Here is a 72,089-nt window from a genome sequence, read left to right as displayed (position 1 = left end):
ATCCTTAACTACATGTACGAAGACTCTTTTCCCAGATATGGTCCTGTTCATGTGTTCTGGGGGGACACATCTTTTGGAGCCACCATTCAACCCATTATCTGTGTATAAAATAACCCTAATTTTAGGAGATTATCAAGGTCTCATATAGACTGGCACAGACAACAGCCATGTGGGTGGGGGTCTGGTGACGATGAGGACCCTAGAATCACCAGGAAAGGGTCAAGGCCTGGCTTCATCAGAAAGTGAGCTCTTCCACCATAGGGCCCGTGGAAACAGCCACTCCACTCTGTCCGTGGAAAGGGACCCAGTGCCAAGTCCAGAAGTGGCTACCTTGCAAAGCTGGCTCCTCTGGGATTTCATCATCAATAGCATCATGTAACCAATAACTACGGGCTTGGAGGAATCGCTTTCTGGTACGTGATGACAGCACTGTCACTTTAGACACAGCAAGCCTAGAATAGGGATGTTTGAAGGAGAAGAGTTTGGGAGATTGCGAAGCTTGGTTGTCAAGGAAACTGAGCAGGTTTTTCAAGGTTGTCCGAGAAACTTCTCTCTTAAACTGAAGGCAGGGCTGGGAGAGCTGAACGCCAGGGATCTTTTAAAGGGGCTGCTCTGAAGCACCGTCACCTGAGTGGTGGTCTCAGCGTGAGCTGGGGTTTGCAGAGTGTGAAGAGATTAAGCCTGACTTTCTGTGACAGCTGGGGAGGGGTTTGTAAAGCACCTTGGCTTTTAGAGCAAAGGTTTGTTGCTGGAGCAAAGTGTCTCCCAAAATGGGCTGAAGCTGAAGATGTCTCTGTTCCCTTCTTGTAAGAGTCCAGGGCAGGTGGGTGTTGGGGCCCAGTCTCTGTCACCATTGTTTCTCCTCTCTGCTTCCAGGCGAGGGCTCTAGCCAGCAGGGTGGGGTGACCACGGGGGCATCATGCCCTCCATCCTAGGATGCAGGCTGGCCAAGCCCCTCACCACCTCCACCCCTTCCCCTTGGTAACACGAGGCACTGGGTCCCAGATGCAAGGAATGGGAAGGCTGGGAGGTGCAGGGTAGCCGTGAACAGGAAAAAGGGAAATGGGTTCTGATGGGCAGCTATGCAGCTCTGCTGTGAGGGTCACCTGGACGGTAGCGCACAGACACTGGGGCCTGTGAAGCTTCGATGCTTTGTGGTTCTGGAAATGCTATAGGAGATGGTCCACAGCAGGTGAAGCTAATGCCCTCGGTGGAGGTGGTGAAGCCAAAGATCTGCAGTTCAGACTGAAGGTGTCGATGTACCTACAGGACAAAACCATCTCATGTGAATGGACTTCAGGCACGTTTAACGTGAGTGCAGTCATGTTAATGGCTAGCATCTTGTATCTTGTGCCTCTCCTCAGGGACCCCCTCCTCAGTTCCTGAGGCTCCTGTAACTCATGTACAGGGGAATGGAGCGTGGGCTCTGTCCAGTCTGAGGCCTGAGTTACCCTGTGTGTGAGTCTGTTCAGGGCCGCTGTAACAAATACCACAGACACGGCAGCTTGAAAAACAGACATCTCCCAGTCCTGGACGCCATCTGAGATCAAGGTGTTTCTTTGAGGCCTCTCTCCTTGGCATGTAGACAGCCATCTTCTCCCCATGTCCTCACATGGTCTATCCCTCTGTCTATCTGTGTCCTAATCCCTTCCTGTAGGACATCAGTTCTATTGGATTAGGATCCACACTAGTGACCTCATTTTTACCTTGATCTCCTCTTAAAAACCCCGTCTCCCATACAGCCACATCCTGGGGTCCTGAGTATTAGAGATTCAGCATGTGAATTTGTGGGGGACATGGCTGAGCCCACACCATCCTGCTTAGGAACCAATATGTGCCTCGGTCCCTCCTTCCCTCAAGTCCCACAGGGATCATGCGATGCCTCAGGAAATGTTTGTGCAGAGTTTGTGTCCCAGCTGGGGAACCCTTCTCTGCTCTCTGTGATCAGGCAGTGGCAGTGCGTTGCTAGCCCCGTCCTGAGGTGAGCAGTTCCAGCGTTTCCTGCCGTGTCGCCTGGCCTGCTGAGGTGCTCATTGTCAGGGAACCCAGGAGCCGGCAGCCTAGTGGGGATGACGGGTAATCTCAGGGCCATAATGGATGCCTCTCGCACCAGACAGCCCAGCAGAAGTGGGGAAACGTTTGTGGGGGTGAAACCGGCTTGCCATGGAACCGTTCACAAGCTGCAGACCGTGGTGCCTGTTAATAGTCGACCCACCGAGAGCACTCTGAGGGAGAGGAGCTGCTGATGTTTGGTAGCAAAATCTCCTATTCTGAATTGAAACCTTTCCCTGTAAGTGGGTTCTGAAAGACTTCACTCAGTTTCTCAGCTATAATGGAGGCCAGTCAATTGGCAGACCCCCCTAATGCCCTGCCCCCCAGGCTGCAATACAGACACGCCAACTGCTTCAGCCAACAGGGACAGCTCACAGTAAAGATAAGGACCCTATGTGTCAAAGTACTTGCATGACGCTCGCCAGAATCACAAACACTGAGGGCAGGGCACCAAGGCTCTTCCCCTCACGCTGAGAAAATTTGTTCTCATAGAGCCTCTGAACCCCGAGTTTATCCAGCTAGGAAGCAAACTTCAGGAAAGGTCCTCACGGTGCTGCCGATACAAACTTATTTCACCAGGCAGCCCAAATAGAGTATGCCACTTTGTATGTTCCACGGGCAGAAAAAATGGTGTCAAGCAGCACGCCTCCAGCTGGGGGGTGACGTACAAGTTCTCCATGGGCAAGAAGCCCATGCCTTCAGTGTGAAAGGCATCTATGCCTCTTTGCTTTCGCAGCCCATGGGTAGCCTCAGCTCTGAAAAGCTTCCAAAGGAGGAGAGTCAGAGAACCTTTGAAGCACAGAGCAGGTGCAGCACTGAACAAGGACTTCTCTATTGGCCTGAGAACACCCACTGGCCTGCGCTCCTTTGGTGTACCCACGGGGCGGAGGAAGGGGCTTGAATTCTGGTCCGTGAGAACTTCTCCGGGTCACGTAGTGTGAGCACAAGTAAATTAGCCCTACATCTCATCCCAGTTTCCTGTGTAAGTTGTACAAGACAAACTCCCTGCTTGAATCCCTGGGTGGGTTAAGTAACCTCCAGGGAAGCATCGTTGCTTGGGAAACAGGGCTGGTATGTAGGTTAGTGCTCTGTGCATCCACCTCGCAGCCGGTCTCTCTAAGCGGGTTCCGAAGGTCCTTCTGAAGAGTTTCCTGAGAGTGTCGGAAACAGAGAAGTAGCCGACAGGCCCACGAGGATACCAATTCTCTCAAGCAAAAGGCTACCAGCCTCAGACACTTGGGTTCCCTTTTGTACACGAAACAACACTGGGCTTTGAAGGTTCCTTCCACCCAGCTTGTGAGTCGCACTTCCACTGTGTCTTAGGATTCCAAGTGTTTCCGTGCCTTCACCATGCCCACTTCTTAGGCCTATGATGGCAGCGTGTCCAGCAGCTCTAAAGGAGACCTTAAGAAGGCGGGCTTTTTGTCTCCTTCCACTGAGAAACCAGCTCCCCCGGATCCTCTGTCGTTAGTTATTTCATTTCAGAATACCTGTAGGCACCCTCATTCCTCCTCGACGTAAGAGACAAACAGAATTGCCATAAAGGGAAGAAGCCTTCTGAGTCCAGCACAGAGGCAGTCTCTCCCACTCACCGTTCCCACACAGCTAAGCACAGGGTATGGGACCGAGAGAGGGAGAAAGACAGCCGTAACCCCGAGCTTTTCCACAAGGTAGTATAGGCATCACCCTTCGAGCCCACATAAATTTCCCAGAGAAAACACCAGGCCTTGGTGTGCTTTCTTGTGGGAAGGACACTTTGCTTTCATTCCTTAGGTGGCACACTGGCTCAGGATTGCCCTACCGCAAAGACTCACGGTGTGCAGCCCGATTGCTTGAGATCAGCACTCTTGGTGCTACCACGGATGAAACCGAATTGGAAAAGAGCCTTTCAAAAGCTGGGAACCATGGTGGCTTTCACTAGTCTTCACAGCTGGAGCACTCTGCAGGAGAGGAGCTGCTGAAGTCCGGTAGCAAAGTCTTCTAATCCGAAGAGAAACCTTTAATTTTACGTGGGTTTCAAAGGACTTGTTGCATTTTCTCGGTTAGCGATAGTGGGGGCCTGTCAGGTGGGACACTCCCCCAAGGGCCTGCTTCACTGGCTGTGATACGGACACGCCGCCTGCTTCAGCCAAATGGGAGCTCTTCCCGTAAAGTAAAAACCCAGTGTGTAAAAGGTCTTGCCTAACCCTCGCCATAACCAGCACAAGCATATTGGCCTTTGGTCAAAGGCTTTCGCCACAAGCTAACACGTTTGGTCTCATCTAGCCTCTGAAGCCCGAGTTTACCCAGCTACAAGTCAAACTTCAGGAAGTCTACTCAGGTTGATGCGACTGCACTTAATTTCACCAGGCAGCCCAAATCGAGTACACCTACTTGGATTTTAAACTCGCAGAACAAAGGGTGTCAACCGTATGCCTCCATCTTGTGGGCGAAGTACACATTTTCTCCATGAGATACAAGCCCTTCCTTCAGTGTGAAAGGCCTCTAGGCCTCTTGGTGCTCACAGCACAGAGGTGCCAGCAGCTCTGAAAACCTTTGAAAGGCACAGTGTCACAGAACGTCTGGACCACTAATCAGGAGCAGTACACCACTGGGTCTGCTCTATCGGCCTGAAAACACCCACCGCCCAGCGCTTCTTCAGTGCACACACGTGGTAGTGGTCGGTGATGTATTCTGCTCCGTGAAACCGTTTCCGGGACATGCAGAGTAAGCGCACGTAGATTAGCCCTCCACCTCATCGCTGTTTGCTGAGTAAGTTGTACCCGTACAAGGCAAAAATCCCTGCTGGAATCTCGGTGTGGCCTAAGTATCCTCCAGGGAGCGATCACTGCTAGAGACACTGTGCTGGTATCTAGGATAATGGTCTGTGCCTCCACTTCGCTGCTCCTCTCTCGAAGCCGTTTCCGAACGCTTTCTGGAAGAGGTGGCTGACAGTGTCGTCTCTTTAGAGTAACCGACATGCATAGGAGGATACCAGTTCTGTGAAGTAAAATGCTACCATCCTCAGCCACTTGGGCTTAGTTTTGTACAGGAAAGCACACTCCGCTTTGAAGGTTCTTCCTTCCAGCTTGCCAGTTGCACTTGCAATGTCTCCTAAATCTCGCAGGGTTTCCATGCCGTCAGAAGATCCGTATCTCAGGCTTAGGACGGCACAGCTTCCGGCAGCTTTCAAAGAGGCCTCCAGCATTCTGGCATTTTGACTCCCTCCATGAGGCACCAGCTCCTCAGCACCACGTGTCGTTAGTTGTTTCATTTCAGAACCTCTGTGGGCAACCTCATTCCTCCCGCACATAAGAGACACACAGACTTGCCATTAGGGGAGGAAGGCTTGAGAGTCCAGAATAGAGGCTGTCGCTCCCACTCAGCGTTCCTGCACGGAACTGAGCCCGTGTGCATGAGACCGTGAGAGGCAGAAAGACAGGCGAACCAGTGAGCTGTTCCACAATGTACTATTACGCATCACGCTTCAAGCTCACGTTCATTTCATGGAGAGAACACGAATCCTTGATTCACTTTCCTGGGGTAAGAAAACTTTGTTTGCATCCCATGGGGGGCATATCAGCTCAGGACTGCCCTGCCCCAAAGGCTCAAGTTGTGGATCCCGATTGCTGGAGATCAGCCCCCCGTGGATCTTTCACGGATGATACCGGCTCGCCATGGACCCATTCACAAGCTGCGGACCGTTTTGCCTGTTAGTAGTGGACCCACTGAGAGCACTCTGAGGGAGAGGAGCTGCTGACGTTGGGTAAGAAAATCTCCTATTCCGAATTGAAACCTTTCCCTGTAAGTGGCTTCCTAGAGCCTTGCCACACTTTCTCAGTTAGCTATAATGGAGGCCAGTCATTTGGCAGTCTCCCCTAAAGCCCTGCCTCCCAGGCTCCCATACAGACAAGCCGACTGCTTCAGCCAACAGGGACAGCTCATAGTAAAGTAAGAATCCTATGTGTCAAAGTACTTGCGTGATGCTCGCCAGAAGCACAAACAGGGCAGGGCACCAAGGCTCTTCCCCGCACGCTGAGCAAGTTTGTTCTCATGTAGCCTCTGAAGGCCGAGTTTATCCAGCTAGGAAGCAAACTTTAGGAGAGGTACTCAGGGTGCTGCCGATTCAAAATTATTTCACCAGGCAGCCCAAATCGAGTATGCCTCTTTGTATTTTCCATGGCAGAACAAATGATGTCAAGCAGTGCGCCTCCACCTGGGGGGTGACGTACACTTTCTCATTGGGAAACAAGCCCATGTCTTCAGTGTGAAAGGCCTCTACGCCTCTTTGCTTTCGCAACCCAGGGGTAGCCTCAGTTCTGAAAAGCTTCCAAAGGAGGAGAGTCAGAGATCCTCTGCACCACAGAGCAGGTGCAGCACAGAACAAGGACTTCTCTCTTGGCCTGAGAACACCCACTGCCCAGCGCTCCTTTGGTGTACACACGTGTTTGAGGAAGGGAGTTGAATTCTGCTCCATGAGAAGCTCACCAGGCCATGTAGTGTGAGTGCAAGTAGATTAGCCCTACATCTCATCCCAGTTTCCTGTGTAAGTTGTACAAGGCAAACTCCCTGCTTGAATCCCTGGGTGGATTAAGTAACCTCCAGGGAAGGATCGTGGCTTGAGACACTGGGCTGGTATCTAGGTTAATGTTCTGTGCATCCATCTCGCAGCCGATCTCTCTAAGTGGTTCCGAAGGCTCTTCTGAAGAGTTTCCTGAGAGTGCCGGAAGCAAGGAAGTTGCTGACAGGCCCACGAGGATACCAATTCTCTCAAGCAAAAGGCTACCAGCCTCAGACACTTGGGTTCCCTTTTGTACATGAAACAACACTGTACTTTGAAGGTTCCTTCCACCCAGTTTGTGAGTGGCACTTCCACTGTGTCTTAGGATTCCAAGTGTTTCCGTGTCTTCACCATGCCCACTTTTTAGGCATATGATGGCAGAATGTCTGGCAGCTCTAAAGGAGACCTGAAGAAGGCGGGCTTTTTGTCTCCTTCCACCATGAAACCAGCTCCCCCGGATCCTGTGTCTTTAGTTATTTCATTTCAGAATACCTGTAGGCACCCTCATTCCTCCTCGATGTAAGAGACAAACAGAATTGCCATAAAGGGAAGAAGCCTTGTGAGTCCAGCACAGAGGCAGTCTCTCCCACTCAGCATTCCCACACAGCTGAGCCCAGTGTATGGGACCGAGAGAGGGAGAAAGACAGCCGTAACGTCGAGCTTTTCCACAAGGTTGTATAGGCATCACCCTTCAAGCCCACGTAAATTTCCTACAGAAAACACCAGGCCTCGGTGTTCTTTCTTCTGGTAAGAAAACTTTGCTTTCATTCCTTAGGTGGCAAACTGGCTCAGGACTGCCTTACCGCAAAGACTCACGGTGTGCAGCCCAATTGGTTGAGATGCCCTCTTGGCGCTACCACGGATGAATCAAACTCGCAAAAGAGCCGTTCAAAAGCTGGCGACCATGGTGGCTTTCACTAGTCTGCAGAGTTGGAGCACTCTGAAGGAGAGGAGCTGATGAAGTTTGGTAGCAAAGTCTTCTAATCCGAAGAGAAACCTTTAATTTTACGTGGGTTTCAAAGGACTTGATGCATTTTCTTGGTTAGAGAGAGTGGGGGCCTGTCACATGGCAGATACCCCCAACGGCCTGCTTCCATGGCTGTGATACGGACACGCCGCCTGCTTCAGCCAAATGGGACAGCTTCCCGTAAAGTAAAAACCCAGCATGTAAAAGTTCTTGCCTAACCCTCGCCACAACCAGCACAAGCATATTGGCCTTTGGTCAAAGGCTTTCGCCACAAGCTTAACACGTTTGGTCTCATCTAGCCTCTGAAGCCCGAGTATACCCAGCTAGGAGTCAAACTTCAGGAATGGTCCTCAGGGCGATGCAGACTGCAAATTATTTCACCAGACAGCCCAATAGGAGTGCACCTACTTGTATGTTAAACGCGAAGAAGAAAGGGTGTCAACCGTGCGCCTCCATCTGTTGGGCGACGTGCACATTTTCTCCATGAGATGCACACCCTTCCTTCAGTGTGAAAGACCTCTAGGCCTCTTGGGGCTCGCAGCACAGAGGTGCCACCAGCTCTGAAAATCTTCCATAGGCACAGTGTCACAGAACGTGTGGACCGCCCAGCAGGTGCAGCACACAACTGGGTCTTCTCTGTCGGCCTGACGACACCCACCGCCTGGCGCTTCTTCGGTGCACACACGTGGTAGTGGTCGGTGATGAATTCTGCTCCGTGAAACCTTTTCCGGGACACGCAGAGTAAGCGCACGTAGATTAGCCCTCCACCTCATCCCTGTTTCCTGAGTAAGTTGTACTACTACAAGGCAAAAATCCCTGCTGGAATCTCGGTGTGGCCTAAGTATCCTCCAGGGAGCGATCACTGCTAGAGACACTGTGCTGGTATCTAGGATAATGGTCTATGCCCCCACTGTGCTGCTCTTCTCTCGAAGCCGTTTCCGAAGGCTTTCTGGAAGAGGTGGCTGAGAGTGTCGTCTCTTTAGAGTAACCGACATGCATAGGAGGATACCAGTTCTGTGAAGTAAAACGCTACCGGCCTCAGCCACGTGGGCTCAGTTTTGTACGGGAAAGCACACTCCGCCTTGAAGGTTCTTCCTTCCAGCTTGCCAGTTGCACTTGCAATGTCTCCTAAATCTCACAGGGTTTCCATGCCGTCCCAAGGTCTGTATGTCAGCTTAGGACCGCAGAACGGCAGGCAGCCTTCAAAGAGACCTTCAGCATTCTGGCAATTTGGCTCCCTCCATGAAGCCTCAGCTCCTCAGAACCATGTGTCGTTAGTTCTTTCATTTCAGAACCTCTCTGGGCAACCTCATTCCTCCCCCACGTAAGAAACACACAGACTTGCCATTAGGGGAGGAAGGCTCCAGAGTCCAGAAGGGAGGCTGTCACTCCCACTCAGCATTCCCGCACGGAACTGAGCCCGGGTGCATGAGACTGTGAGAGGCACAAAGACAGGCGTACCACCGAGCTGTTCCACAATGTACTATTATGCTTCGCCCTTCAAGCTCACGTTCATTTCATGGAAACAGCATGAGGCCTTGATGCACTTTCCTGGGTTAAGAAACTTTGGTTGCATCCCTTGGTGGGCACATCGGCTCAGGACTGCCCTGCCCCAAAGGCTCAATTTGTGGAGCCCCATTGCTGGAGATCAGCCCCACGTGGATCTTTCACAGATGAAACCGGCTTGTCATGGAACTTTTCACAAGCTGCGGACCGTGGTGGCTGTTAGTAGTCGACCCACCGAGGTCACTCTGAGGGAGAGGAGCTTCTGACTTTTGGTAGCAAAATCTCCTATTCAGAAGTGTAACCTTTCCCTGTAAGTGGGTTCTGAGAGCCTTGACACAGTTTCTCAGTTAGCTATAATGGAGGCCAGTCTCTTGACACACTCCCCTAACACCCTGTCTCCCAGGTTGCGATACAGACACGCCGACTGCTTCAGCCAACAGGGACAGCTCACAGTAAAATTAAGAACGCTATGTGTCAAAGTACTTGTGTGACGCTCGCCAGAAGCACAAACAGTCAAGGCAGGGCACAAAGGTTCTTCCCCGCACTCTGAGCACGTTTGTTCTCAGGTAGCCTCTGAACCCCGAGTTTATCCAGCTAGGAAGCAAACTTCAGGAAATGTTCTCAGGGTGCTGCAGATTCAAAATTATTTCACCAGCCAGCCCATATCGAGTATGACTCTTTGTATTTTCCATGGGGAGAACAAATGGTGTCAAGCGGAACGCATCCAGCTGGGGTGCGACGTACACTTTCTCCATGGGAAACAAGCCCACGACTTCAGTGTGAAAGGCCTCAATGTCTCTGTGCTTTCGCAGACCAGTGTTAGCCTCAGCTAGGAGGCAAGTCAGAGAACCTCTCAACCATAGAGCAGGTGCAGCACAGAACAAGGACTTCTCTCTTGGCCTGAGAACACCCACTACCCAGCGCACCTTTGGTGTACACACGTGGTTTTGGAAGGGGGTTGAATTCTTCTCCATGAGAACTTCTCTGGGCCACGTAGTATGAGCTCAAGTAGATTAGCCCTGCATCTCTTCCCAGTGTCCTGTGTAAGTTGTACAAGGCAAGCTCTCTGCTTGAATCCCTGGGTGGGTTATGTAACCTCTAGGGAAGGATCGTGGCTTGGGACACTGGGCTGGTGTCTAGTTTAATTTTCTGTGCATCCACCTCGCAGCTGGTCTCTCTAAGCAGGTTGCAAAGTCTCTCCTGAAGAGTTTCCTGAGAGTGTTGGATAAAGGGAAGTAGCCGACCGGGCCACGAGGATACCAATTCTCTCAAGCAAAAGGCTACCAGCCTCAGACACTTGGGTTGTCTTTTGTACATGAAACAACACTGTGCTTTGAAGGTTCCTTCCACCCAGCTTGCGAGTCACACTTCCACTGTGTCTTAGGATTCCAAGTGTTTCCTTGCCGTCACCATGCCCACTTTGTAGGCCTATGACAGCAGAGTGTCTGGCAGCTCTAAAGGAGAGCTTAAGAAGGTGGGCTTTTTGGCTCCTTCCACCGAGAAACCAGCGGTTTCTGTTGCATTGGTCACTTACTATCATTGTCAATTTCTCCTTTTATATCTGTTAAGATTATCCCTATATGTTGAGGTACTTCTATGTTGGGTGCATATGTATTTACAATTGCTATATCTTCTTCTTGGTTTCATCCCTTGATCATCAGGTGTCCTATGCTTTGTCTCTTGTAACAGTCTTTATTTTAAAGTTAAATTTGTCTGACATAAATATTGCTATTCTAGATTTCTTTTGATTTCCATTTGCATGGAATAACTTTTTCAATCCCCTCACTTTCAGTCTCTATGTGTCCCTATGTCTGAAGTGAGTCTCTTGTTGGCAGCATATATATGGGTTTTTTTTTGTATCCATTCATCCAGTCTAATATCTTTGGTTGTAGCATTTAGTCCTTTCACATTTAAGATAATTATTGGTATGCATGTTCTTATTGCCATTTTCTTTAATTGTTTTGGATGTTTTTCCGTAGGTCTTTTTTCTTCTCTTCCTCTTTTGTTCTCGTCTCTGTGTTTGATGAGTAACTTTAGTGTTATGTTTCGGTTCCTTTTTCTTTTTTGTGTATATATCTATTATATATTTTTGTTTTGTGTTTACCATGGCCATGAGGTTTTTGTACAGCAGTATATATTTATATATATATATATATATATATATATATATATAACTTAAGTTGCTGATCTCTTAATTTCAAATTCATTTAAAAGAACCCTGCATTTGTACTCTTTTCCTGTCATAATTACTGTTTTTGAAATCATATTTTACATGTAATTGTTTTATGTATCCCTTAACTTCTTATTGTGGCTATAGTTGATTTTTCTACTTTTATCTTTTAAATTTTATCTTTTAACCTCCCTAATAGCTTTGTGTGTGGATGATTTTCTATCTTTACTGTACATTTGCTTTTACTGGCGAGCTTTTTCATTTTGTAAATTTCTTGTTTCTAGTCATGGCCTTTATTTTTTCTCCTAAAGGAGTTCCTTTACAACATTTGTTGTAAAGCTTGTTTGGCAGTTGCTGAACTTTTAGTTTTTGCTTGTCTGTAAATTTTTTGCTTTCTCCATAAAATCTGAATAAGTACATTGTTGGGTAGGGTATTCTTGGTTGTAGGGTTTTCCCTCTCATCATTTTATATATATTGTGTCACTCCTGGCCAGCAGAGTTTTTGCTGAAAAATCAGCTCATAGCTTTATGGGATTTCCATTGTTTTTTTTTTTTTTTTTTTTTTTTTTTTTTTTTTTTTGTGGTACGCGGGCCTCTCACTGTTGTGGCCTCTCCCGTTGCGGAGTACAGGCTCCGGATGCACAGGCTCAGCGGCCATGGCTCACGGGCCCAGCCGCTCCGCGGCATGTGGGATCCTCCCGGACCGGGGCACGAACCCATGTCCCCTGCATCGGCTGGCGGACTCTCAACCACTGCGCCTCCAGGGAAGCCCCTCCATTGTATTTTTTTTTTGTCTCTTTTCCCTTGCTGCTTTTAACATTCTCTCTTTATCAATTTTTGTCATTTTAATTATGATGTGTCTTAGTGTGTTCTTTTCTGAGTTAATCCTATATGGGATTCTCCTTCTTGGACTTAGGTCATGTTTACTTTCCCAGGATAAGGAAGTTTTCAGCTATTATGTCTTCAAATATTTTCTCAGGCCCTTTCTCTCTCTCTTCTCCATGCAGAACCCCTAAAATGCAAATATTAATGTGTTTGATGTTGTCCCAGAGGTTTGTTAAACTGCCTCAACCATGGAGAAGTAGTCTTCTGTAGGAGATGTCCTATGCATCCAGCAGTGCACACCCATCTTTTTACCCAAGCTATGCACTCTAGGGATTTCCCCTAAGAGGGCTGCAAGTGTCCTTCTTTTGTGGTGGGCTGACTGTGTGACTGGTCTAGTAGGCTCTGTTGACCCCTAGCCTGGGTTAGTTGCCAGACCCTTCCTTCTGTGGATGCTGCTGGCTGCTGTTTGGCAGGGTCTGGTCATGAGACAGCTGTCTGTAGATCTTAGGGGGTCCTGGGGCTAGTGCTGGCTGACCATGGGCAGAGTCAGGGTCTCAAATACTCTGGGGCTGTTGCCTGCCCAACAGCGTGTGAAGCCAGATCCTGGGGTTAGTGCTGGAGTATTGGAAGGCAGAGATGGTTCCTGAAGTCTTGTTGCAAGGCCCAGGGATCCCAGAGGTCATTTAAGATTATTGGTGGAGGGAGGATCAGTTCCTAAGCAGTTGTGTATGGGGTCTGGGATGTCCAAAATCTTGTGTTGGCCTGTTAGTGTACAGTGCTAAGGCTCGGCTGGTCCCAGGGTAGAGTCTGGCCTGTTGTGGGCAGGCTGTGTCTTCAGGCTGTAGGATGGTGGTTTTCTTGCATCTGATGTCTGCCCACTAGTGGGTAGGCTGGTCTAGAGGTTAGTGAAGGCTTCCTGGAGGGCAGTCCCATGTCTAGGGGTGTGTCTAGAGGTAACTGTGGGCTCAGGAAGTCTTTAGGCAGCCTGCCTGCTGATAGATGAGACGGTACCTCACCCAGTTAGTTTGGCCTGAGATGTCCCAGCTCTGGCAACTACAGACTATTGGGTGGGGTTAGGTCTTTGTGCTAATGAGCTAAGATCTCAAGATGGCAATCACCAGCAGGAGTGTTCTTGTGGTAGAATATTCCCAAATGTGGCTGCCACCAATATCTATGTCCTACAGGTAAGCCACAGCCACCCCCTCTGCCTCACCAGGAGACTCTCCAAGACCAGAAGGTAGGTCTATCCCTGGCTCTTATCAAATTACTGCTTTTGCCCTGGATGCACATGAGATTTTGTGTGCACCCTTTAAGAGTGAAGTCTCTATTTCTCCCAGTCTTATGGGGCTCCTGAAATGAAGTCCCACTGGTCTTCAAGGCCAGATGCTCTGGAGGCTTATCTTCCTGGTGCAAGGGAGCCCAATGTGTGACTCAGAACTCTCACTCTTGTGGGAGAACCTCTGTATTATAATTATTCTCCCAGTTTGTTGGTCACCCATCCAGGGGAATGGGACTTTATTATATCCTGAGTCCACCACCCCTAACCATATTTTTGCAGTTCCTTCTTATGTCTTTAGTTGTAGATCTTTTTGGTAGGTTCTGGTCTTTTTCATCAATGGTTATTCTGCAGATAGTTGTGATTTTGGTGTACTCATGAGAGGAGGTGAGCTCAGGGTCTTTTTACTCTGCCATCTTGGCCAATCTCCTAGGATTCTGCAGTTCTAACAAACGCCCCAGCAGTGCTGAAGATGCCAGTCCATGGATCATGCTTTGAGAAGGAGAGTTTTACATGAGACACCTCCCTTAATCACCATAGTGACTATGAAGTAGTGTTTAATTTCCATTTTACAGTTGAGGAAATTGAGACAGAGTTTAAGAAGCTGGTCCAAGGACAAACAGATAGTAAATGGCAAAGCACGGAATTGATTCCATTTTGCCAGGGTTCAAAAACTGCTCTTTCCACCAAGTTAAAAAAACAAACAAACAAAACAAAACAAAACAAAAACAAGAATAAGAATGGGGGCCAGAGAGGACAAAGACACAATTTGTAATTATTTTTACATGAACATTGGTAACCTCTCTCTTCTTGGGGTAAAATTGAAAGAAGGTTTGGGATCTGGTAGCAGCTATTAGATGGTTACCATAGGTCAGGGTGTGATCCATACATTTTCCTGTTCTCATACATATGATTACTTCATTCACATGTGAAAAAATTACTAATGTATGAATGAAGCTCAGGGCATTTGATATCCTTCCAGAAAAGTCAGTATTTAGTTTTTAGCTGCATAACTTCAAATCTACCTTTGGTTTGAGGGATTACATTAACTATAAAGAAAAATAGGTGGGCTTTTTCATCCTGGAATCCTTCTTTTGTGGATATTAAGAAATAGTAGTATTGGCATTTGAACTCTCTCCAGATAGAAAACTATTTTTTTATTTTTTCTTTAACCGTTTTAAAAACATAGTCATTTATCAACACCAGGTGATTTGTTTGTGATGCTCATCACACTTCTACTGACTTGTATCTCTCACTTCTTTACTAGATCATTAGCTGTGTGAAACAGGAACTATATGACTTTCTTTACCGCATCCTCGGGGAGTTTCGCACCATGCCTTGCACACAATAAGAAAACATGTGTATGAATGGATGGTTGTATAGGTGATCAAAAGCTCCCTAAGAGTAGAGATAATTTTCAAATTCATGTCATCTATACCCGGGTTTTCCATATGGCAATCAGACATGAGACATAATTTAGGTTTAGAGCATACAGTCACAGTATTTCCATGTCTTTGCAATCTTCTTTGGGAAACGCCAGATGTGAACCTTCATATTTGACATCAGAAGTCCACAGTTCAAGCCTTGGACTTCTCTGTGAGTAGTCATGTGGTCATGTGGTTGTGCTTCTCTGAGCCTTAGTTTCGTCTACTGTCAAGCAGAGAGTTGCATGATATAAAATTACTTTGAAAGCTCTAAAATAACACAAAATACCAAGTAAAAACCTCTAGTATTTTGTCTTCAGTAAGGCAACATCTAATGTTGATTGATTTAAAGGTTGCCACCTTCCCTGCCTGAGTTGGTGTAGCCTACCGAATATTGCTGATCCTTTCTCTAACACCAGGACCTCAGAGCTGCTAAGAATATCAGTTTTCAGGCCCTGAATTGAAGAAAAAGTAGAAATTGAGGAATAAGCAATATATGAGAGCCAGAATTGGGCCAAAAAGGTTTGCACCCCCACTCTGGCTTTACTAACATCATGGTGATGGGAAAAATCACCATGTTCTGAGTCTTGATCCCATCATATATTTCATGGGACAGTATCAGTGCCAATTTCACCAGACCATTTATATGCAGTGCTTTCACCATGACTAGTACAGACAGCAGTCAGCAAATGGCAGTTCAGGTAGCTAAGGAATCCAGTGACTCCGACTCAATTGATCAAGATCTAGCTTTGCTTCCACATTTCTGTTTGCTAGTCTTACCATCCTGTCTGAGCTCAGCTTCCCTAAGGAAATCCAAGGTCCCACATCCTCTAGATGGCCAGCATTCCCTAGCTCCTTATTTACACAAACTGAATTTAAGGATTTTTTTTGGCGGAGAAAAAGCAGACACAAAATTATTCCTTTTATTTCTACTTTGGTAAAATTGAACATAGCAAGTTAAAAAACAGCTTTATTTATATATTAACCCAGAAAAAATAATCAAAACATTAAAAACAACACTACAGGAAATTTACAAACATAGAAAAGAAATAAGCTCTCTGGAAACAGAGTATGATGTTATTTTCATTTGTCTGAAGTTAAAATGTGTTGCCCTGGGCTTCCCTGGTGGCGTAGTGGTTGAGAGTCCGCCTGCTGAGGCAGGGGACACGGGTTCGTGCCCCGGTCCGGGAAGATCCCACATGCCGTGGAGCAGCTGGGCCCATGAGCCATGGCTGCTGAGCCTGTGCATCCGGAGCCTGTACTCCGCAACGGGAGAGGCCACAACAGTGAGAGACCCGCGTACCACAAAAAAAAAAAAAAAAAAAAAAAAATGTGTTGCCCTTCTGCAATTCCCCATGACTGAAAAAATACATGGAAAGAGATGACCAAGTGTGTTCTGAATATTGATTTCCCCACATTTCATTGAAAGGAAAAAATGTTTTTGTGTTTGATACTTACAGTTGGACTTTTAATGCAATTGCTAACTCCCCAAGTGACTAAAATTCCACCAACATCCCCTGTCTAAAAGCAAGCATTTGCCCTTCTGTGAAGGACTCCCAGAGGCATTTTGCTGTCCAGGTCAGTATGTCCTTCCCTGACTTCCCCTTGCCAGAACACGCTTCTAAAACATCAGATCTGACACTTTGTGTAGCGTTTGTGATTTGACAGTCTGGTTACTTTCATCTGTGGACAGCTAACTGGCTAGTTTTATTTTTCACTTTATCTTTTTCTAATCAATAAAGCTATATAGTTAGTGTTTTAGATACTACAGTAGATACTGAGATCAGCAGACAGTACATGCTAATCATTTTTTAATTATAGCTTTAATTTTTATATGATGCCATTTAATTTTATTAGATGTGTTAAAGTGAAGCTGTCAGATCACAGGATCTACCACTTGGGTCAGGGCAAGGAATGTCCCAGAGGCTGCATGCAGGTGTATGACTTCATTAAAATGGTCATAATTGGATGTACATTACAATGTGCATATTGTGTACATAAATATCACATATGATTGGGTGACTGGAATGGTTTTACCACTGGCAACACCTGAGTTAGTGGAGCTCAGTGCCCCTCAGAGACCACAAGGGACTGTGGACTGTGAGCTGACTGTAGACCCAGCATTGCCACCAACTTGTCCCATGGCCTTAGTTAAATCTGTTATTTTGCTTCCTGGACTGTAGATTCTGCATCAGTGAAATGGGGATCATGTCACTTATAGTCTTCTTGGAGAGAAATAAAAAGCAGTACAAACTCAGCCAGGATTATTGGCATTAACCTCCCTGCCTCTGGAAATTAGAAAAAGAAAGAAAAAGAAAGAAAGAAAAAAAAGAAAGAAAGAGAGAAAGAAAGAAAGAAAGAGAGAAAGAAAGAAAGAAAGAAAGAAAGAAAAGGGGAGAAGAGGAGAACAGAATGAGGAGTGTAAGGGATACTGATGGTGCTTTGCCTGCATCCCCTTGGATCCCTCCTCCAGGTTCCAATTTCTTTAACTTCCAACAGCCTGAACGCTGTCTCAGGCTTAAGCCACTTGACCTTCAAGAGAAGGAAGGAAGACAAGGAAGACAAGGAAGGAAGGAAGGAACACAAACTCTCAGGTGTTACCTATATTCTAAAGACCTTTTCTGCATCTTCTCCTTCCAGTTCCTTCTTCCCCTAATTCCTATGGGGTTCTCCAGAGTGTACTTTCTTAGTAAATCCCTTGCATACATATCTGTGACTGAGTAAATGAGGAAAAGCACACCTAAGATAGGGAAAAAGAGCTGAGGAGGCAAATCGATCATGTCACAGGCCAAGAAAAATTTTTATCTAGCTTCAGTTTGAAGGGCAGAGATATTTTACACCAAAATTTGTTTATCAATTGTCATGTGCATACATGTACATGTGTATATGTGTGTGTACAGAATATTAAAGACTCTTTTCCATTTTAGCAGGCTGTGATACCCCTGAAAAAAGAACCAAGATAATATCCAATTGTCTCATGGAAGCAGTATTGCCATAAGGATTCTGTGCTTCTGTGCATGAATGACTTGCCTGAATTTCCACAACTGGCCACAAATGCCACATGTAGTCAGCCATTAACTAAATAGAAAGGGCTCAACTACATAGGAAATAGAATGCAGAACCTCCTAAAGTGGAATATAAATTAATTGAGCAGACTAATGGCATAAAATTGTATTGGTTGTGTTTCAAAATGGCAGAGAAATGTGCAAAGTTGCTTAATGTCTTAATTTCTACTTTGTTTTCATTGTCATAAGGCAGAAGGAACAGTCTTTTAGACTCATGGAATTTGGAAGGCCTTCTTTCAAAGATTTTTGACAGGTATCTTTGGGCAGACTTAAGGCTACTTTAGTGACATTAATCCAAAGAGGTTTGGTTTGCTGCCTTCTCTCTGTTGTTTTTCCTTGACCCAGACTGCATGCCATTTTCTCCTTGGGTAAAACAAATGATTCCCGTGCCGTGTCCCCTCCCATCCTTATCTGTACTTTTCTTGTGGCATTTCTTTCTCTACATTAACTGGATGGACACGTGTCTCTCAAATGAAACTCTTTTCAATTCGATCATACATTCACTACATAGTTATTAAGCACCTTCAATATGCAGACTGTTCATCTATGCATGCTACCCTGTTTATTGAGCACCTACTATGTATCCATACTCATCTAAGCACAGCGTGATCAGAGGTGAACAAGACACTGAGGTCCCTGTCTAGGGAGCTGCAGTCTATTGAGGGAAAAAAAGTCAGTAAATAATTCCTGATAGTGATAAGAGCCACAAAGGAAATGAATCAAAGTGATGTGATAAGAAGTGGGGATGGAGAGTTCAGGGCAGTTTGAGGGTGGGACATTTTGACTGAGAAGGAGCCAACCATGGGAGGTAGGGGAAGCAACTGTGCTGAGAAAGTGCCTGAAATAGGGAGAAAGCCAGTAGATCTGGCACATGTTGGGCCAGGTGGAAGCTGATAGGAAATAGGGTCAGGAAGGTGGGCAGGGGCCAGACTGGTGGGACCTTGTGGCCATGAGGCGGAGCTTGCATTTCATTCAGCTGGACAATGAGGACCTGTGCCAGACGCCTTTGCTGGGGCCTCCTTATTGTGTTCCCTTAGGAGATGACTGGAATGTGTGTCCATGTATTCTGAATAGTTTCAAGTTCTGTAAATTAGCAGGTGAGGGCATGTCAGAGACTGGACCACTATTTTCAAGCTGGCAACATTCTCTTGGCTGGAGCTTTACGCTGAGACCTATGGCTTCCACTATCAGGAGACATACCATACAGAGGGCCTCTGTCCCAGCCTATCCCCACTCTCCCCCTATGGCCCCTCATCCTGGGTCACACTATCCAGATTCAAACCCTAACCTGTTTTTTCTCCTATTGTTTTGCCTCAAAAGTGGGGACAGTATCTTGTCAGCTCCTATGACAGGTGCACAGTGAGCATACACTGAATAAAAAGGTGCAGACTCAAAGGCCTGTGCAAGGCCAGGTGAGTGGTACAGGTGGGTAAAGAGTCCCAGGCAGGACCTACAAAGTCTGGGAGGGGAGATCCTGGCAGTAGGAGTCAGCTGCTGGCCATTTGGACATAACAATTCCAGCACTGGCAAAAATACCTGATTTTTTGCAAAAAGCTAGAAATCCATATTATTACATCCTTTAATTTGTAAATATTTATAACTGATTCACATTTTAACACTGTGAGGGTCAAATATGTCTATTAGTTATATAATAATAGCAAACACTCACAAAGCAATTACAAAGTACCAGGTGCTCTTGCAAGCACTTCCATATATACTAACTTATGTAATTTTTAACAACCCCATTAAGCACCATTTTACTCCCATTTTCTTGATAAGAAAACTGAAGTGCAGAGAGATTATGTAACTTGTCTAAAACCAGCTAGCAAGTAACTGAGGCACTGGGATCTGAAGCCAAGCTGTGTGCTCAAAAGCAAATGCTGTCTGTAGGTCAAGCATGGACTCTACTGCCTAGAGTGCCCCATGCCTGTTTTGCCCTGTAATGGAGCTCTGATACCTCTCTAGGCCCCTATCACCTTGCCTGGGAAGTTAGCTTGAAGACCAAACATGGCTGACTGGGGCTGAGCCAGGAGAATCTCATGGAAAGAGGGCAGATTCACTCTGGACATTCAGGCCTCCTTAGGGGCTGAGGTGGAACAGTGCCCGTGTACCTGGCATCGGTGGTGTTACAGTAAGGCATGCAGTGGGGGAGCGCTGCAGTTGTCATTAGCTCCATCATGCACCAGCAGTATGACCTTGAGCTGTATGGTGGTAGGAACACAGAACTAAGGGTCTAACTCTAGGTTCTGCTTTCTTTGTGCCCCTCGAATAAGCTAAGTCACCTCTCTGAAACTCCTCCTCAATAAAGGAGTAAAATAATCTTTACATTGCAGGATTGTTTTACATGAAAGGGAAGAAGCTAAGGTGAGACAGAAAAGATGCCTGAAGTGCAGAATGGAAGGAGGTCAACTAGGCACTTTCAGGACCCTGAGAATGAATGTCTCAAATTTTTCCCCGTAGGTGGCACTCTTGCCTCACCTTCATCTAGCTCTGAAGGAAGTAGTGAAGTAGAGGGCTAAGCTCAGAGGAAACACTTCATGATTGTTAGGTGTTATATATTGGTGAGAAGATCTTTGGGGAATCTGTTATCTGCAAGTGAGAATGAGGGTTTATGACAACTTTCTCAGGCTTGTGAGTACTGCATGGAATACTTGAGATAGGCCACTTGACATGGTGCCCGGCACACAGATGAGAACACACAAAGGGCATTCCCAGGCCTTTGGGCGACTCCAAGTTTACTGCCTCACAGACAGGGGCTGACCTTGGTCAGCCATGGGAAGTGTCAGGAAGCACCTGACAGAGTGGTTCCTATAACAGTGCACTGCCAGCTCTGACAGTGCTATTTGTATGTGTCCTTCAGTCTGAAAAATAAGCACTTCTGCCCAATTTCTAGCAGTTGACACAGAATGCTGACTTGAATATAGCTAATTTTGAAATGAGAGGACTATGCAAAGACATGTTTCCTCCCTCATAGCATTCTGGGGAGGGCCATGACCCTGCTGCTTACCTAACAGTTTGGGGCAACATGGGATACAGGGGAGGGGGCAGTGGTGTGTCTGTGATCATTGCCACCAATTCCCATCTGCCAGACCAGACTCCACCTGAACCAGCACACCCAGTGTGTGGTGCTGTGTCCTGGGAAGAGGCAGCCATGTGCACCTCTCCCTACCCATTCAACCAGTATCTCCTGAGTGTGGGCTCTGTGCCTGGCACTGTGCTAGAAACAGGGTCTGAGGACCAGAATGGTGCAGCCCTTATCTTAGGGCACTCACAGAGGAGGAAACATTTAAGTAAAATCAAGGCAGTAGGAAAGAGACTCTGCTATAAGGAGAGAGAGGCCAGATACATCCCATGGGCTTCCCTGTCAGATTATCAGCTCCTCAAAGCAAACACCCAGCTTATACATCTTTGCATGAGTACCCAGAGCTGAGGGCATAATAGATGCCCAATAAAATCTGTTGATTAAAAATGCAAGTAGACAGCAATGCAAAGGGATTCCAAATTTAGAAATCCCAACACACAAAGTAACTGAAATAAAAAGGAAAATTCACTGTTCATAACATTTGCCACATGGTCCCTATAGATCACCATCAATCTCACATAGTGTTAAACAAAGGGAATGGTGCCTCTAAAGGCCTCCAGAAGACTGGAAACTGGCAAATAAAGTTGCCCTTCCAAACACAGGGTGTCAAAATTATTGTGGGATTTAACAAAAACATACAGGGGACTTGCCTGGTGGTCCAGTGGTTAAGACTCCGTGCTTCCACTGCAGGGGGCATGGGTTTGGAGGACTAAGATCTTGCATGCCCTGTGACATGGCCCCCCAAAAAGAAATGTATACAAATTCGCTTGCTGTGAAGTAAGGTATCTGCCCTTCTTGGGGGACCATGCCTGCTCAAGAACTTCTTGTTTAGAGCAGCCAGAAAAGTGGTAACAGCCAAGTCATTCTGGAGGTAATTATGGTCCCAAAGCGCAGGGCAGGGAAACCAGCAGGCTAGGGCTGGCCTTCTGGCTAGGGTGGGTCAGGGCTGCTCAATTCCCAGGACTCAGCATAGGCCACTCAAATCATGAGCTTTAGGCAAATTTCCCAAACTGGGGCCTGTTTAGGGGTTTAGGAAAGAGGCCAGGTTCCTGGACACCCTTGGTCAAGACAAGGTTGTAAAACGAGTCTGCTAGTTTCACACTGGGATGGGAAAGGGAGAGTGTGATACTTAAAAAATAAAAAATAAAAAAATAAAAGCCCTGATGAATGCTGAAGAATTGAGCAATTAGGATCACATGAAGGAATGCATTAGAAATGACAGTAATAATCCTTGAATTTATAAAACTTATATAAATTTGCATTTCACATGTATTATCCCATTAATCCTCATTTTTAACAATTTAACATTGATTTTGTGTGTTTCTGAGTTTTTAGTGAAGCTTCATAACCATGCTGGGCTACTTTCACAGGACTGTAGAGGTCTATGAGGAGACATTGTAAAGATTTATCCTAAATCATGCAGCAAAAAAATAACATAGAGGAAAAAAAAAGAACCATTACTCCTCATCCCTCCAACCAAATATGAGGAATCCATCTTGTCCTCTCTGGGCTCCCACAAACTTGGCTTGAACCTGCCTTTTCCTAAACCCTCCAACTCTGACACTAGCTTTGTGTGCATGATTCTCACATCCTCTGGGATCCCTGAAAGATCTGGGGCCTTGTCATTCATTTTTGAACCTCTGGTGCCCAGTTGGACTCTCAATAAATATACAATATAATTAATAAATAAGTGAATATTAACATGAGTCATGCTTTGCAATATTTCTTGTGTTGGGCAGTAGTTTCTCCAAGTGCAGAAGCCACATATTCCCAGGTTGACTGTATTTTCCTTAAGGCAGCAACCATGTGTCATTATTTTTTTCCTTTTTGTCTCATTCTGCATTTGATAAAGTGACCAATAAGTGCCAGAAGCTAAATAAATGTCTGTTTATTAAGTTAACTCAAATTTTCTTCATGATTCAAACAACCACCATGAGAAGACAGCAGAAAGAAACACATTTAGGGGCCTCCATCTTCCTTGTGGATCAAAGGTGGTCTTGGTTTAAATTTTCCCCAAAGTAGAGCTTGAGACAAGGATTTGAATACAAGTAGTTTATTTTGATGAAATAAGACAGGGAAGGGAAGGCAGAAGTAAGAGGTATGTTATCAAGTCAGGGACCACCACGGGCAACGGAGCTGAATCCCACTGGGGAACACTGGGGGACAGTGTTGAACACACTCAGAGTTATCCCACCCCAGGGGTGAGGGAGCTGAGATATTCATCCAACAACCCCTGTTAATCATTTTTGGGCCGCTCCTAATTGATTGCCTAACACTTTGAACCTGGTATGGTTCTGGCAGCCAGACAAAGTCTTCAGGCAGAAGAACGCAAGTCTTAGCTGTTGAGAGTCTCAGCAGAGCACACAGAAATGGTGAGCACTGATGACATCTGCTGTAATTGCTCTTTAAATATGGAGTCAAGAGAGATATGGGGTCCAGACATTGACTGGGAACCCTGGATTCCAACTCTGGGTTCAGAGTTCTCAGGATTTTTTGCCTCTTTCTTGGCTGCCCCAAGTAAGTGGAGGGCTCACCATCATTCTTTGGATCCAGAGCTTCATGACAGGAATGAAAAAGCCTGCCAGGGCTCTGTGATGGAATGGGGAGCACTGACTCAGGATGCCCTGGCTTGCATCTCAGCTCTGCTTTTAATCAGCTGTGTGGCTCCCTCTTTGGGTCTCTATTGAGGACAATTTGCATGGTTTGTAAGAACCCTCCCTTCTTGCTCTAGTAGGCTCAGCAGACTGTATAGTTCCTCTCTTTGAATCGTAGTTTTTTTATTTTGGTTGATATTTTTTGCCTTTACATAAGTAATATATAATGCATGTTTATTGTAGCACGATTAGAAAAATGTAGATAAGTAAATAACCCATAATCTTATGGCACAGAGAAGACTACCATAAACTTTTTTGGTGCACACCCTTCATAGACACACACACACATACACACACACACACACATTCAACATCAGTGAGTATGCTAAAATTGTCCAAAATCTATTCTAAGCTCTTGAAACACCAAGGTGAAAAAGCATACTAGTTTGCTGGCATTCCATTGAAGGCCACAGAAAACAAACACAATATAAATAAGAATTTCAAATAATAACTGTGCAAAAACAGGTGATATGATGAGAGAAATACAAATTCCAGTTAAATAAGAGGTGATATTCTGCTGTTCTCCTTTAAAAATAGAGTAGGTTTTAGGATAAGCTGAAAATAAGACAACTCTAGCAAGATTTAAATGGTCTTTGGCACTCAGGGTCTATTACAGTAGTATTTTAGAAGTTTTTTTTATCCCTATTTTCTCAAACTTTAAAATGAAGATCTATGTGCCCTTTGCCAAAATACTGCTGAATATAAAGAGAAACCAACATAAGGGGACATTTAATGATTTAAGGCCAGAAACTATCATAGATTAAAACAGCAGGAGTGTGTGAAATATGATCTGCATACTTTAAATGAGTGACCTTGATCTGTTGTTTCCAAAGTACCCCCTCCTTCCCCAGCATCAAGCTCTTAGTTATACTCTTTTTGTACAATTACTTGGCAGCTCTCTCTGCCATGGAACACTCCCTTCCTCATTATTTCAGGTCGTTTCTCAAATATTATCTTATCGGAGAGGCCTTTCGTGACAAGTATATATAAAAGAGCCCCCCCCCTCCACCCCCCGCTTCACTGTTCTTCATAGGCCTTATTTGTTTGTTTGCCTCTCTCCCCAAACTGCAAAATCCATGATTTCTCAGGAAACTAGAACATTCCCTGGCATGTGGTAAACATTCAGTAATGATTGTTTTTGTTAGATGAAGAGTAGGTGTATCAAGTCAGGAGAAGGAGGTCACTTTAGGTTGAAGGAGGTTAAGAAAGACTTCTGTGTAATGTCAACATTTGAGCTAAAACCAGAATGACAGGAAAGAGACACCCAAAGAAAAATCTAGGTCAGAGATTGGCAAACTTTTTTTGTACAGTGCAATACAGTAAATGTTTTAGCCTTTGTAGGCTCCATGTGATCTCTGTCACATCTTCTTCTAAAAAAGAACAACAACAAAAACCCCTCTAAAATTATAAAAACGTTTTTAGCTCATGGCTATACAAAAACCGGCTATGGGTCATAGTTTATTGACCCTTCTCTACAGGGAAAGCATTTCAAGTGAGGGAGCAGCTAGTGCAAATGCCCTAAAGTGGTATGTACTTAGAGAATTTAACAGACAGAAGGATGGCCAGTGTGGCTGGAACATAGTGACCAGGTCCCAAAGAGAGAGGAGGAGGAGAGAAATCCAAAGATCTAGGAGGGACCAGACAAGTGGGACCTGTAGGTCATAGTAGGACATTTCTATTTGATTCTAAATGCAATTGGGAAACTATTGGAGGATTTTAAGCAAAGGGGTGAGATGATACAATTTATCCTTCACAAAAATTCTCTAGCTGCTTATGGAGAAAAGTATTTGATGGGGAGAGGAAGGGAAGTGAGGCCAGGCAGGGGTGAAGCAGGAAGTAGATGAGAGATGAGGCGAAGAAGAGACACCAACAGACTTGGGACACAGCACTATAGGAATTGTTTTCAACCTGCTTCTTTTCATTTAACACCTAATCTGTGGCATTTAATATCTTTTAACCCTGTCTTTTCATATAATAGAAATAGAACTCTTCAGAATATCATATTGTATTATAATTTATTTTAGCCATCTCTAAAAGGCAGGCATTGAAATTGTTTCCAATTATTAGATATTAAGAATAATACTCCAGCAGTTCTTGATTTGCTCAATCTATTAGCCTAACCAAGATAATCTCTCTGATGGAAACTAAAATTTTGGTGGTGAGCACTCTTATAGTGTATGCAACGTTATACACTATACATACATAATGTATATATAAACTACACATAATGTGTAGTTAAACTATATACACATTATGTATATATAAACTATATATATATAATGTGTATATAAATTATATACACAACTTATATAATGTTATACACCAATGTTACCTCAAAAAAGAAAAAAAAAAAACCCTAGAAGGAAAAAGAATCCTTTGAATTGATCTCTAGTACTCATGGAGGGCTCCTATATTCCCTCCATTTCAGGAAGAGCCAGAAAAGCAAGTAAATAATATCTCCTGTCTAGTGACCTCTCCTAGGGTCTGGAGTCCTCCAAGGTCCTCATTAGCATCCCTTCCCTATCAGCACCCCCATCCCTCCTCACCCACAAACCTTCATGCCCTTTGTTACCCACCGTTTTTCCTTTGAACAATTCCTTTGGATCTTGTCTCCTACTAAATTCTTTTTTCCCCCGATCAACCTCATTTTGCTACCTGAGAGATCATTTTCTCCCCGGATCTGGCGTACTAACAAACTAGAGAACTTGCGGGTTAGGTAGACTCGAGAGCGCACAACGTGGTCCTTCCTGGCTATTGGCTCCTCCCTCCACCCCCTCAAATGGTCCTCCCCAGTGATTGGCTTTCCTCTGGGATATGGCCCTCCCCACCCCATGTTGCCCTTTCCCGCTTTATGGTCCTTCCCAGTGACTGGCCCTCTTCTCTGATTAGTCCACCCCAGTGACTGACCCTTCCTCACTAAACTTCCCAGTTAGAATCTGTGAGTTCCCAGAGTTCTTATCCCGCTTCAGGCAGGAAATTATGATAGTTCCACAAATGACCCAGCTGAGAGCAGGCAGCAGGAAAGGAAACCCAGGCTTAGGTTCCCTTTCCCTTTATGGACCCACAGAGGGCTCTACCTCCCTGTAAAACCTGAACAGACAGTTTTAGTTGGAATTCCAGAAGCAGAGCCCTCCTCCAGAGGCAGCAACCAAGAAGAGAAGGAAATCCAGGATTCTCTGGGTGGGCTGATGTTGAATCTCCCACACACTCACCTCTATTTTTTTCCCTTGTTCCCCTTCTCTTCATTCTAACTGAGTTTTGCATTCACTGCCCTTAATATAGAAGACTGGTTTGGGCTGAGCTGGGAGGTTGAGGGGAGCTGAGGAGTAGCAAGAGACATGGACATTTGAAAAGTCTCTGAGATAGGAATGTGAGCCCCTAGTGATCGAAGAAAAGGTATGGAAATCCAAGAAACACTGGGGAATCTGAACTCAGGACCTTTGCTAATTTCTATGGAATCACATGTCTCTGTTATGGGATCTCCCCAAAGCCAGGAAGATGGGATCTCCCCAAAGCCCAGAATATTAGGGCAGACAAGGTAGTTCCTCAGAGCCCAGGCTGGGCAGAAACTGTATTTCCTAACAGCCCAGAGTGTGCCCACAATATAGTCTCCCACAGCTCAGGACTGGAAGACACAGTTGTCCCTCCAGCCTAGGACGGTGCAGATATCTTAGTCCTACATAACCCAGGATGGTGCCAACATAGTCATCCCTCATACCCAGGACTGAGAAGATACCATAGTCCCTCACAGCCCAGGACTCTGCACACATTTTATTCCCTACAACCCAGGTCTGTGCAGACACCCAGTACCTTAGAGCCCAGCATGGGGCAGATAGTAGACCCTCATAGCTCACAAGTGGGCAGGCACTGAAGTATCTCACAGCTCAATACTGGAAAGATGAGAAAGTGGCTTAAGTAGACCTTGTTAACAGAATCTTGGGCATTCACAGTGTGTGTACAATGACCGAAGCGCAATAAGAACCAGACAGCACTGTAGATGTCAGTGTGGACAGAGGCTGCCCAAGGATAAACCACCCTCTCCTCAAAACTAATGTTTCAAAGTAAGATGAGTCTTACATATTTAGATGCTACTCTGGGGAGAATAACATTTCTGGATTAAATTTATCTGGATTAACTATGATGCAAAGGTTATGTTACTGAAAAATATATTAACTCCTTTGTGCACACTTGGATTTTAAAGAATTAAAGTAACCAGCCTTCACATTTTCCTAGGTTCCATAATCCTTTTGCCTCCATGTTAGGAGACCATTATGGGAGCACATGGAGAAGGACACCCTAAATGTGCTTTTGTACTACCTATCTTCTCACAGGATGGTTCCCATTGCCAAAAAATGTGGGCTGTTTAGCTCTCAGTACTCAAAGGAAAACCTTTCACAGAAATCAATCTTGATGTCCCCATCTCAGCCTCCTTAAGAGGTTTTCTTAGAGGACCCTCAGGCACTGTGGGTTACATGTTAGATGGAAGCTTTATTTTCCCCCAAAGATATTTCTTCAACAGCCTATTTCTACCAGGAAATCCAGCCCTTATCACTGCCTTTGACAAAAGAGCCCTTCATGTTGAGTGTTGCTCTCATTGCTCCTGTTTTCTCTGTGTTTAGACAGAGACAGTGGATTCATGTTTTATTAAACAGTGGCAAGCCTGGGAAAATCAATTAGCAAACAGAGTGATCAACAGTAATCATGATCACTACCATTTGCCAAGCTCTTTTTATGTGCCAGACACTGCACCAGCACCTCACGTGCATTGTCTCACTTTACCTTAACACAAGGAGGCAGGAATTATCTTTTTCACTTTACAAATGAATAAGAGGCAGAGAGAGGTTAACTGACTATCCCAGTCACAGAACTGCTAAGTGTCAGATCAGGATTTCAAAACAGGTGTTTGTGATTCCGTAGATCTTGCACTAAGCAGCTGGGGCTGCAGCCAGGCCTCACACTGCACACTGTGAGACTTCAGGGAGTTACCAGGGACCAGGATACCCCAAATGCAGCCGGGTTGGGGCAGGTTGTGAGCAGCCTGGAAGGGATCCTATGAATGATTTGTGTACCTTTCTTTCCACAAGTGGGTAATTTGGTTTCCTTTCTTATTTTCTGCTTTTGTTTTTTAATTTGAAATAACACCATCCAGTTGGCAAAGCCTGTGAGGAAAACCATTTTATTACTTCTTCTAGATATAATATGAAAAATTGCTGACCCATAGCTCTGGATCAGGAGCCAATTATGTAAGGTCTTTTAAGAAGGGGACAGATGGCATGTGGAGTTGCAGACGTGGGGCTCTCAGATGAGATTTTGTGGAGGAGTTAAGGCCCACATTCTTGTTCTCTTCCTAATTTAATCATCACATTAGAGTAAGAATGAACCCTTTTCATGAACTGCATTTGAACTTTGTGATGATATTTACAAGGAATGCCTCTGAGCCCCGATGGAAGCCACACTACCTCCATGATGTGTTCACTGAGCCAAACTGCCAAAGGGTCAGATATTCTGCATTTTGGGATTTCAGTGTATGCCGCCTTGACTGTTCTATCTTTGTTGTCTAAATTTGCCTCTCCAGACTGTTTTCTGGAGAAGCAGGAGTTGGCTTGCACTTTCTTTTGCTCACTCACTCAGCGTCTGGCAGTGACGAGCATTTCAGCTCTCAGTAATTACTTGTTGTTTGATAATGTCTGTTTGAGCCTCAAATCTTACTCTTTAATAGGAACAATAATGGATGTACACATTTTAGGGGTGTTGGGAGGATTAAAGATAATGTAGGCAAAGTATTCATCACTTTGCATGATATATAGTAGGCAATTAATTAATGGTGACTACTACAACGTGTTTCAGAAAGAAATGCTTGCAAATGGTACTCAAGTTGTTTTCCTTCAAGGAGTGGGATTATGTCTCCTGGAATTCTGTGGAAATGGGTCATCTGTGTTGTCATTTAACTTTCTTATCGATCTTAATCCACCCACTGATGAGACCTTCTGGTGATGCTGCCCTGGAAGGTGTAATTAAAAATAAACAAAGCAAAACCAAACAAAACAAATATATGAGAGAGTTGAGGAGTGAGGGCTGGGAGCAACATGGTAACAGGTTGGAAATGGAAAAGAGGCAGTGATAAAATAGTCTCCACACCTAAGAGAATGGAGAAATTACTCAAGACCTAAGGATTTTTTACGAAATGGTAAAGGCAACATGGGAGAACTGCTGGGGAAGAATCACAGATCCAGGTAACTTGGGTCTGTCAGGGGCCTTCTAGATGTCTAGCAGTCATATCCTCTCATTGTATATGTAAGCAAGAGGGTATCAGAAAGGTGGAGAGACTTGTCCAAGATTCCAGAGGAGGTAAACACCTGTTCTTCTGTGTTGTGTTCTGCTTCCAGGATACATGTATATTCTTCTGGGAAATCACCTCCACTCCCACATTTAGTTTATGTGCCCCAGTTAGACTCCAGGGCCCTCTGGTTCCAAGTGATTGCATGTGACTCAAGCCTGGGCAGTTGGCCCCTCAAATGCCCTAGAGATGGTGATTAATTCATGGCACATCCTGTGACCCAACCTAGTCCAATGAGAATGGCACCCAGGATGAGTGTAGGAGTTATTGGGAATAACAGTTTCTTTCCCACTGGATTCGATGTTGGGAGAATGTGAGGGTGGAACATTTGGGAGTCCTTTAACCACCAGGTGGAATCTGAGAATAAAACATCAGGGAGGAAAGCAGAGACAAAAGATTGGGTTCCAGTGACATTTTTTTTTCTTTTTATGAGCTCCTGGATCAAAGCACACCTGAAGATAACAAACTTGTTGCATTTTCCAGTTATGTGAGGCAATTAATTCCCTCTATTCTTGGCCAGTTTGTGGTGAGTTTTCTTTCACTTTCAACACTCATAGTTCTGAGACACTGGGTCTCAGTGGGGAATACAGTAGAATGGTTTACTCAACATCATTTCCAGTCTCTTTCTAGTGGGTTTTCCTTTACTGCAGGAATGGCGGAGGGGGAGCTAAAAGCTCCAAATTGAAGAGTTCTTACAGCTAGGACTCTGTATGTGATTAAGGTTTTACCAATCAGATGCATTCCTGTAAGACTTGATTTACAACCAAGTTAAATGGGGAAAGAGAGGAGACATCCATTTGATCAATACTTTTGCAGAGATAGCAGTTGTAGGGGTGCTTCTTAGTCTCCATATGCTGCCAAAGTGGTAGAACCTGGAGTTAGTGCTTAGGACAGAGACATGTTGATTTACCCCTGCCTGACTGTGACAAAAGTAGCAAGGAGGGCTTCCCTGGTGGTGCAGTGGTTGAGAGTCCGCCTGCCAATGCAGGGGACACGGGTTCGTGCCCCGGTCCGGGAGGATCCCACATGCCGCGGAGCGGCTGGGCCCGTGAGCCATGGCCGCTGAGCCTGTGTGTCCGGAGGCTGCACATCCGGAGCCTGTGCACCGCAACGGGAAAGGCCACAACAGTGAGAGGCCCGCGTACCGCAAAAAAAAAAAAAAAAAAAAGTAGCAACGAGTTCATTTTGGTGGCCACTTTCTACAGTGATGGTCTTGTTCTCAGTCTTGTAAAGCCTGTAGAGCCCTAGGCCTTCCAGGGATTTTGTCAGCATGTTATTTCTAGTTTTAAACCCCCTTCTGCTTGAAATAGCCAGAATGGTTTCTGTTTCCTGCAATAAACCATGGACCAATAAACCAGAAATCCTGCCTCTGGACAGGGCACTTGTTTTCCATGATTAGGCATCAATGTCCCAAGCTCTCCCTGACCTGGGGCATCTTAGTGTTCTTGGGCGGCAGGAGACTGATGACTGCCATATGGACTCCCAGAGGTATGCATTGATTGTTGGTTGTGCTTAACTCCAAGCTGATGCAGATTTGGGGTGGAGGAAGAAGAAAGTTGTGGGGAGTGGTGCAAGGGGGTAACTGGGCTGAATCAGAAAAGAGAACATGCAGTGATGAGCATTGCACACTATCCCAGATAGGGCTTCCTTAGGCTTTGGGAAGAATAGCAGTTGAGCCCTTCTGTGCATACTCCACAGAGATAGCTTAAAGGCAGATTATGCAGGGGCCACTGATTGTGATGCAGCCCAGTAACTGTGCAGAGGAGTGAGATGGGTTCTCGATTTTTTCTCAAAAGTTGTGTGACATTGGGATCACTGGTTATAAAACCAATGACCTTATGATTTTACACTAAGCAGGTGAGGCCACCTATTCCCATATCATCCAGCTATGAGCACATCTCAATGTACTCTCCATGTTTCTGGATCTTAAGTCTTCTCAGATATATGGATTGTTCCCTGAGATTAAGAATAGGGCACTGAGTTCTCACAGTGTAGTTGCGCCCCAGTATTTATATTTGAGTTCAAGCTCCAGATAAGACCTCCTCAATATAAAGATTCTGCAGATTTGCTGATGACATCTGTCTGACTCTTTGTGGTCCTTGCAACAGCAATATCAGAATCACCACAGAAAATGTGAGATTTCTGGTAGGGTTACCATGGTAATTAAACTGGAAAAAAGTGGGTAACACATCTAGTTAAGTGCCTGCAGCCACAGAGCTGACTCTCCCTGCATTTGTGTGTCTGTCTAGGTCTTTGCCCAAACTGGTGCCGCTGTCTGCATTGACTCCTTCTCCCTCAACCTGCTGAACCTATACTCTTTCACATCTTAACTAAGAACCCTTAGCCTATTTGCCTCTTTAATCTTTCCTTATAGTCTTCCCTCCTGGTACTGACCCCTCCCTCCATTGAGCTTTCGTCTTGTCAAAGCAGATGTGTCCCACAGCACTCTGTGTTTACATGTCTAGAATAACTGTTGTGGCCGATCTAGAATCCATTCACCCTTATCCTGTTCGCGACATTCTCATTGTATTTTGCGAAATCTTGCCTCCCCCAGTCTTAGTCCATGTAGTTTGGATAGAATTGATCCTACACCCCGACCAACAGCATATTGCTTAGATCTGGCCAATCTTATTCCACTGAATGACTGTAGCAGTTGACTAACAGGTGGGCATGTAACACAAATAGTTCCAAGGATGGTTAGTCTACAGATTTTGGTTTGAAATACTGGAAAATATAAGTTTATTTTTGGATGGGCGGTGGGGGCTAAGTTGGTATAATAGGAGAAATCATGTCGAACACAAAACCACCTTCTGCGGAAGCAGAGGGGAGCCATAGAGACAGGTTTCTGCCCCTTTTTGATGCTCAGATCTGTCAGAGCCTGCAGTCAGACCTTACAAAGTGACAGCTCTATGCATGAACCAAGGCATTTTTGTGTTTGTTTCCCCACATCAGTGTGAATTTGGTTTCTACCACTCATAAAAGAAAGAGTCCTTGGCTTTTGTGAACCCCTTAAAGGAGCTTGTTTAGAGGCTCCTGCAAGGTGCTTGGTCTGTGGTTGGTTCCCAAGAAGTGTTGACTGATGGGATGAATATTGACAAAGAGCAAGAGAAGGTGGAACCTCTGTCCTTGATGTACCTGCCCTTCAGCCCTTTCTTCTCCTTTTTAGCACACACTCACCAGGCACCTCCCAAGTGCCAAACATCTCTCCACTGTGCAGTTTGCCTTGTGAGGCCTTTCCTGACCTGACCACCCAACCCTCAGAGGGTAGGCAGAGCTGTGGTCACACTGAGAGCCAAGCAAAGGCCAGTCCATGCCTCCCTTACCTGAAAGCATTTCAGCTTCGATGGCCATGCTGAACTATCCCTCACAGAGGGGAACAAATGCTTTTGTCAAAATGTCCCTTTGAAACTTGCTCCGTATGCCTCTCTCCCACATGAATTAATTCCCTCTTGTAAATGAGAGTAACCATCCTGTCATCCAAAGGACATTTGTCAATCGTGTCACAGTGACTGGTGGCCAACTGCTGGGGCAGCAGTCCCTAACCTTTTTGGCACCAGGGCCCGGTTTCATGGAAGACAGTTTTTCCACAGATGGGGTGCGGGGAAGGCGGGGCTGGTTCAGGTGGTAATGCGAGCGATGGGGAGCGGCAGATGAAGCTTCACTCACTCTCCTGTCACTCATCTCCTGCTGTGCGGCCAGGTTCCTAACAGGCCATGGACCAGTACTGGTCCGTGCCCCAGAGGTTGGGGACCCCTGTGCTGGTGGATGCTTAGTGGGGGTAACTCTCCACAGGGAGTAGCTTCTTCTCTCCATTGACTCCCTATTCTTCTATTCAGAAAACTTTGGCTGAAACTTTTGGGCAGCTTCAGGATTGCAGGAAGTCTGCCCTGGAATAAACTCTTAGTGGCCTCCTGTGGGGAGAGCATGAACTGGGCCTATTTCTGCCTGAGGAAGACTGCAGACCACAGGCTGGGTCAGAGCTTTTTATCCTGATGCTTTCACATGGAAGTTAGAAGTCCTCTTGGGGGTCACTTGCCCAAAGGGTCCCAAAGTAAGTCCCTGGCAAAGCTTAGATCTGAATTCCACGCCCTGGACCCCTGAGCGGTGCCCTCACACTCACCATCCAGTGGGGGAGGAATGGAATGAGAGAGAAGATAAGGTGAGGCTAAGAGAAGAGGAAGAGGGGAAGAGGAAATGGTATCAGTGATGCTGCAGACCATAGGTTAAATTGTTGAGACCCAGTGCCATGAGTCTCTCCTTAGAAACAGCTCTCAAATACACTGAGGCAAATAGTACCTGGATATTCAGAACAGGAGTTTCCCTCTTCTATCTCACTCCCCCATGGACATGGTTACACCCACAGTATCAAGGACAGGATCTTGAATCAGAAAAAAGGACAATTTTTGTTCAACTACTCCTTTTACATGTGAAGACCCAGGCCCCAGGGATTAAGAAATGTGCTGAAGAAAACAGAAATGTAAGAGCTGAACTGGACTAGAATCTGCTTCTGGACTTCTAGCCCTAGGCCTCCTGTCTGAAGGAGTTTTCACCTAACCCAGAGTTCTAAGGTGCTCATTAATTACACAAATCCTAGATGCAGGTGTACTGGTGTTGAACAATACGTTATCCTGGAGCGCCACCTGGTGGATCTTTGGATGACATTCTTTCAAAAGCTATAGGAAGGGCTAAAGTGGCAGGATCCTGACAGAACCCCATTTCCTCCAAGGCTGAGAGGTAGTTGGCTCCAGCTACTCCTCCCTCTCTCACACCTGTGATGACCATCCCTTCCCCTCTTCTTCAAACTGGATTATCCCACACTTTTTTTTCTCAAGCTCTCTGTGCTTTTCTGTTCAAGCACTGAACAGAGTGTGTTACCTAACGCTTTTGTGTGCCAGAAGCACAGTGAGGACAAACAAACCAAAACGGTCAGAGCTGGAGCGGAGAAAGGTTTATTGCAGGGCTGAGCAAGGAGATATGAGTGACTCATGCTCAAAAAACCTGAACTCCCCAAAGGTTTCAACAAAGCATTTTTAAAAACATCTTTATTGGAGTATAATTGCTTTACAATGGTGTGTTAGTTTCTGCTATAAAACAAAGTGAATTAGCTATATGTATACATATATCCCCATAACCCCTCCCTCTTGTGTCTCCCTTCCACCCTCCCTATCTCACCTTTCTCGGTGGTCACAAAGCACCGAGCTGATCTCCCTGTGCTATGCGGCTGCTTCCCACTAGCTATCTATTTTATATTGGGTAGTGTATATATGTCCATGCCACTCTCTCACTTTGTCACAGCTTACCCTTCCCCCTCCCCATATCCTCAAGTCCATTCTCTAGTAGGTCTGTGTCTTTATTCCCGTCTAACCCCTAGGTTCTTCATGACATTTTTTTCCTTAGATTCCATATATATGTGTTAGCATACGGTATTTGTCTTTCTCTTTCTGACTTACTTCACTCTCTATGACAGACTCTAGGGCCATCCACCTCACTACAAATAACTCAATTTCATTTCTTTTTATGGCTGAGTAATATTCCATTGTATATATGTGCCACATCTTCTTTATCTATTCATCTGTCGATTGACACTTAGGTTGCTTCCATGTCCTGGCTATTGTAAATAGAGCTGCAATGAACATTGTGGTGCTTGACTCTTTTTGAATTATGGTTTTCTCCAGGTATATGCCCAGTAGTGGGATTGCTAGGTGGTATGGTAGTTCTGTTTTTAGTTTTTTAAGGAACCCCCATACTGTTCTCCATGGTGGCTGTATCAATTTACATTCCCACCAACAGTGCAGGAGTGTCCCCTTTTCTCCACACCCTCTCGAGCAATTTACTGTTTGTAGACTTTTTGATGATGTCCATTCTGACTAGTGTGAGTTGATACCAAATTGTAGTTTTGATTTGAATTTCTCTAATGATTAGTGAGTTTCATGTGTTTGTTGACAATCTGTATATCTTCTTTGGAGAAATGTCTATTTCAGTCTTCTGTCCATTTTTGGATTGGGTTGTTTGTTTTTTTGATATTGAGCTGCATGAGTTGCTTGTATATTTTGGAGATTAATCCTCTGTCAGTTGCTTCATTTGCGAATATTTTCTCCCATTCTGAGGGTTGTCTTTTCATCTTGTTTATGGTTTCCTTTGCTGTGCAAAAGCTTTGAAGTTTCATTAGGTCCTATTTGTTTATTTTTGTTTTTATTTCCATTTCTCTAAAAGGTGGGTCAAAAAGGATCTTGCTGTGATTTATGTCATAGAGTGTTCTGCCTATGTTTTCCTCTAAGAGTTTTATAGTGTCTGGCCTTACATTTAGGTCTTTAATCCATTTTGCATTTATTTTTGTGTATGATGTTAGGGAGTGTTCTAATTTCATTCTTTTACATGTAGCTGTCCAGTTTTCCCAGCATCATTTATTGAAGAGGCTGTCTTTTCTCCACTGTATATTCTTGCCTCCTTTATCAAAGATAAGGTGAACATATATGTGTGGGGATTTCTCTCTGGGCTTTCTATCCTGTTCCATTGATCTATATTTCTCAACAAAGCATTTATAAAGGCTTGGGCAGGTGGTTGGGTCACAGGGTACAAGATCAGCTCCTGCACAGTCCTCTGACTGGTTGATGGTGAGGTAACAGGGTGGGTAACATTATCAAACATTAGGCTCCAGAAGGTCTGGGGGCTAGTGCTCGTGAACATCAAGTAGTTAATTTCTTCCATTTGTTGGTGGTTTTAGCATCTGAAAAACTCAGGAAATATGCGTCAGATACTAATATCTAGTTACTTCCCAGAGGAGCTACAGCAGAGGATATGGGGGAGAGGTCTGCCGCCGGAAGACCCCATAGGGTCCTTCTCCCTTACAAGTGTGGATCTAGAGAGCGGTAGGTGTAGGTATAGTGTGTTTACAGTGGTCTCCCCACTAGATGGGATGCCTCCTGAGGGAAGGGACTTCACTCTTTGTTGTTGTAACCTTATTATTTGATAACTACACCTGGCACAGAGCCTAGTATATGTTAGGCACTCAAATGTTTCTTAAAGGGAAGTCAGGAGAGAGGCAAGGACACTTGCTTTAGACAGTTTTGAATGCCTGCCACACCCAAAATAGAGCCTCATGCAGAGTAGCATTGATCAGAGACAGACCAGTGGGTGGAAGAAGGAATGCCTCTCTCCAAGACCTTCCTTTTGTCAGGCTCTTCCTGCTGGGCTCCAGCAGCATTAGTACCCTGTACTGTCCTAGCTGATGTCTGGTCTACAGTGAGGGTGTCACCAGAAGCTTTGTTTATCCTTCCTTACTCTCCTTTGGGTATTGCTTTCTGATTCAACCAGTTTTTCTCCTTCATTAATTCATTCACTAATTTAGCAAACATTTACCAAACAACTTTAGGTATCATACCTTTGGGTAGGCAATGTTGCTATCAAGATAAATAAAATACAGTCCCTGCACTCAAGGAGCTGCAGTCTCTGGGAAGAGGGAGCAAGACTAGAAGCAGGGAAACCAGTTAGTAAACACTTGCAGGCCAGGAGAATCAGGGTTGTTATAACTAAAACTGACTGGACTAACTAGGTCTCCAGCACCTTACACTTCACTTGCATGTCCTCTTTCCCATACATATTTTTCTTTGTTTTGCTAATGAGTCCTTTGCCCCTAATCACTGAAAGTAACTCACCTGTTAGTTAAAGCTATATCAGGCACCTGGTGTTTCTCCTCTTTGAAACACTCCCTAACACTTCTCTTCTTTGTAATCATTCTTCATTCCAGAAGAGAAAGTCATGGTACGGTAACCCCAGAGACCACCAGTGCGGATTTCCAGACCTCCCAACGCTGGGCTTGACAGCTTTGAGATGTTCAATGAGAAGAGAAGATGCAGGCACCACACCTGTCCCAACAATCCTTATGAAGAATCCTATTTTGAACTAACCCTACAAATTTTACTCACTGAACACTTTTGGGGAGGACACAATCTTGAGGGCACTAGCCTGCTGTGGCCTCTTTGCCTGGCAAAGAAATAAAGCTACTCTTCTTCTTCATCCAAAACTCTGTCTCCATGATTTTGATTCAGTGCCGGTGTACGGAAGCCGAGATTTCAGTAGCATGGTGAATTTTTGAGATCAAGTGTGTGGTAAAAGTAAACACTTGAGGCTAGATTGGAGCTATATGACTGTTAGGCAAGCCTGGGGTCCCATTGCCTATGGACTTTCAATGGCACTTTCTGTGTGTTTCCATAGGAAATGGAGCCCAGAGATTGGATGTCCTCTTCATTGTTAGGAAACCACAGAGTCCCTGATTGCCTTAGAGAAAGTTCCTGAGATTCCATGAGAAATGACTTGATTCTGGTTGCACCAAGGTCCATCTAGCCTGAACTGGACATTTTGACAATCATCTCTGCCCAAGGAAAGTTTCAACTGGGGAGAGGTGGGGGGCAGGGCTGATGCTCATTTACCTTTCAAGAAAATGCATCAGAGACTATTCTAACAGGGAAAGAAAGTATAACTAAATGAAATTAAATTCAAGGAAGAAAAATGAGCTCTGATAATGATTAATATCCAACTTAACTTAATAGATCAGCAGGACATGCTGAGTTGAGAAGTTGCTCAGAGGGTTCCAGTCTGATGTCCATGAAAAGGAAGAACAATGAAAGAACTAATTTCAGCTCCCCCACCTCCCCTACAGCTTGTCTCTGGGGAAACACAATTATTAATTGCTCTGAAATATCAGTTGCTTTGCTTCAAAGTAGAAACTTCCTCAGCTACTTCCTGATTCTCTCCCAACTTCCCCACAAATGATTTGTAATGTGAAAATCAACTCTTCTCTTTGAGATCCAATCTGGGGCCTGGCACCCACCCCATCCCATCTATGTCCAACGAGCTTTGGACAAAGGGACAAATCAGCTTGATTCTACATGTATGGATGGAGAGTCTGCTGCTCCCCACACCTGTCCTCAAGGAGGCACAGACAAGCCCAGAACAGTGTAAAGCAGGGTCTGGAGGCACCTGCAGGAGAGACAAGGGGCCAAAGAAGGTAATGATGTCTTCCTGAAGGGACAGCCTCTGGGTTCAGGGCTTTGGGGCAGGGGTAGCTGGGGTCTGCTGCTCTTTCTTTTCCAGTCACAAGTGACAGGTAGGAAAAGACCACTCCCTGCTGGTTCTCCCTTTAGGCATATGGCCCCCTAACTTCCTGCTTTATTCCTTGTTTGGGTTTCATGGAACCCCAAGTGTGTGCCAGGCTCTGGGATGGAGAGGAAGAGGAGCAGCAGAGAACACTAGGCTCCAGACCCTGCAGTTCACAGGAGAACCTTGTGGTGTCTGGGAAGTGGAGAGTTGGGAAGTAAAGTGCTAGGAGAACTCAAAGTAGGCAGACACAAGGGCATGGCATAGGGAGGGGACATCTGTGTGACAGCCAGATAATCCCCCTAATTTGGACTCTTGTATTTAACTCTGCAGTCTTTAAAAAGGTAAAAGCTGCCATGAAGAAGAGGGAGAAGTTCAGGCTCAAGCAAAGTGAGGATGCACTATTGTGGGTTTGCTCAAGAGGTGGGTGCAGAAAAGCAGTGTTGTCTAAACTGTTGGGTTTGCATGCACCATCATCACCTTGGGAACCTATCAGAACTTCTCCACACTGAGCTCTAATTGGAATCAGATTCTTTCTGGGATTTAGAGCAGGAGTTAGAGACTTAGGTGGGAAGGGGAGATCTGGGAGATCAGAGATAAATATGGCCAACTGCATAATTTGATTGAGAGTCTTCTCTGGGAGCAGAAGGGCTGAGAAAAGGCAGAGGTGTGGCCAGCTGTGAACATCTTCAGGGAAGATGTGGTTGAAGAGAGGATGTAAGGAGATAATCAGAGTGGCCAGGCCCCCCTTCTGACAATGAGGACTCCAACATGAGCAGCACTGAAGTTACAGGCTTAAGGTTAGCAACCTGGTGAGTATCTGGATCAATGTTCCATGGGAGCTGCAGAAGGCCCAGGCTACTACCCAAGGAGTCTGCTCTGGAGTGTCCCTGTACCCTTGGAGGCATTACTAAGATATGCTTCCAGTCCAAGCGGACTCTGACAGGTACAAGCCAAGAGCCAAAGCATAATTTTAACAGAAACTAATGGATGCCTTATCTGGCTTTCAAGAAGCATTGGTGTGCTTACTGAAGCTTCTCTTTCCTAGTCCTGACTCAGGGACACTGAAGTGTGTGTGGGGTGTGTACCTCCCAGTCTGTCTTTTCTACCTTGGGGGCCACAGGAGCAAGAGTCAGTCAAGGGGCAGGTGACTTGTGCTTCTGGGACCCTTGATCACTACTACTGAGATCTAAGAGGACTCAACCCCATCCACCCACATGGAAAGCAGCTCTGCTCACAAATCAAGTATGCTCCAAATTAATTTTTCCAGCAAAGCACACAGAGGCCATTCCTCAATAACTGCTTAATTTACATTATAGGTTCTATTACTGTTTTCTAAGGTAAAGTCAGGCTGGGAAGGCTGGTTGGCTCCTGTGTGTCTGACATCTGACCAGACTTTCTGTGTCTGCTTGCAGGGTCCAACCTGGCTCTTGGTGGAATGTTCTCCTAGTACAAAGGAAAAGGAAGCCACAAAATATACAAGGGTAAGCCCTTCACAGGATGGAGGAGTCAAGAAATGGAATGAAGGTCCTCTGTGAGCAGGGGCTGAAGCACAGAAAGGTGACTGTCCAAGGCTGTACAGAAAGAAAGAACAGCACTTAAGACCTGCAGGCTTTGAGTCCAAATGCTTGGGCTTCAAAGAAACCCACCTTTTGGGGGACACTGGGAACTGGGCAAGGTGGAGAGGCAGTGAGGTAATTATGTCAGAGCATATGAGCAAAGAGACAAAGTGGCCATCTGTGCTGAGTTTTGGTGGAGAAGAATTGGAAAGGATTTGAGTTAATACATTTTAAACAACGAGTTTTCAAAGATTGTTCCAGGCAGTCTTGGTAGATGCTTTTTATGGAAGAAATCTCCAGCCACATATCAGGAGCCAGGCTGCAACTTTATTAACATTAACAGCTGAAATAATGCCATAAAAGTGCAAAGAAGTCTGTGGAGATGCCTTGGGGATTCAGTCCTTCAAACTTGCCCTCTAGGAGATGACCGTGCTGAAAAGTTCTGCTGTGCTCTGCTGAGCTTTTGTAAGCATTGCCTCAGAGCAGAGTACAAGGTTCTACATTCTGCTTCACAACTTGGACTTCAGTTCAGTGGCAGTGGCTCGGGCTGTTGGGCTCCATGAAGGGAGTTCAGTACAGATCTCCCTGTTGTGTGGCGCTGTGTCTAAGCATCTACTTCCCTCGAAGAAACCATCAGGGCAAATCTAGAAGGTGTACAACGAAGCCCACACAGCCTTACACACACACACACACACACACACACACACACACACACATATATATATATATATATATGACTGGTATTAAATAGTGGCTATTTGAAGAAATGATAATAAATATCTTTGCCAGCATAAGGCTGGTTGGTGACTGCTTGAGTCTCGATGGCTGAAACTATGTCAGCCTTTTATTATGAAACCAATTTTTCAGGATTTGTAATTTGGAAATAAGAATGTGTTCCAGGCAGAAACCTGGTGTATGAGGTCTCAGTCCAGAAAGGGGCACTTGAGCAGATTTGCTCAGATCAGTTTGGGAGCTGTAAAGGGAAAATTCACTGTGTGTGCAGAAGAATCCAGTGCTGGGATAAACTGCCCAATTTTGACTGCAAGAAAGTTAGCACTGGGGTAAATGTTAGGGGAAACTTTGTCCAGAAAGAACCTGCCTGATGCTGTTTACCTGGCAGTGCCGATAGGTGAGTTGAATCCTGAGAGCAGATAGTCACAATGGCTATTGGAGAGTAAGGAACTGGGTGCCTTCCCCACTAAAAGGAGCTCAAAAGTGATCTGAGAACTACACATGCAACAACTCATACAGAACACCTACTGAACGCTGGCAGAAGACCCCAGACCTCCCAAAAGGCAAGAAACTCCCCACATACCTGGGTAGGGCAAAGCAGAGAGATTCCCGCACAGAGGAGCGGTGCCGAGCGGCACTCACCAGCCCGAGAGGCTTGTCTGCTCCCCCGCCAGGGCGGGCGGCGCTGGAGCTGAGGCTCGGGCTTCGGTCAGAGCGCAGGGAGAGGACTGGGACTGGCGGCGAGAACTCAGCCTGAAGGGGGCTAATGTGCCACAGCTAGCCGGGAGGGAGTCCGGGAAAACTCTGGAGCTGCCGAAGAGGCAGGAGACTTTTTCTTCCCTCTTGGTTTCCTGGTGCGCGAGGAGAGGGGATTAAGAGCGCCGCGTAAAGGAGCTCCAGAGACGGGCGCGAGTCGCGGCTGAAAGCGCGGAGCCCAGAGACGGGCGTGGGACGCTGGGGCTGCTGCTGCCGCCGCCAAGAAGCCTGTGTGCGAGCGCAGGTCACTGTCCACACCGCCCTTCCGGGAGACTGTGCAGCCTGCCACTGCCGGGGTCCCGGGATCCAGGGGCGGCTTCCCTGGGAGAACGCACGGCGCGCCTCGGGCTGGTGCAACGTCACGCCGACCTCTGCCGCTGCAGGCTCGCCCCGCACTCCGTGCCCCTCCCTCCCGCCCGGCCTGAGTGAGCCAGAGTCCCCGAAGAGGCTGCTCCTTTAACCCTGTCCTGTCTGAGCGAAGAACAGACGCCCTCCGGCGACCTACACGCAGAGGCGGGGCCAAATCCAAAGCTGAGACCCAGGAGCTGTGAGAACAAAGAAGAGAAAGCGAAACCTCTCCCAGCAGCCTCAGAAGCAGCGGATTAAAGCTCCACAATCAACTTCATGTACCCTGCATCTGTGGAATACATGAATAGACAACAAATCATCCCAAATTGAGGAGCCAGGAGTCAGTGCTGTGCCTCTGAGGTGGGAGAGCGAACTTCAGGACACTGGTCCACAAGAGACCTCCCAGCTCCACATAATATCAAACGGCGAAAATCTTCCAGAGATCTCCATCTCAACACCAGCAACCAGCTTCACTCAACGACCAGCAAGCTACAGTGCTGGACACCCTATGCCAAACAACTAGCAAGACAGGAACACAACACCACCCATTAGCAGAGAGGCTGCCTCAAATCATAAAAAGTCCGCAAACACCCCAAAACACACCACCAGACGTGGACCTGCCCACCAGAAAGACAAGATCCAGCCTCATCCACCAGAACACAGGCAGTAGTCCCCTCCACCAAGAAGCCTACACAACCCACTAAACCAACCTTAGCCACTGGGGACAGACACCAAAAACAACGGGAACGACGAACCTGCAGCCTGCAAAGAGGAGACCCCAAACACAGTAACATAAGCAAAATGAGAAGACAGAAAAACACACAGCAGGAGAAGGAGCAAGATAAAAACCCACCAGACCTAACAAATGAAGAGGTAATAGGCAGTCTATCTGAAAAAGAATTCAGAATAATGATGGTAAAGATGATCCAAAATCTTGGAAATAGAATAGACAAAATGCAAGAAACAGTTAACAAGGACCTAGAAGAACTAAAGACGAATCAAGCATCGATTAAAAACACAATAAATGAAATAAAAAATACTCTAGATGGGATCAATAGCAGAATAACTGAGGCAGAAGAACGGATAAGTGAGGTGGAAGATAAAATAGTGGAAGTAACTGCTGCACAGCAAAATAAAGAAAAAAGAATGAAAAGAACAGAGGACAGTCTCAGAGACCTCTGGGACAACATTAAACGCACCAACATTCGAATTATAGGGGTTCCAGAAGAAGAAGAGAAAAAGAAAGGGACTGAGAAAATATTTGAAGAGATTATAGTTGAAAACTTCCCTAATATGGGAAAGGAAATAGTTAATCAAGTCCAGGAGGCACAGAGAGTCCCATACAGAATAAATCCAAGGAGAAATACACCAAGACACATATTAATCAAACTGTCAAAAATTAAACACAAAGAAATCATATTAAAAGCAGCAAGGCAAAAACAACAAATAACACACAAGGGAATCCCCATCAGGATAACAGCTGATCTCTCAGCAGAAACTCTACAAGCCAGAAGGGAGTGGCAGGACATACTTAAAGTGATGAAGGAAAAAAACCTGCAACCAAGATTACTCTACCCAGCAAGGATCTCATTCAGATTTGATGGAGAAATTAAAACCTTTACAGACAAGCAAAAGCTGAGAGAGTTCAGCACCACCAAACCAGCTTTACAACAAATGCTAAAGGAACTTCTCTAGGCAAGAAACATAACAGAAGGAAAAGAACTACAATAACGAACCCAAAACAATTAAGAAAATGGGAATAGGAACATACATATCAATAATTACCTTAAATGTAAATGGACTAAATGCTCCCACCAAAAGACACAGACTGGCGGAATGGATACAAAAACAAGACCCATATATATGCTGTCTACAAGAGACCCACTTCAGATCTAGAGACACATACAGACTGAAAGTAAGGGGATGGAAAAAGATATTCCATGCAAATGGAAACCAAAAGAAAGCTGGAGTAGCAATTCTCATATCAGACAAAATAGACTTTAAAATAAAGACTACTAGAAGAGACAAAGAAGGACACTACATAATGATCAAGGGATCAATCCAAGAAGAAGATATAACAATTGTAAATATTTATGCACCAAACATAGGAGCACCTCAATACATAAGGGAAATATTAACAGCCATAAAAGGAGAAATCGACAGTAACACAATCATAGTAGGGGACTTTAACACCCCACTTTCACCAATGGACAGGTCATCCAAAATGAAAATAAATAAGGAAACACAAGCTTTAAATGATACATTAAACAAGATGGACTTAATTGATATTTATAGGACATTCCATCCAAAAACAACAGAATACACATTTTTCTCAAGTGCTCATGGAACATTCTCCAGGATAGATCATATCTTGGGTCACAAATCAAGCCTTGGTAAATTTAAGAAAATTGAAATTGTATCAAGTATCTTTTCCGACCACAATGCTATGAGACTAGATATCAATTACAGGAAAAGAGCTGTAAAACATACAAACACATGGAGGCTAAACAATACACTACTTAATAACGAAGTGATCACTGAAGAAATCAAAGAGGAAATTAAAAAATACCTAGAAACAAATGACAATGGAGACACGACGACCCAAAACCTATGGGATGCAGCAAAAGCAGTTCTAAGAGGGAAGTTTATGGCAATACAATCCCACCTTAAGAAACAGGAAATATCTCGAATAAACAACCTAACCTTGCACCTAAAGCAATTAGATAAAGAAGAACAAAAACATCCCAAAGTTAGCAGAAGGAAAGAAATCATAAAAATCAGATCAGAAATAAATGAAAAAGAAATGAAGGAAATGATAGCAAAGATCAACCAAACTAAAAGCTGGTTCTTTGAGAAGATAAACAAAATTGATAAACCATTAGCCAGACTCATCAAGAAAAAAAGGGAGAAGACTCAAATCAATAGAATTAGAAATGAAAAAGGAGAAGTAACAACTGACACTGCAGAAATACAAAAGATCATGAGAGATTACTATAAGCAACTCTATGCCAATAAAATGGACAACCTGGAAGAAATGGACAAATTCTTAGAAATGCACAACCTGCCAAGACTGAATCAGGAAGAAATAGAAAATATGAACAGACCAATCACAAGCACTGAAATTGAAACTGTGATTAAAAATCTTCCAACGAACAAAAGCCCAGGACCAGATGGCTTCACAGGCGAATTCTATCAAGCATTTAGAGAAGAGCTAACACCTATCCTTCTCAAACTCTTCCAAAATATAGCAGAGGGAGGAACACTCCCAAACTCATTCTACGAGGCCACCATCACCTTGATACCAAAACCAGACAAGGATGTCACAAAGAAAGAAAACTACAGGCCAATATCACTGATGAACATAGATGCAAAAATCCTCAACAAAATACTAGCAAACAGAATCCAACAGCACATTAAAAGGATCATACACCATGATCAAGTGGGGTTTATTCCAGGAATGCAAGGATTCTTCAATATATGCAAATCAATCAATGTGATACACCATATTAACAAGTTGAAGGAGAAAAACCATATGATCATCTGAATAGATGCAGAGAAAGCTTTTGACAAAATTCAACACCCATTTATGATAAAAACCCTGCAGAAAGTAGGCATAGAGGGAACTTTCCTCAACATAATAAAGGCCATATATGACAAACCCACAGCCAGCATCGTCCTCAATGGTGAAAAACTGAAACCATTTCCACTAAGATCAGGAACAAGACAAGGTTGCCCACTCTCACCACTCTTATTCAACATAGTTTTGGAAGTTTTAGCCACAGCAATCAGAGAAGAAAAGGAAATAAAAGGAATCCAAATGGGAAAAGAAGAAGTAAAGCTGTCACTGTTTGCAGATGACATGATACTATACATAGAGAATCCTAAAGATGCTACCAGAAAACTACTAGAGCTAATCAATGAATTTGGTAAAGTTGCAGGATACAAAATTAATGCACAGAAATCTCTGGCATTCCTATATACTAATGATGAAAAATCTGAAAGTGAAATCAAGGAAACACTCCCATTTACCATTGCAACAAAAAGAATAAAATATCTAGGAATAAACCTACCTAAGGAGACAAAAGACCTGTATGCAGAAAATTATAAGACACTGATGAAAGAAATTAAAGATGATACAAATAGATGGAGAGATGTACCATGTTCTTGGATTGGAAGAATCAACATTGTGAAAATGACTCTACTACCCAAAGCAATCTACAGATTCAATGCAATCCCTATCAAACTACCACTGGCATTTTTCACAGAACTAGAACAAAAAATTTCACAATTTGTATGGAAACACAAAAGACCCCGAATAGCCAAAGCAATCTTGAGAATGAAAAACGGAGCTGGAGGAATCAGGCTCCCTGACTTCAGACTATACTACAAAGCTACAGTAATCAAGACAGTATGGTACTGGCACAAAAACAGAAAGATAGATCAATGGAACAGGATAGAAAGCCCAGAGATAAACCCACGGACATATGGTCACCTTATCTTTGATAAAGGAGGCAGGAATGTACAGTGGAGAAAGGACAGTCTCTTCAATAAGTGGTGCTGGGAAAACTGGACAGGGACATGTAAAAGTATGAGATTAGATCACTCCCTAACACCATACACAAAAATTAGCTCAAAATGGATTAAAGACCTAAATGTAAGGCCAGACACTATCAAACTCCTAGAGGAAAACATAGGCAGAACACTCTATGACATAAATCACAGCAAGATCCTTTTTGACCCACCTCCTAGAGAAATGGAAATAAAGACAAAAATAAACATATGGGACCTAATGAAACTTCAAAGCTTTTGCACAGCAAAGGAAACCATAAACAAGACGAAAAGACAACCCTCAGAATGGGAGAAAATATTTGCAAACGAAGCAACTGACAAAGGATTGATCTCCAAAATTTATAAGCAGCTCATGCAGCTCAATAGCAAAAAAACAAACAACCCAATCCAAAAATGGGCAGAAGACCTAAATAGACATTTCTCCACAGAAGATATACAGACAGCCAACAAACACATGAAAGGATGCTCAACATCTTTACTCATTAGAGAAATGCAAATCAAAACTACAATGAGATATCATCTCACACCAGTCAGAATGGCCATCATCAAAAAATCTAGAAACAATAAATGCTGGAGAGGGTGTGGAAAAAAGGGAACACTCTTGCACTGCTGGTGGGAATGTGAATTGGTACAGCCACTATGGAGAACAGTATGGAGGTTCCTTAAAAAACTACAAATAGAACTACCATATGACCCAGCAATCCCACTACTGGGCATATACCCTGAGAAAACCATAATTCAAAAAGAGACATGTACCAAAATGTTCATAGCAGCCCTATTTACAATAGCCCGGAGATGGAAACAACCTAAGTGTCCATCATCGGATGAATGGATAAAGAAGATGTGGCACATATATACAATGGAATATTACTCAGCCATAAAAAGAAATGAAATTGAGCTATTTGTAATGAGGTGGATGGACCTAGAGTCTGTCATACAGAGTGAAGTAAGTCAGAAAGAGAAAGACAAATACTGTATGCTGACACATATATATGGAATTTAAGAAAAAAATGTCATCAAGAACATAGGGGTAAGACAGGAATAAAGACACAGACCTACTAGAGCATGGACTTGAGGATATGGGGAGGGGGAAGGGTAAGCTGTGACAAAGTGAAAGAGCGGCATGGACATACATACACTACCAAATGTAAGGTAGATAGCTAGTGGGAAGCAGCCGCATAGCACAGGGAGATCAGCTCGGTTCTTTGTGACCGCCTGGAGGGGTGGGATAGGGATGGTGGGAGGGAGACGCAAAAGGGAGGGGATATGGGAACATATGTATATGTATAACTGATTAAATTTGTAAAATAAAAAAAAAATGAAAAAAAAAAAAAAAGTGATCTGAGCCTAGGGTCTTTGGCTAGCTTCCTGACTGGAAGGAATTCATCGAGCCTGGTTTCTAAAGGCTGTCCAGTGCTGACTGTCCTTCCAGTGTCATGAGCCAAATTCATTCTTCCAAGTCACAAAAGCCTTCTAAGTCATGCAGGCCTCATGCATAATAAATGGGCACCCAAATGGGGGAGCCTAGTTTTCCATCATTAGATGTCTTCACTCTATTTCCCAAAGACCTTGATAAGAAGGTTAGCTAGATTCCTTCCCAAATGTAATTTTCAAGGTCTAGAAAATAATCAAATGAAATGAAATCTCATCGTCTTTAATAAGACCATCAGTATCGCTAATAGGTGTGTCTTTCTGATAGAACTATTGATTCAACTGTGGATGTGGATGCCATTTGCATCAGTTGTTTATAATCAGAGGGTGATGAGATAAATGGCAATGAGCTGAGACAGGGCTAATGCTTTCAGGGAATCTCAGCTCCAAGAGACATAGACCAAACTCTTAGTGGGGTTTCATTGGGAACCTCCATGATCAAAGCACCCCAGGGATCAATCAGTTCAGCAGCTTAAAAACATTTTGTCTAGTTTTTTCCTGTACAAAATCTGGAAAATACAGAAGGGAAAGATAAGAAAATAAAAAGTACTCAGACAACATCATCTGTCCATCGTCTATATCTAGCCAGTGTTAACATTTTTCGAACTTCCATCCAGTCATTTCTCGATGATACAGATCCAAATATTTTACAAAACTGGATTATATTGTATATTTCTATATTTTGCTTGATTTATTTAGCATTATTTTATCAATAGGCGCACTTTCCTATCTCATGAAAAATCCTTAGACCCTTTAAAAATTAACTCTGCAATTCTCCCTTGAATGGATTTAAATATTCTATTTCTGGACATATTTTTTTTCTTACTTTTTGCTCTTATTAAAAATGCATTGATGAACATTTTCACACATAAATATTTTCCTTTATTTCTGTATATATCCTTAAAGTAGGCTCCTGGAATATTCTAAAAATAACTGTGTCAAAGGATGAACCTATTACAAATCATCAAATTGCTTTTATGCAAAGTAAGGCATGGGCCACCATATATAGTATAAAATATTTCTGTTCCTTCCTGCAAAAAGAGAGATTGTCTAGCAGAGATGAAGTTCTTGCATAGGTTAACAAGTCAGTGCCTCTTTTTTCCTTTCTATTGTGGAGCTTAAAATAACAAAATAATATTATTAGTTCACTTTTATTGAGTACTTACTTACTCTGTGCCAGGCACTGAACTGAGCACTTTTTCTTATGTGACTTTCACAGACTTGTGAGGAAAGCACTATTTTCTCTGGATTAGTAGGTAATATTTATTCACAATTGTTCCTCCCCCTACCTTTTCCCTGTCTTAGTTTATTGAGTGCAAAGCGTACATCCCCACTCCACTGACTTTGACTTGGCATTATGATTGCTTAGATAATGTGATATGAACAGATATATGCCAGAGGCTTTAAATACATTGTGTTTTGTTTTGGAGTTTCTGTCCATTGTCTTCCACTCTTGCACTCAGCTATGAAAAGAGTATGCCCCAGCCAGCCATTAGCCCCAGAATAAGGAGATATATGTGGCCTTACCTAAGCCCAAATCTCTCTCTGGAACTAAGCCAGCCAAAGCCAGCCAAGCCATAGATGACTTACACACCCATGAGTGAGACAAATAATTGTCATTGTAAGCCACTAGGGTTTGGGAGGATGTTTGTTACAACAAAACTTGATTAGAGCAGCTTTGTCTGTGAGTAAGGAAAATGAAACTCAGTAAAATGAAGTAACTTGGTTAAAGTCACACAAGATAAATGTTGGAACCCTGATTCAAACTCAAGTCAACCTTAGTTTTGGAGGCAGTATTCAAAGTGGTCAGTGCACACATGCGGTTAGTGCACATAAGCATGGTATTATAACTTATGTATGTTGGCTGGAGTTCTAGGGGTTTCCATAAATGCCTAAGACAACTGTGGACCCAAGATCCTGCTTCACTGTAGATAAATATCTGCTGTTATAGGCAAGGTGATAGACAGGGTCAGAGCAGAGCCTTGGCTAAGCTATACGAAAGCAGCATGATACAAATGACTGTCCCATTTAAATCATTTTTTACAATGACAATTAACTTAGAATTTGTGAAAATTAACACCAAAGTTTGATGCTTCATGCACAAAAATTTATATTTATAAGTGTGAACTGGGGAACTACACTGCTTGGTTTTGAATTTCAGCTCCGTCACTAGCTTTTTGACTCTAGGCAATTTATGGAATATCTCTTTGTCTCAATTCTTTCATTTGTAAAAGGAGATAAGAAGAATACCTTTCTCATACACATAATGTGAAGATTAAATGAAATGATGTTCATAAATACATTGAAGAGTAGCTGGCATACAGTAAGCACTCAATAAATATTAACTATTTACTAATTTTATTAACCACCATTTGTAGCCTCGGGGACCTAATGTAAAGCACTGACAGTGTTTGGCTTATTTTATCCTGCTAATTGAAAAGATTAATGGTTCTATGGTTAAGGCATGAGGTTTTCTCATGAAACGTAAGCTACATTTCTTTAAAGTTGCATTCCTTTGGTCATTAGTAAGGTTGGACATATATATTAGTAACTGGAATAATTGGGGACTTTGTCAATAAGCAAATGTTTAAAATCATATTTCAATCCCATCTTCACTTCATCTTTCTCAAAAATCTCTGGTTATGATCCAATTACACAGAGCATAATATTGACACACATTAGAATTTCCAATCTGTCCCCTTCTTCTTGGATTCTGCCCATGAAAACATCCCATTTGCCTATCTTGAAAAGTTTTTATATTAAAAGTGCCAGGGCCTTAAAAATTAATATACAAGGGAATGAACAAGAAAGAAAGAAATGCATTTGGACCTGGAGATGTTAAATAGTATGGATTTATGGCTGTGACCAGATTGTCAGAGGCATCTAGGAGTTAACACATTTGTCAGGAGAAGGTTAGCTCACAGACAGTCTTTTCCCAAACACTAGGTAAAAGTCAAAGACTAGAATGCTCTATTGGGGAAAAGAGATGAGGAAATTGGCCAGCTTTGCTGACTGGGTCAGCTGGTCAGCCCTACTGTGAGTTAGTTTTTGAGTTACTCTGAAAGGATGATGCCACTTCCTGCTGATATGAGTTTGCCTGGTGCAATTTGACACTTGTTGCAACAGCTGGGTGCTGAGATTCAAGCATGGGGCCCACCATGAACTAAACCTGCGCATATTCCTGGTGACACATGAAATAAGAGCAGTGGAGGGGAGTTGCAGAAGGGTCCTAGAAGTCAAGAAGTGTTGGTGCCCACTCACTACCTGCTTATCAAGAGGAAAAGAGCGAGACCTTCAAGATGGTGGAAGAGTAAGACATGGAGATCACCTTCCTCCCCTTCCCTGATAAATACATCAGAAATATATTTACATGCAGAACAACTCCTACAGAACAACTACTGAATGCTGGCAGAAGACCTAAGACTCCTCAAAAAGCAAGAAACTCCCCATGTACTTGGGTAGGGCAAAAGACAAAAGAAAAATCAGAGACAAAAGAATAGGGATGGGACCTGCAACTCCGGGAGGGAGCTGTGAAGGAAGAAAAGTTTCCACATACTAGGAAGCCCCTTCACTGGTGGAGATGGGGTGGTAGGGGGAAGCTTCAGAGCCATGGAGGACAGTGCAGCAATAGGGGTGCAGAGGGAAAAGTGGAGAGATTCCCACACAGAGGATTGGTGCCAACCAGCACTCCCCAGCCCAAGAGGCTTGTCTGCTCATGCACCAGCTGGGCTGGGTGGGGGCTGGGAGCTGAGGCTCGGGCTTCAGAGGTCAGATCCCAGGGAGAGAACTAGGGTAGGCTGTGTGAACATAGCCTGAAGGGAGCTAGTGTGCCACAGCTAGCCGGGAGGCAGTCTGGGAAAAAGTCTGTACATGCCTAAGAGGCAAGAGACCATTGTTTTGGGGTGCACAAGGAGAGGGGATACAAAGCAGTGCCTAAAGGAGCTCCAGAGATGGGCGTGAGCCACGGCTATCAGCGTGGACACCAGAGATGGGCATGAAATGCTAAGGCTGCTGCTGCAGCCACCAAGAAGCCTGTAAACAAGCACAGGTCACTATCCACACCTCCCCTCCCGGGAGCCTGTGCAACCCACCACTGCCAGGGTCCCGTGATCCAGAGACAACTTCCCCGGGAAACACATGATGCACCTCACACTGTTGCAACGTCATGCTGGTCTCTGTTGCCACAGGCCCGCCCCGCATTCCATACCCCTCCTTTCCCCTGGCCTGAGTGAGCCAGAGCCCCCTAATCAGCTGCTACTTTAACCCTGTCCTGTCTGAGCAAAGAACAGATGCCCTCAGGTGATGTACATGCAGAGGGGGAGCCAAATCCAAAGCTGAACCACAGGAGCTGTGGGAACAAAGAATAAAAAGAGAAATCTCTTCCAGCAGCCTCAGGAGCAGTGGATTTAGTCTCCACAATCAACTTGATGTACCCTGCATCTGTGGAATACCTGAATAGACAACAAATCATCTCAAAACTGAGGTGGTGGATTTTGGGAGCAAATGTAGACAGGGGGTTTGCTTTCCACATCTAATTTGTTTCTGGTTTTATGTTTATCTCAGTTTAGTATATAGAGTTTGTTATCATTGGTAGATTTGTTTATTTATTTGTTTGCTCTCTTCCTTTTATATATAGATATAGATATAGATATAGATATATTTTTCCTATTTCTCTTTTTGTCAGTGGGTATGTGTATGCTTTTTTGCATGATTTTGTCTGCATAGCTTTGTTTTTACCATTTGTCCTAGGGTTATGTCTGCCTGGTTTTTTTTTTTCTTTCTTTCTTTTTTTCTTTTCTAATTTTAAGTTTAATAACTATTTTATATTCTTTCTTTTCTGTTCTTTCTTTCTTTCTTTCTTTCTTTCTTTCTCCACTTTCTCCTGAGCTGTGTGACTGACAGGGTCTTAGTGTTCTGGTGGGGGGTCAGGCCCGTGCCTCTGAGGTGAGAGAGTCAAGCTCAGGACACTCATTCACCAGAGAACTCCTGAATCCACATACTGTCAAATGGTGAAAGTTTTCCCAGAGATCTCCATTTCAAAGTTAAGACCCAGCTTCACTCAACGACCAGCAAGATACAGTACTGGACACCCTATGCCAAATAACTAGCAAGACGGGAGCACAACCCCACCAATTAGCAGAGAGGCTCCCCCAAATCATAATAAGGTCACAGGCACCCCAAAACACACCACCAGATGCGGTCCTGCTCATCAGAAAGACAAGATCCAGCCTCATCCAGTAGAACACAGACACCAGTTCCCTTCACCAGGAAGCCAACACAATCCACAGAACCAACCTTAGCCACTGGGAGCAGACACTGAAAACAATGGGAATTATGAACATGCAGCCTGTGAAAAGGAGACCCCAAACACAGTAAGTAAAGCAAAATGAGAAGAGAGAGAAACACGCAGCAGATGAAGGAGCAAGGTAAAAACCCATCAGACCAAACAAATGAAGAGGGAATAGGAAATCTACCTAAAAACTAATTCAGAGTATGATAGTAAAGATGATCCAAAATCTTGGAAATAGAAGGAAGAAAATAGAAGAAACATTTAACAAGGACCTAGAAGAACTAAAGAGCAAACAAACAATGAAAACAACACAATAAATGAAATTTAAAATTCTCTAGAAGGAATTAATAGCAGAATAACTGAGGCAGAAGAACGGATAAGTGACCTGCAAGAGAAAATAGTGCAAATAACTATCAAAGAGCAGAATAAAGAAAAACAGAATGAAAAGAATTGAGGACAGTCTCAGAGACCTCTGGGACAACATTAAATGCACCCACATTTGAATTATAGGGGTCCCAGAAGAAGAAGAGAGAAAGAAAGGGACTGAGAAAATATTTGAAGAGATTATAGTTGAAAACTTTCATAATATGGAAAGGAAAGAGTCAATCAAGTCCAGGAAGCACAGGGTGTCCCATACAGGATAAATCTGAGGAGAAACATGCCAAGACACATATTAATCAAACTATCAAAAATTAAATACAAAGAATAAATATTAAAAGCAGCAAGGGAAAAACAACAAATAACACACAAGGGAATCCCTATAAGTTTGACAGCTGATCTTTCAGCAGAAACTCTGCAAGCCAGAAGGGAGTGGCAGGGCATATTTAAAGTGATAAAAGGGAAAAACCTACAACCAAGATTACTCTGCCCAGCAAGGATCTCATTCAGATTTGACAGAGAAATTAAAACCTTTACAGGCAAGCAAAAAATAAGAGAATTCAGCACCATCATACCAGCTTTACAACAAATGCTAAAGGTACTTCTCTAGTCAGAAAGCACAAGAGAAGGAAAAGACCTAAAATAACCAACCCAGGATAATTAAGAAAATGGTAATAGGAACATACATACGGATAACTACCTTAAATGAAAATGGATTAAATTCTCGAACCAAAAGACATAGACTGGCTGAATGGATACAAAAACAGGACCCATATGTATGTTGTCTACAAGAGACCCACTTCAGGCCTAGGGACACATACAGACTGAAAAAGATATTCCATGCAAATGGAAACCAAAAGAAAGCTGGAGGAGCAATTCTCATACCAGACAAAAGAGATTTTAAAATAATAATTATTATAAGACAAAGAAAGACACTACATAAAGATCAAGGGATCAATCCAAGAAGAAGATATAACAATTGTAAATATTTATGCACTCAACATATGAGCACCTCAATACATAAGGCAAAGGCTAACAACCATAAAAGGGGAAATTGACACAAACATAGTAGGGAACTTTAACACCCCACTTTTGCCAATGGATAGATAATTCAAAATGAAAATAAATAAGGAAACACAAGCTTTAAATGATACATTAAACAAGATGGACTTAATTGATATTTATAGGACATTCCATCCAAAAACAACAGAATACACTTTCTTCTCAAGTGCTCATGGAACATTCTCCAGGATAGATCATATCTTGGGTCACAAATCAAGCCTTGGCAAATTTAAGAAAATTGAAATCGTATCAAGTATCTTTTCTGACCAGAAGGCTATGAGACTAGATATCAATTACAGGAAAAAATCTGTAAAAAATACAAACATATGGAGGCTAAACAATGCACTACTTTATAACCAAGACACCACTGAAGAAATCAAAGAGGAAATCAAAAAATACTTAGAAACAAATGACAATGAAAACACGCTGACACAAAACCTATGGGATGCAGCAAAAGCAGATCTAAGAGGGAAGTATATAGCAATACACTCCTACCTCAAGAAACAAGAAACATCTCAAATAAACAACCTAACCTTACAACTAAAGCAATTAGAGAAAGAATAACAAAAATCCCCCAAAGTTAGCAGAAAGAAAGAAATCATACAGGTCAGAGCAGAAATAAATGAAAAATAAATGAAGGAAACAGTTGCAAAGATCAATAAAACTAAGAGCTGGTTCCTTGAGAAGATAAAAAACATTAGCCAGACTCATGAAGAAAAAAGGGAGGAAGACTCAACTCAGTAGAATTAGAAATGAAAAAAGAGAAGTAACATGTAACACTGCAGAAATACAAAGGATCATGAGAGAATACTACAAGCAACTATATGCCAATAAGATGGACAACCTGGAAGAAATGGATAAATTCTTAGGAAAGCACAACCTTCTGAGACTGAACCAGGAAGAAATAAAAAATATAAACAGACCAATCACAAGCACAGAATTGAGACTGTGATTAAAAATCTTCCAACAAATAAAAGCTCAGGACAAGATGGCTTCAAAGGCGAACTCTATCAAACATTTAGAGAAGAGCTAACACCTATCCTTCTCAAACTCTTCCAAAATATAGCAGAGGGAAGAACACTCCCAAACTCATTCTACGAGGCCACCATCACCCTGATACCAAAACCAGACAAAGATGTTAAAAAGAAAGAAAAATACAGGTCAATACACTGATGAACTTAGATGCAAAAAATCCTCAACAAAATACTGGCAAACAGAATACAATAGCACATTAAAAGGATCATACACCATGATCACATGGGGTTTATCCCAGGAATGCAAGGATTCTTCAAAATACTCAAATCAATCAATGTGATAAACCATATTAACAAACTGAAGGAGAAAAACCATATGACCATCTCAATAGATGCAGAAAAAGCTTTTGACAAAATTCAACATCATTTATGATAAAAACCCTGCAGAAAGTAGGCATAGAGGGAACTTACTGCAACATAATAAAGGCCATATATGACAAACCCACAGCCAACATTGTTCTCAATGATGAAAAACTGAAACCATTGTCTCTAGGATGAGGAACAAGACAAGGTTGTCCATTCTCACCACTCTAATTCAACATAGTTTTGGAAGTTTTAGCCACAGCAATCAGAGAAGAGAAAGAAATAAAAGGAATCGAAATCAGCAAAGGAGAATTAAAGCTGCCACTGTTCGCAGATGACATGATACTATACATAGATAATCCTAAAGATGCTACCAGAAAAGTATTAGAGCTAATTAATGAATTTGGTAAAGTAGCAGGATACAAAATTAATGCACAGGAATCTCTTGCATTCCTATACACTAATGATGAAAAATCTGAAAGAGAAATTAAGGAATCATGCCCAATTACCATTGCAACATAAAGAATAAAATATCTAGGAATAAACCTACCTATGGAGACAAAAGACCTGTAGGCAGATAACTATAAGACACTGATGAAAGAAATTAAAAATGATACAGACAGATGGAGAGGTATACCATGTTCTTGGATTGGAAGAATCAACACTGTGAAAATGACTATACTACCCAAAGCAATCTGCAGATTCAATGTAATCCCTATCAAACCACCAATGGCATTTTTCACAGAACTAGAACAAAAAAGTTCACAATTTGCATGGGAACACAAAAGATGCCAAAGCAATCTTGAGAAAGAAAAACGGAGCTGGTGGAATCATTCTCCCAGATTTCAGACTATACAAAACTACAGTAATCAAGACAGTATGGTACTGGCACAAAAACAAAAATATAGATCAATGGAACAGGATAGAAAGCCCAGAGATAAACCCACACACATATGGTCACCTTATTTTTGATATGGGATGGAAGAATATACAATGAAGAAAAGACAGCTTCTCCAATAAGAGGTGCTGGGAAAACTGGACAGCTACATGTAAAAGAATGAAATTAGAACATTCCCTAACACCATACAGAAAAATAAATGCAAAATGGATTAAAGACCTAAATGTAAGGCCAGAAACTATCAAACTCTTAGAGGAAAACATAGGCAGAACACTCTATGACATAAATCACAGCAAGATCCTTTTGGACCCATCTCCTAGAGAAATGGAAATAAAAACAAAAATAAACAAATGGGACCTAATGGAACTTAAAAGTTTTACACAGCAAAGGAAACCATAAACAAGATGAAAAGGCAACCCTCAGAATGGGAGAAAATATTTGCAAATGAAGCAACTGACAAAGGATTAATCTCAAAATTTACAAGCAGCTCATGCAGCTCAAAGTCAAAAAACAAACAATCCAATCCAAAAATGGGCAGAAGACTGAAATAGACATTTTCCAAAGAAGATATACAGGTTGCCAACAAACACATGAAAGGACACTCAACATCACTAATCATTAGAGAAATGGAAATCGAAACTACAATGGGGTATCAACTCACACCAGTCAGAATGGCCATCATCAAAAAGTCTACAAATCAATGCTGGAGAGGGTGTGGAGAAAAGGGAACACTCTTGCACTGTTGGTGGGAATGTAAATTGATACAGCCATTATGGTGAACAGTATGGAGGTTACTTAAAGAACTAAAAATAGAACTACTATACGACCCAGCAATCCCACTACTGGGCATATACCCAGAGAAAACCATAATTCAAAAAGAGTCACATACCACAATGTTCACTGCAGCTCTACAATAGCTAGGACATGGAAACAACCTAAGTGTCCATCAACAGATGAATGGATAAAAGGATGTGGCACCTATATACAATGGAATATTACTCAGCCATAAAATGAAATGAAATTGAGTTATTTGTAGTGAGGTGGATGGACCTAGAGTCTGTCATACAGAGTGAAGTAAGTCAGAAAGAGAACAGCAAATATTGTTTCCTAACACATATATATGGACTCTAAAAACAAAGAAAGAAAATAAATGGTTCTGAAGAACCTGGGGGCAGGATAGAAATAAAGATGCAGATATAGTGAATGGACTTGAGGACACGGGGACTGGGAAGTGTAAGCTGGGGCCAAGTGAGGGAGTGGCATGGACGTATATACACTACCAATTGTAAACTAGATAGAGAGTGTGAAGCAGCGGCATAGCACAGGGAGATCAGCTTAGTGTTTTCTGACCACCTAGAGGGGTGAAATAGAGAGGGTGGGAGGGAGAGGCAAGTGAGAGGAGATATGGGGATATATGTATATGTATAGCTGATTCACTTTGTTATAAAGCAGAAACTAACACACCATTGTAAAGCAATTATAGTCCAATAAAGATGTTAAAACAAAAGAGGAAAAGAAAATTTCCCTGCTATTTGCCATACTCTTGAAGCCTGAGGCTCTGTGGTTGTCATCCCCTGCCTGTGCCTACCACAGTGCTTATCACACAACAGGTCTTCAATTAACATTCATCTTTGTCTCTCTCCAAGACAGATCACAGTGCTGCATTCAGTGCTGCTTAGAAAAAAATAAATAACTACAGAATTTCTGAATAGGAAGTGACCTCAGATGGTAGCTATTGCAAGTCTTCCAAATTGTGCTTAACTGGCTTCTGTTTGCAGACTCATCATGTGAGAGAGCTCACTATATGCTGATGCAATTAATTCCATTGATGGACAGCTCTGCATATTTAAAAGCTCTTTATTATATTGAGTGGAAATTTGCCTACTGTTTAGCAAAGTGAATGAAGGAGATGCCCGAAGCCTTGTAGACAGATACGCTCCTTTCTCCCTCCCCCATTCATTCTCATCCCAGATGAGTTATTGGCACAATAGAATGGACTTAGGTGGGACTTGAGATTAATGAAGAGGTGCTGCTCCCAGCTTTGTTAGCAGGAAGGATTTTGGTCTCCAATTATTTCACCTTGAGGTTAAGGGTATTTCAAGCCTGAATAGTTATTAAAATGACCCAATGTAGTAACATCACCAAATGCAATGTTTTGGATAAATATTTCAGATCCTTCCATTATAAATTATTTATTATGATCACCCTCTCAGTGGTCATGGGACAAGATGATGTGCTTTTCTTAATGAAGTATTTCATATAAATATCTTTCCATTTATCTTAGTGCTGGCTGCTATTTGAACTGAATGGCAAATGAGGTAATAAATGTGCAAACTTTTAAATGTGTCCACCTCCTCATGTTAGAGGGCAGGAGAAGAGAGGGCTTTCCTTTAACTGGCTTCAGAAGCCTCAACCCTGAGCAGTGCCTCCCCATGCTGACCCTGTACTGTGGTATTCAGGGGCATTTGACTTCAGTTGTATTAGGTTCCCAGAGCTCCTTCTTGAAGGAGTTTGGTGGGATCCAGAGGAAGCATTAACTGGTGAGGTGAAAAGTAATGAACATTCAAACACAATTTGAACTTTAACTTTTATGCTTGTGAGTTCATCTAAATCAGTTTCCAGAAAAGGTCATGACCTGGCCAAGACAAGTACTCGAATGAAATAAATGCATTTTGGAGATGACAGTAACATAGCAGGGGTGGGGACTCTCAAGGGTCCCCTCCCCTCCTTATAATCATCAAACATGTTAATTCTTAGAAATAGGATCAAGACATTCATGACAGTTTTATATAAAATGTATATCTCTGGTCAGGCTGATCTAATTTAAATGTCTTTGTGTTTGGCATTCTCCACTTGACATTGTAAAGACAAATATAAAGGGAAGGTTAAAATACCAGAATTACAGGGAACAATTATACCTTGGATATATTAAAAATCACATATGTTCTGGGGTTATACATTTAATTTGAAACATCTGTATTCCCTGTTCATGACATCTCTGCAACTGGCTGTCCTGCTATACTGTTATTAAATAAGTTAATTTAAATGAGTCAAAGTGCTCCTTTGCCTTCCACAGAATTTCAATGCTTTTATTGTTAAGTTTTTTTTAAAGATCCTACCTCCAACAAAATGGAATTAATACTGTATGTGGAGGACACTGTTCTTCTCAACTAGGTTCCCAATCCCACATAAGATGGTGATGTCACTTTCCATCAGATCTCAGTTCTGCAGAAAACAGTGCACCAGGAAGGTCTGTGCTAGACTCAAGGGCCCAAGGACACAGAGCAGAGGAGAATATTTCCCTTGAGGCTCTGCAAATTTCAAAGAGAGTCACCCAAGGGGCCATATGACATGTATGCTGCACCTGGGGTATGTTGCCCCACCTTCTGCCCACCGTGGATGGGACTAGTAAATGCCTCCCAGCTGAGGGATATCTACAGAGCCAGGTCTGACCACGAAGTTGCCCACCATTAGATAAATGTCGATCCAGGAGCTAGAGAATAACCTCTCCCATTCCCAGTTAACAGTAGGGTGCAACAGTAGACCAGAAGCTAGAGCCTGAAGCCAGATAGTGGCCTCCTTTTTAACCTTCTCTCCCTTTTTGTCCCCATATCCCAGTCAGCTACATCTCCCTAAGCCATTATTCTGGTGATGCTCCTCCTCTGTTCCAGACCCTTTAGAGACTCCACTTCGCCTGCAGTGAGCTGGAGAGTCCTGCTCTCTAAGACCCAGCCTCCACTTGCCCTCTCTTGTGCCTACTCCCCTGTAGCATGGTCTCCATAGGATGCCTCAGTGCCTCAACATGCCTCACGCTTCCCTGCCTCAGAGGTTCCCACTGTGTCATTCTTTCATCCTGGAACCTGCTTTCTCACCCTTGGCTTGCTGGTTTCAGTTCACTCTTCAGGGCTCTGCTCACAGGAGTCCTGTAGTCAGCAAACACTGTAGCATTCCTCATGTCAGGCCTCTAATCACTTTACCACTCTTAAGTCATTAATGCTCTTAACAAGCTGGGAAGTAGGAACTATTGTTATCACAGCCCCGGTTTTATGGATGGGGAAACCACCCAGGGTCATGCAGAGGATAAGTGGCCAAGCTGAGCTCAGGTAGTCACTTTGCTATGCTGCCCCTCCTGCTTTCTTCATGGAAGTGTCCTTTGACAACCTTCACAAACTTTCATGCCCTTCCCCTCCACTGGACCAGGGCCCCTATTGCAACCTCCCATAGACCCCATTCCTTTTACTTCGCAATGCTGATCATGGTTTGTAATTTTATAAACCTCACTGCGATTACTAATTCAAGTGTGTCTCTCTGCTAAGTAGTTTGGTCCCTGTGGGCAGAGCCTTGCCTGTTTTGCTCTACACTGTGTGTATCACCATTACCTGGCAGAGTCTCTGACCTGTAGTCAGTGACGAAGCTGGGCATTTGTTCTTCCCCTAGGTAAGCATTTCAGCCATCCTGCTAGGTGGGAGCAGGCTGAGCCAGCTCACTTCCAGACATCTTGTCTGCACTTTTGCATGGTTCCCTTGCCAGGGTTCTGTACACTATGGCTCACCTGACCTGAGCTAATGGAGACAGAACAGGCATGACACTTGACCTTGTGGGGAGTTTGGTGTTCTCACGGTCTGGAGAGGGAAGTGAGCACGGTAAGTGTCAGAGATGTTGCAGCTGCCCACGTGGGACCCTCCATTTGCATATATAACTACTGAGTCTTCCCTTTAAGAATAACAGAAGTTAGAAGAACAAAGGGGAGACATAGAGAAATAAGGGGACAGTGGGTTCTTTCCAAAATTCTTTACTGCCACACTTTTTTTTTTAACATCTCTATTGGAGTATAATAGCTTCACAATATAGTGTTAGTTTTGGCTGTATAAAAATGTGAATCAGCTATACGTATACGTATATCCCCATATCCCCTCCCTTCTGCATCTCCCTTCCACCCTCCCTATCCCACCCCTCTAAGTGGTCACAAAGCACCGAGCTGATCACCCTGTGCTATGCAGCTGCCTCCGACTAGCTATCTGTTTTACATTTGGTAGTGTATATATGTCCATGCCACACTCTCACTTTGTCCCATCTTACCCTTCCCCTTCCACATGTCCTCAAGTCCATCCTCTATGCCTGCGCCTTTATTCTTGTCCTGCCCCTAGGTTCTTCAGAACCTTTTTTTTTTTTTAGATTCCATATATATGTGTTAGCAAATGGTATTTGTTTTTCTCTTTCTGACTTACTTCACTCTGTATGACAGACTCTAGGTCCATCCACCTCACTACAAATAACTCAATTTCATTTCTTTTTATGGCTGACTAATATTCCATTGTATATATGTACCACATCTTCTTTATACGTTCGTTGTTCAATGGGCACTTAGGATGTTTCCGTGTCCTGGCTATTGTAAATAGTGCTGCAATGAACACTATGGTAAATGGATCTTTTTGAATTATGGTTTTCTCAGGGTATATGCCCAGTAGTGGGATTGCTGTGTCATATGGTAGTTCTATATTTAGGTTTTTAAGAAACCTCCATACTGTTCTGCATAGTGGCTGTATCAATTTACATTCCCACCAACAGTGCAAGAGGGTTCCCTTTTCTCCACACTCTCTCCAGCATTTATTGTTTGTAGACTTTTTGATGATGGCCATTCTGACTGATGTGAGGTGATACCTCATTGTAGTTTTGATTTGCATTTCTCTAATGATTAGTGATGTTGAGCATCCTTTCATGTGTTTGTTGGCAATATGTATGTCTTCTCTGGAGACATGTCTATTTAGGTCTTCTGTCCATTTTTGGATTGGGTTGTTGTTGTTTTTATACTGAGCTGCATGAGCTGCTTGTATATTTTGATTAATCCTTTGTCAGTTGCTTCGTTTGCAAATATTTTCTCCCATTCTGAGGGTTGTCTTTTTGTCTTGTTTATGGTATCCTTTGCTGTGCAACAGCTTTTAAGTTTCATTAGGTCACATTTGTTTATTTTTGTTTTTATTTCCATTTCTCTAGGAGGTGGGTCCAAAAGGATCTTGCTGTGATTTATGTCATAGAATGTTCTGCCTATGTTTTCCTTTAAGAGTTTTGTAGTGTCTGGTCTTACATTTAGGTCTTTAATCCATTTTGTGTTTATTTTTATGTATGGTTTTAGGGAGTGTTTTAACTTTATTCTTTTACATGTAGCTGTCCAGTTTTCTCTGCACCATATTTTGAAGAGGCTGTCTTTTCTCCATTGCATATTCTTGCCTCCTCTTTCGAAGATGAGGTGACCATATTTGCATGGGACTTTTCTCTGGGCTGTCTATCCTGTTCCATTGATCTATATTTCTGTTTTTGTGCCAGTACCATACTGTCTTGATTACTGTAGCTTTTTAGTATAGTCTGAAGTCCAAGAGCCTGATTCCTCCAACTCTGTTTTTCTTTCTCAAGATTGCTTTGGCTATTCAGGATCTTTTGTGTTTCCATAAAAATTGTGAATTTTTTTGTTCTAGTTCTGTGAAAAATGCCATTGGTAGTTTGAGAGGGATGGCATTGAATCTGTAGATTGCTTTGGGTAGTATAGTCATTTTCTCAAGGTTGATTCTTGCAATCTAAAAACATGGTATATCTCTCCAGCTGTTTATATCATCTTTAATATCTTTCATCAGTGTCTTATAGTTTCTGCATACAGGTCTTTTGTCCCCTTAGGTAGGTTTATTCCTAGATATTTTATTCTTTTTGTTGCAATGGTAAATGGGAGTGTTTCCTTATTTTCTATTTTAGATTTTTCATCATCAGTGTATAGGAATGCAAGAGATTACTGTGCATTAATTTTGTATCCAGCTACTTTACTGAATTCGTTGATTAGCACTGGCAGTTTTCTGGTAGCATCTTTAGGATTCTCTATGTATAGTGTCATGTCATCTGCAAAGAGTGACACTTTTACTTCTTACATTCTGATTTGGATTAATTTTATTTATTTTTCTTCTCTGATTGCTGTGACTAAAACTTACAAAACTATGATGAATAATAGTGTTGAGAGTGGGCAACCTTGTCTTGTTCTTGATCTTAGTGGAAATGGTTTCAGTTTTTCACCATTGAGAATGATGTTGGCTGTGGGTTTGTCATATATGGCCTTTATTATGTTGAGGTAAGTTCCCTCTATGCCTACTTTCTGGAGAATTTTTATTATAAATGGGTGTTGACCTGTGTCAAAAGTTTTTCTGCATCTATTGAGATGATCATATGGTTTTTCTCCTTCACTTTGTTAATATGGTTTATCACATTGATTGATTTGCATATATTGAAGAATTCTTGCATTCCTGGGATAAACCCCACTTGATCATGGTGTATGATCCTTTTAATGTGCTGTGGGATTCTGTTTTCTAGTATTTTGTTGAGGATTTTTGCATCTATGTTCCTCAGTGATGTTGGTCTGTAGTTTTCTTTTTTTGTGACATCTTTGTCTGGTTTTGGTATCAGGGTGATGGTGGCCTCATAGAATGAGTTTCAGAGTGTTCCTCCCTCTACTATATTTTGGAAGAGTTTGAGAAGGATAGGTGTTAGCTCTTCTCTAAATGTTTGATAGAAGTCGTCTGTAAAACCATCTGGTCCAGAGCTTTCGTCTGTTGGAGGATTTTAAATCACAGTCTCAATTTCAGTGCTTTGGATTGGTATGTTTACATTTTCTATTTATTCCTGGTTTAGTCTTGGAAGGTTGTGCTTCCTAAGAATTTGTCCATTTCTTCCAGGTTGTCCATTTTATTGGCATAGATTTGCCTGTAGTAATCTCTCATGATCTTCTGTATTTCTGCAGTGTCTCCTTTTTCATTTCTAATTCTATTGATTTGAGTCTTCTCCCTTTTTTTCTTGATGAGTCTGGCTAATGGTTTATCAATTTTGTTTTTCTTCTTAAAGAACCAGCTTCTAGTTTTATTGATCTTTGTTATCGTTTCCTTCATTTCTTTTTCATTTATTTCTGATCTGATTTTTATGATTTCTTTCTTTCTGCTAACTTTGGGGTTTTTTTGTTCTTCTTTCTCTAATTGCTTTAGGTGCAAGGTTACTTTGTTTATTCGACATGTTTCCTGTTTCTTAAGGTAGGATTGTATTGCTATAAACTTCCCTCTTAGAACTGCTTTTGCTGCATCCCATAGGTTTTGAGTCCTCGTGTCTCCATTGTCGTTTGTTTCTAGGTATTATTTTATTTCCTCTTTGATTTCTTCAGTGATCACTTCGTTATTAAGTAGTGTATTGTTTAGCCTCCATGTGTTTGTATTTTTTACAGATCTTTACCTGTAATTGATATCTAGTCTCATAGCATTGTGGTCAGAAAAGATACTTGATACAATTTCAATTTTCTTAAATTTACCAAGGCTTGATTTGTGACCCAAGATATGATCTATCCTGGAGAATATTCCATGAGCACTTGAGAAAAATGTGAATTCTATTGTTTTTGGATGGAATGTCCTATAAATATCAATTAAGTCCATCTTGTTTAATGTATCATTTAAAGCTTGTGTTTCCTTATTTATTTTCATTTTGGATGATCTGTCCATTGGTGAAAGTGTGTTGTTAAATTCCCCTACTATGAATGTGTTACTGTCGATTTCCCCTTTTATGGCTGTTAGTATTTGCCTTATGTATTGAGGTGCTCCTATGTTGGGTGCATAAATATTTACAATTGTTATACCTTCTTCTTAGATTGAACCCTTGATCATTATGTAGTTTCCCTCTTTGTCTCTTGTAATAGTCTTTATTTTAAAGTCTATTATTTTCTGATATGAGAATTGCTACTCCAGCTTTCTTTTGGTTTTCATTTGCATGGAATATCTTTTTCCATCCTGTTACTTTCAGTCTGTATGTGTCTCTAGGTCTGAAGTGGGTCTCTTTTAGAGAGCATATATATGGGTCTTGTTTTTGTATCCATTCAGCCAGTCTGTGTCTTTTGGTGGGAGCATTTAATCCATTTACATTTAAGGTAATTATTGATAGGTATGTTCCTATTCCCAGTTTCTTAATTGTTTTGGGTTCATTATTGTAGTTGTTTTCCTCCTCGTGTTTCTTGCCTAGGGAAGATCCTTTAGCATTTGTTGTAAAGCTGGTTTGGTTGTACTGAGCTCTCTCAGCTTTTGCTTGCCTGTAAAGGTATTAATTTCTCCATCAAATCTGAATGAGATCCTTGCTCAGTAGAGTACTCTTGGTTGTAGATTTTTCTCCTTCATCACTTTAAATATGTCCTGCCAGTCCCTTCTGGCTTGCAGCGTTTCTGCAGAAAGATTAGCTGTTAACCTTATGGGGATTCCCTTGTGTGTTATTAGTTGTTTTTCCCTTGCTGCTTTTAATATATTTTCTTTGTATTTAATTTTTGACAGTTTGATTAATATGTGTCTTGGTGTGTTTCTTCTTGGAAGTATCCTGTATGTGAGTCTCTGCGCTTCATGGAATTGATTAACTATATCCTTTCCCATATTAGGGAAGTTTTCAACTATAATCTCTTCAAATATTTCTCAGTCCCTCTCTTTTTCTCTTCTTCTTCTGGAAGCCCTATAATTCTAATGTTGGTTTGTTTAATGTTGTTCTAGAGGTCTCTGAGACTGTCCTCAGTTCTTTTCATTCTTTTTTCTTTATTCTGCTCTGCAGTAGTTATTTCCACTACTTTATCTTCCAGGTCACTTATCCGTTCTTATGCCTCAGTTATTCTGGTATTGATCCCTTCTAGAGTATTCTTAATTTCATTTATTGTGCTGTTCATCGTTGCTTGTTTCATCTTTAGTTCTTCTAGGTCCCTGTTAAACATTTCTTGCATTTTCTCTATTCTATTTCCAAGATTTTGGATCATCTTCACTATCATTATTCTGAATTCTTTTTCAGGTAGACTACCTGTTTCCTCTCCATTTGTTAGGTGTCGTGCGTTTTTTCTTGCTCCTTCATCTGCTGTGTGTTTTTCTGTCTTCTCATTTGGCTTATCTTACTGCGTTTGGGGTCTCCTCTTGCAGGCTGCAGGTACGTAGTTCCCGTTGTTTTTGGTGTCTGTCCCCAGGGGCTAAAGTTGGTTTAGTGGGTTGTGTAGGCTTCCTGGTGGAGGGGACTGTGTTCTGGTGGATAAGGCTGGATCTTGTCTTTCTGGTTGACACGTCCACGTCTGGTGGTATGTTTTGGGGTGTCTGTGGACTTATTATGATTTTAGTCAGTCTCTCTGCTAATGGGTGGGGTTGTGTTCTTGTCTTGCTAGTTGTTTGGCACAGGGTGTCCAGCACTGCAGCTTGCTGGTTGTTTAGTGAAGCTGGGTGTTGGTGTTGAGATGGAGATCTCTGGGAGATTTTTACCATTTGATATTATGTGGAGCTGGGAGGTCTGTTGTGGACCAGTGTCCTGAAGTTGGCTTTCCCACCTCAGAGGCACAGCACTGGCTCCTGGCTGCAGCACCAAGAGCCTTTCATCCACATGGCTCAGAATAAAAGGAAGAAAAACTAGAAAGAATGAGGATAGAAGAAAATAAAATAAAGAAAGGTAAAATAAAGTAAATTTATTAAAATAAAAAAATAATTTTTAGGGAAAAATTTTTTTAAAGTAAAAAAACAAAAAAGAAAAACAGAAAAAAACCAGATGGATAGAACCCTAGGACAAATGGTGAAAGCAAAGTATACAGAGAAAATCTCACACAGAAGCATACACATACACACTCACAAAAAGAGGAAAAGGGGAAAAATTTAAAAATCCTGTTCTCAAAGTCAACCTCCTCAATTTGGGGTGATTCATTGTCTATTCAGTTATTCCACAGATGCAGGGTACATCAAGTTGATTGTGGAGATTTAATCCACTGCTCCTGAGGCTGCTGGGAGAGATTTCCCTTTCTCTTCGTTGTTCACACAGCTCCCGGTCCAGCTTTGAATTTGGCCCCGCCTCTGCATGTAGGTCGCTGGAGGGCGTCTGCTCTTCGCTCAGACAGGACGGGGTTAAAGAAGCCACTGATTCAGGGTCTCTGGCTCACTCAGGCCAGGGGGAGGGAGGGGTACAGAGTGGGGGGCGAGCCTGCGGCAGCAGAGGACAGCATGACGTTGCACCAGCCTGAGGCGCGCCATGCGTTCTCCTGGGGAAATTGTCCCTGGATCCTGGGACCCTGGCAGTGGCGGGCTGCACAGTCTCCCCGGAAGGGAGGTGTGGAGATTGACCTGTGCTCGCACACAGGCTTCTTGGTGGCGGCAGCAGCAGCCTTAGCGTCTCATGCCCCTCTCTGGGGTCCACGCTGTTAGCAGTGGCTGCACCCGTCTCTGGAGCTCCTTTAAGCAACGTTCTTAATCCCCTCTTCTCACACACCAGGAAACGAAGAGGAAGAAAAAGTCTCTTGCCTTTTCGGCAGGTCCAGACTTTTTCCCGGACTCCCTCTCAGGTTGCCATGGTGCACTAACCCCTCCAGGCTGTGTTCAAGCCCCCAGTCCTTTCCCTGCACTCCAACCAAAGCCCGAGCCTCAGCTCCCAGCCCCGCCTGCCCCGGCGGGTGAGCAGACAAGCCTCTCGGGCTGGTGAGTGCCGGTCAGCACCGATCCTGTGTGCGGGAATCTCTCTGCTTTGCCCTCCACACCCCTGTTGCTGTGCTCTCCTCCGCGGCTCCGCAGCTCCCCCACTCTGCCACCCGCAGTCTCTGCCCACGAAGGGGCTTCTAGTGTGTGGAAACCTTTCCTCCTTCACGGCTCCCTCCCACTGGTGCACGTCCCGTCCCTATCCTATTGTCTCTGTTTATTCTTTTTTCTTTTGTCCTACCCAGGTATGTGGGGAGTTTCTTGCCTTTTGGGGGGTGTGAGGTCTTCTGTCAGCGTTCAGTAGGTGTTCTGTAGGAGTTGTTCCACGTGTAGATGTATTTCTGATGTATCTGTGGGGAGGAAGGTGATCTCTGCGTCTTACTCTTCCGCCATCTTCCCCCTGTCCCATTCTTTTTTCTTTACTGTGCTCTGCAGTAGTTACTTCCACACTTTCTCTTCCAGGTTACTTATAGGTTCTTCTGCCTCAGTTATTCTGTTATTGATTCCTTCTAGAGACTTTTTAATTGTATTTATTGTGTTGTTCAGCATTGCTTTTTTTGCTCTTTAGGTCTTCTAGGTCCTTGTTAAAAGTTTCTGTATTTTCTCCAGTCTATTTCCAAGATTTTGGATTATCTCTACTTTCATTACTTGGAATCCTTTTCCAGTAGACTTATTTCCTCTTCATTTGTTTGGTCTGGTGGGTTTTTACCTTGCTCCTTCATCTGCTGCATATTTATCTGTGTCTCATTTTGCCTAAGTTACTGTGTTTGTGGTCTCCTTTCTGCAGGCTGCAAGTTCGTAGCTTGTCTTGTTTATGTTGTCTGTCCCAAGTTGGTAGGGTTGGTTCAATGGGCTGTGTAGGCTTCCTGATGGAGGGGACTCGTGTCTGTGTTCTTGTGGATGAGGCTGGATCTTGTCTTTCTGGTGGGAGGACCACGTCTGGTGGTGCGTTTTGGCATGTCTGTGACCTTATTATGATTTTAGGCAGCCTCTATGCTTATGGGTGGAGTTGTGTTCCTATCTTGCTAGTTGTTTTGCATTGGGTGGCCAGCACTGGAACTTCCTTGTCGTTGAGTGGAGCTGGGTCTTAGCATTGAAGCGGGTGTCTCTGGGAGAGCTCTTGCTGATTGATATTACATGGGGCTGGGAGGTCTCTGGTTGTTCAATATCCTGAACTCAGTTCTCCCACCTCAGAGGCTTAGGCCTGACACCTGGCTTGGGCACCAAGACCCTCTCAGCCACATGGTTTTCCTTCTTGTCGCTGGACTCTGTGTGGACTACCATCTCGTCCTCATCACAGACAGATGCTTTCACCTAGGTAGATGAGGAAAGGATGTGTCACACACTGGTGGAGAAGTCAGGGGCTGGCCATCCCAATGGGCTCCAGCAATGGGTGAAACACACTGCAAGTTCTATCACAATGTTTGTTTTTAAAAGCAATCCCTGACTGTGCTTTTCCAGCCTGCTAATGGAGAATGAGGCTGTTTTGCTGCAATATGGCCATCGGGGGACAAATAAGCCATTTCTGCTGGCTGACACTAAGAGAATCCTTCCTGCAAAGGATGTGCTAATGTTGGTATGCAGCTGCCTTGGGTATAAATGCAGCTAAAACAGACAACAGCTTTGCAAAGGGCACATTGGGTAAACTCTTAGGTCCCCCAGAGCTGGCAGCTATCTCCCAGTATAGCATTTTCAGAGGCAACTCTTCAGAGATGCCCTAGGTTCAAATTCCAGTTCTACTACTAACTAGCTGTGTGAGCTTAGGGCTCACTTTCAGCTCGAAGTGCTCACAGGCAAATTGTGGGAATGACACTTTTTTGTCTGAAATGATGGACAGGTTAATAGAGCCTGAATTTGATAAACCGCTTCACTTTTTCTCTTACTCAGTGTCAACAACTGGGCTAATCATTGTATAAGTGCATTGTAGACACAAAGCAAATCTTACTTTATAGAGAACAGTCCAGACATCTATGAGGCCAGATTCTTCTTTCTACCTTGTATAAGTCCTTTTGAGCCAACTTGCTGGAGCCCTATTCCAATATCTCCTGCAGAAGATTTATAGCATGCTGCCTGGTTAATATCCATCCTTTCTACTGGTAACACTTCTTGATTGCTCTTTGGTGAATGGACTCTCACTTTCTCTAGCTCCCTGTGGTCGGGCAGGCTCCGACCTAGCTCTAGGAAGATACCTGAAGCCCGTGCTTGGCCATCAGTGACCTCCATCTGCCAGCCACCATGACTGATCTATCTTTGAACACATGATAGCATCAGACTCAACAAATTGGAGGCAACCACTGGGAAAACTTCCCTCTCTTTTCTCTGAATTTGCTTAGCTGCTACAATAGAAGACTTGGACGGCTGGATGCTACCATGTCACTCGAGCCAGCCTGAGAATGGGGACACGAAAAGGAAACAGAGGCAAGGAAGAGAGACCACATTTAAGGTCCTGGAGTTAGGCTTTCTTCTCAACCTGACAGATACATGTGCACATGGATTTCCTTTTTTGGTTAGTTAGTTTCAGGTTGACTTTCAACCCTTGCAACCAAAAGTGTCTTGATACATCTTTTTCACTTATTTGTTTGTTGCTTTATCTATAAGGTTTACTGTCTGCAAGAGTCTGTCCTGGGAATATGTCAGCATCAGGGAGGATGAAGACACCATCCCTGTCCTTGAGGAACTTAGAGTCTAGTGGAAGAGGTATGATTGGGTCCCAATCAGAATGGCAGAAGGCACTAGATAAATATAAAAAATCATGAATGTGGGAGGCCAAAGAAGGTCATTTGGTGAGAGTCTTTCAGACCTATAGAATGAATAAGGATTTGTGGAGGGAGTCACACTTGAGCTTGGATTCCTATCAGAACCCTATGCTAGGCACCAGTTCTGGGTTTTTACAGGGGTTGTTTGGGATTCTACCACATCTTTTTTCCCACCCATGAGTTCTATGGATCCAAACTCCAATGGTGACTGGCTGGGCAAGGAATTACTCAGTTCCAGGAATATGCAGCATCAAAAAGAAGGTAGGATATTAGGATAGCAATATTGTATTAAACTTATATAGTTCTGGATATTTGTTCCCCTCTCACCCCAGGATGGGATGTATATGGGGCAGACTTTGAATTAGACTGTAAGCTTTCTGAGGACAGGATAAATACCTTCTTTTTTCTCTCCTGTGGTGCCTAATGTTAGGACACACAGTCACATACACACATACACATATACACACTTGCACAAGACACTTAATAAAGATTAACT

Source organism: Mesoplodon densirostris, chromosome 19, assembly GCF_025265405.1.
Source record: "Mesoplodon densirostris isolate mMesDen1 chromosome 19, mMesDen1 primary haplotype, whole genome shotgun sequence".
Taxonomy (NCBI): domain Eukaryota; kingdom Metazoa; phylum Chordata; class Mammalia; order Artiodactyla; family Ziphiidae; genus Mesoplodon; species Mesoplodon densirostris.
Note: the sequence above shows the minus strand (reverse complement) of the source record.